Genomic DNA, 60,948 nt, shown 5'->3' with positions numbered 1-60,948 from the left:
GAAGAACTTCAATCGTTTATTCTAAAGGTAAATGATAATTCTGTGGTCGTCCGTATTTACCTGCAGTCAAAGTTGGTTCACATGAATCAAAGTCTCAAGAGAGGAGGCGCTGCTGTGTAAAAGTGATCTCAAAGCACAGGTCCTCCTGCAGTGGCCAATGGATTATTTAGAGCACTAACCTTGGGAGTCACGGCACCTGAGTTTGAATCCTTGCCTTATCACTTACTAGGTACTGACTTTGGGCAAGGCCCGAAGCTCCTTAGGCCTCTGTTTTCCCTCTCTGTAAAGTGGAAGCAGACTCAAAGGTCTCTGAGATCCCTTCCAGCTCTGAGAAAATGCAAGGCACTTCCATCCATCATTGCATTCAGTCCTTATGATAACCTTGTGAGGGAGGAATAGAGAGGTAAATTTAATCCCCAAGCAGGTTTTCCAGGGATAGTTTCACTTGGGGAGGAGGGGTTTCAGTGTCAGGACGGCAAGAGACAATTCAGCCCAGGTGCAATTGCGAGGTTGAGATGGGGATAGTCCGACTTCACCCACTTCCCAAGCAGCTTCCCTGGGTCAAACTTCCATTCACCCTCAGCTGGTTAAAACTCAGATTATCCCCATTTCAGAGGTAAGAAAATTGAGGTCCACAAAGGGGGCATGACTTGCCTAGGGTCATGAAAGCATAAGGGCAACCACACCCAAGGCCCCCCTGCCTCCAGCCTCCCCCTACCTCACAGAATCAGAAATCCCAGCCTCCTCCCCAAAACACACACAGAAACTCACTTTTTTCAGGCTTCGTAGCTCTGGGTTTTTTATTATTAATATTATTTTCTCCTTTAAACATCCCTTTAAGGGTGAAATGAAATCCAACCATTTACAGAGAAAATGATTTCAGAGTGTACATTTGGATTCATCCTTACAAAAGAAAATATTACTATTATCACCATCATCATCATCATTATTATTATTGGGGTCCTTAAATTACAATTTCCAGGGCTCAGCTCCCTCCCCTTCTCCTACAACTCCCAGGGTCCCTCTCAGGAGGACAGGAGGGGATTGAGCAAGTCCCTGGGGATTGGGGAGGGCCCAGTGGCTTTGATTCAACAGTGTGACTTCCCTTCAGATTATTTGGGGGTAGGGAGAAGGAATTCTGTCCCTCTGATCCTCAGTGTATATGTGTTGAATGTGAATCTTGCTCTCCCCCACTCTCCACCTCCAGGCTCCTCTCTCCCCTCCAACTTCCCGTCTCTAGGAGGGGAGGCGGCGCTGGGGAATTCTGAACAGAAAGGGGCTCCTCTAAGCAGTGTATTTTAAAACCAGGACCCCTCGCCACGGGGGGCTGCAATGCCCTAGAAGAGCGGGCTTTGTAGCAGCTGTGGGTGTATGTTGGGCATAACCCAAAGAAGGGGACCGGGGCTCTAAACCCGGGAAGGGGCCAAGCTCATGGCAGGATGGGCACACAGTTTCCCAAAGCCTCATTTCCATGAGCCTGAAATCATAGCATTTAGAGTGGGAAGAGTCTCGGGAGGTCGCCTAGAATCCCCTAGGGATAGGGGATTAGGATAAATGGAAAATGAAAGTTCGAATGTATACTCCTTGAGGGCAGACTTTCTCCATTGTCTCTGGATCCCCAGAGCCCAGCACACTGAGGTGCTTACTTATTTTCAAGCAGCTGTGGTTGGCCTCACTCTGCTAAATGAGAAACCCCCGTCTTCTCAGGAATGAAAGCTGGGCACACCCTGGGGTGGGGGGGAAAATGGGTACAGAGAAGTAGAATTCCCCTCCACCCTTACCCTCACCCCTTTCTTCCATCAGCCCATGTGGCCTCAGGGCTAAGATTCAAGAGGCTGAGGTTCCCTCAGGAGCTCTCCCAGTAGGAAGGACAGGAGCATGTAAGACTCTCCTACCCCAACACCCCCTTCAGCAGCCTGGGCTGGGGGCAGAGTAAAGGGGTAAGTGGGAGGTAGAGGCAGCTCCTCCAACCCCCACCTCCATAGGGATTATAGACTTTGAGTTGGAAGGGTCCTTCCGGGCTAACTGTTCCAACTCTTATTGTAAACTGAGTCCAGAGGGGCTCAGAGACTTGTCCGGTCACATGGGTTAGAAGTGGCAAAGCCCTCTGACCCCCAATCTAGGATCTTCCCATGCTGCTCTCCCAGCAGGGAGCATGAGGCCAAAAGCCAAGTCTCAGTTGAAGGCTGGGGAGCCTGGCAAAGAATGGTAAAGGGAGGGAGGGGCATGACAAGTGAGCAGGAAATAGCAGGATCCTAGATTTGGAGATGCAAGGGACCAAACCCCTCCTTCTACAGGGGAGGAAACTGAGGCTGAGAGGGAAAGTGGTTTGCCCCCCATGTGAGGATTCAAGTCCATGAGGCTTCGCACTGTACATTGATGAGTCCTGGGGGAGAGAAGCCACAAGGAGGGGGGGAGGCCAAGAAGTGACAGACCAGAAAGAAAGTTCTAGACAAAAAACCTCTGTTCATTGTCTCTCCCAGGATGGCAGAGCCTCAGGGACCTTTTTCTATAGAAGGCTTACGTTCATATAGAATCTGTAGAATGTAAGCTTATTGAGGGAACGGCCCATTTGGACCCCTCGCACCTTGCACAGGTGAGAGCTAAATAAATGCTTGTTGATGGATCGGTCTGCATCCAACCCTCATTTGACAGAAGAAATTTCCCTAGAAATGGACTTGTCCCAGGCTACACCCCAGGATGACAGCTCTGGGTCTCCTGGCTCCCCGGCCAAGGCCATGTCCAGCCTAGACACACACACACACACACACACACACACACACACACTCTCTCTCTCTCTCTCTCTCTCTCTCTCTCTCTCTCTCTGTCAGCCACTGACCATAAGTGTAACTGGGCTGAGCGCAATCATGGAGAACATGCTGGACCTGATGTCAGGAAGACCCGAGTTCAAATCCTGACTCCCATACTGTGGACCTTGGACAAGCTGCTTAACCACTAGCTACCTCAGTTTCATTATCTGTAAAATGAGGACCACGTATCTAAGTGCCTGGTACAGCCTACAGCAGATTGAAATGCGAGTGTTTCCTCCTCCTCTGCACAATCAGAGGAACAGACTCCATAGCCAGTGAGGTCTTTCCCAGCCCTGAATCTAGGGTCCTATATACACAGAAGTAAACACACATGCACATTCAGACACATTCATGGAGGGCTTACTAAGAGCAGGGCTGGTGCACTCACACTGGCATCTACTCACACACACAAACACCAACTTGCTTGGAGTGGGGGTGGTGGGAGCACAAGGTTAGGAAGGAGAAAGCCTGATTTTTATCTCCCGAATGGAGAAGACACTTTCCCAGGCTCTCCCCCCACAGAGAGTGATTTAATCCCAGCTGGGAAGCTTGGGTTGGAGGCTGGGCTTGCCTGGAATGAAAGGAGTCTAGATGAGAAGGGAAGGTTTCATTCTTCACCCTCCCCAGCCTGGAGCCTCCTGCTTAGGCTGCCTCCGCCCTCATTCCCCACCCACCCACTGGGGGCTAGAAAGCCTACGTCCTTAAGAAGCACATTGTTCTGCTCCATCCCCCACAACGTCCCTTCAAAGAGAATGAACTTTGGGGATCCCCAAAAGAATTACCTTCTGATCTGGAGGGGGAGATCTGGGGTGGGGGTGGTATGGAAAGAAGCAGAGGAATGGGATCCTCACAGGGTGGGAGGGAAGCATAGAATCACAAAAGTTCTGAGTCTTGCAGAACATCAACGGCCACCTAGACCATTGGCCACTATAGCTAAAGAATCTCTCTTCCAACGTCCTGGCTTTTGCTTGCAGATGATGGAGGCAGTGTGAGGGGCAGCCATTCCACTCTGGGCTAGTTCTAATTGTGAAGTGAAGGGCTACAGCAGACAGAGCCTGGCATCTAAAGCCAGCAGCCCTGGGGTCACATCCAAGTTCTGCCACTAACTTCCTGGGCAACTTTGGAAAGTTACTCAAGGTATCTGGGTCCCAGCTTTTTTCATCTATACAATAAGAATGGTTGGGTTGGGGGACTCTTGAGCTTGGGGTCCATGAACTTAAAGAAAATATTTTGGTAATAGTATTTCCATATAATTCACTTCCTTTGCAATCCTCTGTATTTTATTTTATGCATTTAAGAACATGATTCTGAGAAGGGTCCATCGGCTTCACCAGACTGACAGCCCCGGGGTCCAGGACAGTCCTGGACAAGATGGCCTTTAAGTCCCTTTCAGTTCTCAATCTGGGAAACCTAAAGTTACCTCTTTGCCACTTCCCTTCACTGCTTCTTGTCCTGTCCCGTGGGACCAAGCAGCATAAGTATAATCTGTCTTCCAGATGACCACCTTTCAGGAGTCCAAGACAGGCATGGCAAGGCCCACCCTCCAACTAATATTTAGGATGTCAGATGGATGGTGTGCCAGAGCTGGAAGGGATTTGTCCAACCCCCTCACTTAGCAGATGAGGAAATGGCAGTCCAGAGAAGGGACTGACCAGACTGCACCGAGCTGGGGGACTAGAATTGTTCTAAGCTCTGGTAAAAAAGGATAGAAAGTGTTTACAGGCAACAGGGTTGGATGGGATGGGGCGAGGGCGATGGAAAGTGAGGGAAGCAGGTTCCCACTGTCCACTCTCTCAGAGAAGGCTCTGGTATTGGGGGGTTGGGGCCTGCTGTACATAGGCTACTGTTTCTGTCTGGCCCTCCCTAGGTTAAAGCGAAAGGGGGATCTTGCTACATCTGCCCCAACACCCTGCTCCCAGTTCCTATCTGACCCTACGCAATTCTCCAAGAAACAGACGAATAACAGGATTCCCCCATTTCCCAAGGGCCACTCCATCTGCCCCCATGCCCATCCCAAAGTAGACCACAGAATAAATAAGAATAAACAGCTACAATGGGGCTGAGGTCTGGGAGATGGGGGCTTCCCAGGATCTCTCCAATAGTCCCTAGGGATGAGGAATGAACCCTGGGCTCTGTCTCCTACCCCTACAGTTCCACATATTCTCTTTTCATACCCTTATCCCAAGTCCCCTTCCCTTCCCTGATCCCCACTGCATTTCTAGAGTATCTGGTTTTTTCCTTCTCCTATCTCTTATTAACCTCACTCCAAAGCTCGTTTCCCGGGGGGAACCAAGGGCCACTTATACTTTCTAGACATCCATCATGATGAGTGATTAAAGAATCATTTCCTATGACTGTGGATGTAAAAAGCCACCCCAGGTCAGCTGCCCACCGGCATACCCTACATTCCCTTCCTGCCTGTCCATTACTCAGTATCCAGCCTCTTCTCTCCCTGCTGCTCCCTACACTTGCCTTGCCACAGCCACAAAATGTGGTTGGAGGCTGAGGGCATAGAGCTGCAAACAGAAAAACCTACTCCCCTCCAGCCTCTGGGAAAAAGCTCCATGTGCAAGGTAGAGAAAGAAATTAAAAGATACCCAAGGGTATAGACTCCAAGACCTGTGAAGCTCACCTGGGGCTGGTACTGAGGATATCCTGGGGGTTTAAGGTCCCCTCACCCCCTGCCCCTCTTCCTAGGTTCTGATCATGCGGAGCTCCCTCTTTGAGAAGGGAGAACATGAGAACAATTAGCCCCAGAAGCCAACTGTACCATCCTAATGCCCTCCCCCCCTTCCCTTCCCCAGCCCTCCCCCCCAATGAAAATCATGCAGCCTTGTGATGTCATCAGATTTCCCCCGCCTGTGCTGCCCTGGCCGCAGCTCCCTCAGGCCCAGCCCCACCACCATCGATGGCCCTCATGCTATCCTTTGCACCCACTGTCCCCTCAGCTTGACGGTAGGGATTGTCCAGCAGGTAGTGGAATCGTGGGTAGTTTCTCAGCAGGTACTTAGGGGCATACATGTGTTCGCTGGGGTCAGCGGGAGGGTACACCTGCCGAGTGCCATCAAACCAGCCACCTGTACGAATCAGCTCTCTTATGTAGTTAAGGTCCCGCTTGTCTTCATAGTCACCCCAGCGGGGGAAGTCACCATTCTGGGCTGACACCATCTTGAAATAAATGCCCTCGGGGGTGAAACACCAGGAGCAATGCCAGCCTGCAAAGTGCAGTGGGCTGCCCAAGGACCACTGCACAAGGATGTGGCCCGTGCGGTTCTCGTACTGACGGAAGCCTGGCATGGTATAGTACTGCCGTCGTCTGAGGAGGATCCCATCTGTGCCATAGACGGTCAACAGCATGTCTATCGTGCAGCCTGATACTACTTCCAGGGTGCCAGGTTGCTTCCAAAAGAAACCATAGAGTGATTTGCGCATGTGGAAAGCGAAGGGCTCGGTCCAGCCGTCATAGAGCTTGAGGAAGAGGACACCATCCCGGGCAGGAATCTCATCTGCATCGTCAATGATGAAGACATCATCTGGGCGAAGGTTGCGCAGGCGGGATACGCCATCCTGGGTCAGGAAGGTCCTCAGATAGTCATCCGCGATCCATCCATCTTGGCGGCCCCCCGGTGGAAAGTGGTCCAAGAAGACATAGAGGACCTTGTGGCGAATGTACTCGAAACTACCGTTCCGAAGCATCTCTCGGAACTTAAGAGGCCGAGGTTCTCCATAGGCAGTGAAGTTGGACTCACAGACCACAAAAGCGTCCACTACATCCCCCAGCTCATGGAACCGCACGTCCAGCAGGTCAAACTCGTGGTTCACATTGATGGCGTTGATGACCCGTCGTGGGGTCTCCCGGGGCACCAGGCGCTCTTTGGTGGGCAGGTTTGAGTACTGCACCACAGTAGGCACCCCACAGCTTGGCCCGTGCCAGCCGGGCAGACATACACATTCCACCCACTTCCGACGTTTCATCCCCTTCGACTTCCCCCCAGCCAGCCAGTTTCCAATTGTCAGGGGATGGCGGGCTGTACCCCCAGAGACAGAGCTGTCTCCAGCCTCAAGTGTCTCCTCTGGCTGTCCTGCTGTGGGCTTCTCCAACATCTTGGTACCTGGCTTGAAGCAGACCCCTCCAGCTTTGGTGCGGACAAAATACTCTGCCCTGTCCTCAGGCAGCACAAATTCCAGCCGGTGGAGTTCCTCGGTGGCCCCCATTGGGGGCAGGGGCTGCAGCAGGGGTGAGTGGGAATAGAGTGGAGTTCGGAGCAGCTCAGGGCCCACAGCTCCCCCAGGCTCTGGGCTGGCTTGCGGTGTGATAGGGGCATTGTTCCACAAGAAGTTGGCTACCAGGTTGGGGCTGAGGGAGGCCAGTTCCCGGGGGAAGGTGACATAGGACAAAGCTTTAAGGAAGTGTAGGAAGGAGATGAGGCAGAGGCCAGCCATACACAGAGTCAGAAAAAGTTTATGACGTCTCATCTTCATCCTGCAGTAAGAAGGCAAAGGAAACAGGATTTAGGAGACCGAGCAACTGGGCAGGGGGGCATGGCATGGGCACTTAGGGGGGATGAGGGGAAGGTGGCCTGTTCACGATATGTAGAGAAGTAGCTGCAATCTCCCAGCCAGGAAGGGGCTCAGAGGCAATCAAGTCTCAGTCCCTACTTGTAGAGGAATGCCTTCTGATTTACACCATTCCCAACAAATGGCCAAAGGATTCCTTTGAGAGAAAGCCTTCAGCATTAGGAAATTCGCCACATCCCGATGCAGCTCAAGGCACTCTCCTCCCCAGCACACACATATAACAGAAATTACAGGATTTATTTAGAAGCCATCTGATCCACCCCCACTCACTTTATAGATAAGGAAACTGAGGGTCAGGGAGTGACTTCCTCAAGGCTATGTGGTAGTCCCCTTCCCTTCCTACTGCTCAACTTAGCCAAGCAGTCTGATGTTCTGGGAAACTGGTCAGCCTCTTTTGGGAAGGAAGACTGAGCCTTCCAGGCTGCTCCCAGGCACTTGTGTGACTGCCTTCCTCCCCAATTCCCCGTTATCTCCTATGCTCCTTCAGGTCCCCTCCCCATGCCTGCCAAACCCATCTCACCTTATATCCTCCATCTCTCTTTCCCCACCCTATGGCTTTGCAAGCCACATCCCTCCAGGCCAATGGACACCCTTAGGCAACAGAATGCATTGTGGGAAAATCCTAGCCCTGATGATTCCAGGGAAGAGAGATTATGAGGAGAGCCCCTGATGACTGCTCGCCTTGGCTAGAAAGGACCCAGACAGCTCCATGTAGGGCTGCTGCCCCCATGTGAGAGATAATCCACCGCATCTGCAGATATCCCACCCCCCTCGGCTCCTCTAAGCCCTTTCCCACCTGTCATTCTCGATGCCTGACTTTCCCCCTTCCTCCATGAGGAAGACAAGGGCAAGACTGAGTGTTGGATGGACGTGTTGGAGGTGGCTCTGACACTGACAAGCTGTGTGACTTTCTTCCATCCTGCAATCCTTCCCTTCCCTCATCGATCAGATGGGAATAATAACCCTTTCACTACCTACCTCAGAGCTGGTTGGGAGGAAAACACTCGGTAAACTTGGAAGCGCTCGAGAAATACCGAATGCCAACTTCCATTTCTGCTTCTAGAGTTTATAGCTTGTAAAGGACTTTACAACGCCAGCTCATTCCAGCGTCAATCATGCTTGGAGGAAAGGACATAGGAGGAGAGTTATACTGTATCCATTTTACAGGTGTGGAGACTGAGAACCCCAGAGTGGAAAGGACTTGCCCAAGGTCTTCCCAAAAGAGGCGGAGCTTGAACCAAAGTCCTTCCCAACTTTGTACAACGACTCTCAATGCCAGCACTCCCTTTCCCCCCGCCCCACCCTCGGTCACCCAAGCTCAAAATCTTGGAGTCCTCTCTAACTTCTGCCTCTCCTTCAGCTTCCACATCCAAAGAGTTCCACGTAGCTGCCAAAATGAGCTTTTTGAAGCACAGATCTGATTGTCTCTCAACTCTGCTCAGAAAACCTTCATTGGCTCCCCATTGCCACTAAGAAAACACAAACCATCTAGCCTGCAGGGCATTGAAAGGTGTCCCCAGGCAGCTTCCACACTACCACCCTGGTGCCATTGATTCTGCGTGACTGTCCCATAGGTGCCCTTTGCTTCCACCCAAACTGGACCCCATGCTTATTTGTGCATACTTTCCAGCCTAGCTGTGTCTTGCTGTGTCCATCTCTCTTACTTCTCCCTTTTTGCTCTTGGTGACATCCTTCCCATTGTTCAATACCCAGCCTAGATGCGACCTCATAGACCCACATAATCCCAGAGGTCAATCTGTCTAACCTCTCACCCAGTGCAGGCACAGCCTCTACAGCATGCCCGACAAGAAGCCATCCAGTCTTGGCTTGAATACTTCCATAGACAGGGAGGTCATTACAAAATCACAGCCCATCAGAGTAGGAAGGGCCCTTGGGGCTAAGCCACACCTGAGCAGTCCATCTCCTCTTCGGTGGTGTCTCTAACAACAAGCTATCCAGCCTCTAGCAGACCTGCCAGGAACAGGAAGCCCCTCCCTTCCCAGGCAGCACATTTCCCTTTTGGAAAACTCCTATGATGTTTTCGTGACATCCAAGCCTCAATTGCCTCCTTGCAACTTCAGTGTTCAGCCCCTCACACAGCCTTGGGTGACAGACAAGATAAGGTTAGCTATTAATTGTCTCTTCCTCCTCAAATTTTCTTAAGTTAACTGTTTACCTGTCCTATCCCCCAGGAGAATGTGAGTTCCCCAGGACAGTTTTTTGTACTGGTGATACCAATGACCTGAAAAGACAGAGCCTACTAGTGTATATAGTAGGTGCTGAATAAATGCTTATAGAATTCAACACGATCATCCTTCAGATACCTGAAGACCACTCTCGTGTTCATCTCAAGCCTTCTTTTCTCCCTAGCTAAACAACCCCAATTCCTTCCACTGGTGTCATCTTCCAGCTTAGCTGACCCCATGGCCATTATATAGAAGAGGAAGAGGCCCAGAGAAATGAAGCCATGTGCCCAAGGTCACTGAGCTAATGAGTGACAGAGCCAGCACTCAGCCTAGGCTTCTTTCCCTGCCCAACAAAAGCTTCGGTCAGCAGGAGCCTTTGGCTAGGTGCCCAAGCAGGGAACAAGGCAACCTAGGCACAGTCTTTGGCAGAGGGCTCCACTCCATGGGGGTGGTCTCTCTGTGCCTTTCTCCTTTCCCCTGGCACCATCGCTTCCTGTCTCCACGCACTGGGAGCTGCAGGCCTTCTCACTAGCCCTGAGGAAGCCACCCAGACCCCAAAAGAGCAGTAGCCTGGACCAGCTGGACCAGCGTGACCTTGGGTAATTCAGTCCATCTCTCTGGGACTTAAAACAGGAATAAACCTTCAAATTCATTTAGTTCAACCTCTTTATTTTACAAAAGGGGAAAGTGAAGTCCAGATAGGGGAACTGATTGGACACACATCCCATAGGTCATAAGTAAGCAGCTGAGCTGGGGACCGGCACAGTCCTCAGGACAGGCTCCTTCTACCCTCCCCCAACACTGCCACTTCAAAGATTCATAGGCTCTCAGGGCTGAAAAGGGCATGGCATTGCCCAGGATGACCTCATCACATTTCTAGGTTACTTGCTGTCTTTCCCCATTAGAATGTTTCATTCTTGTATCCCCAGGCCCCAGCCCAGTGCCAGGCATATACTACCAAGAGACTTCCTGATTGATTACAGATGATACTGAAGACTTGGAAAACTGAAGGGACTTGGTCAAGGTCACACAGCAGAGCCTGTAACAGGGCTAGGATTCAAACCTAGGTCCTTCTGTTTTCCATCTGGTGTCTTTGCCCTTTCTACACTACCCTTCCCTGCCTCCCCTCCACTTCTAGCCCTTTGTCTTCTCCAAGCCATGCTGAGGCTACTCCCCAGCAGATCTTCTCTCCTCTCCACCCCAATACAAAGCTCTTCCTCCAAGCTTCCCACTCCCCACTGTCATTAGCCCCCTCCTCCTCCCCATCCCCCACAGCATCCTGCTCCAAGGCTGGCAGACTTTTCATTTTCCCACAGTGGGCTCTTATGTTGCCGGAAAAAAGAGTTCCCAGGGCTGATGCCCAGCCCCTGACCACCCCAGGGCTGCCCCTCCTCCCTTTTTCCTTCCACTTTAGCCAGAGCCAGCCTCCCCACTCCTTCCCTCCTTGGCACTGCTTTGTCTCCCTAAGGAAGGGAACCAGAGGCAGGAGAAGACCCACCCCTGGGCTGGGCTGGGCTGGGCTTGTAGATAATCCCAGCATCATGGAAAATTGAAGGTCCAAGGGCCTAGCAAGAACCTAGACAGGGAAGTCCAAAGAGCAGAGTCAGAATATGATCTCCTGCTTACTAGCTTAAGCAAAACACTTTCCCTCTCTGGGCCTCGGTTTCCTCATTTGTGAAAAAAATTAAGTATAAGAACCAAACGATCTCTACATTTCTTTCTAGCTGTGAAATGTATAATCCTTAAGAGACCAAAAAGTCAGGCTGGAATCTGAGGTCTTGTGTGATAGTCATCCAATCAGTCACCAAGTCCTATCCATTCTTCTTCTAGAGCAAAGGTCTGACCCTGGGGTCCATGAAATTGCTTTTCAAATATTTTGATGACTGTTTTTCAATAGAATTGGTTTCCTTGATAACCCTCCTGTAATTTGTATTATACACTTAATAACATGATTCTGGGCGGGAGATGGTCCATGGACTTCACCAGACTGACTGGCAGAGGGGACCCGGACACACAAAAAGGTGAAGTGCTCCAGCTCCCACTGGATCTCCTCTCCATCCCTTCCTACTCTCTCCACTGCCATCCCACAAGGACCCTAGCACAGATCTTCCTGGAGTAATAGTGCCTTCAGGGTTCATAAGCCTTACCATATTGCCAAAAGGGCCTGGGACACACAAAAGATAACCTCTACCCCCTTAGAATGTAAGCTTCTTGAAGGGAGGAATGATCTTGTTTTTGGGTGTTTCCAAGTTTAATGGATGGCTTGGCACAAAGTAAGCTTAACAAACAATTCTTTAGTTATTCATTTGGCAATATAAGGTCTACAAAACACTTTACATAGTCTTTCATTTGATCTAATCAATTCAACTAAACTACATTTAGCATCATTCTATGCATATATACTCTGACTAGATTACAGTGTTTTCTTATGTTTTAAAAGGTTTTTCCTTGCCCTTCCTTTCAATTCAATTCGACACATATTTTTAAGGTACCTTCTTCGTGCCAGGCACCTAGCTAGGAGATGGAAGCACAAAGACAAAAATCCAAACCATCCCAGACTCAAGATGGAGGAGGGGACTTCCTTCAATCCTCCGGAGGGTTCCTGGGGCAGCAGTGTAGGGCCCTGGGCAATTTCTGAAGACAGAGGTGGCGAGGACCAAAAGAGACTAGAAAAATAGGGATTCATCAAAAGTACAAAATGGTTTGGGTGTGAAATTCCAAGTAAGATAATAATCCCACCTCTCAAGCCACCTCCCCTCCCCAGCCCAGTCCATCCCTAGGAGGGGTGGGAAAGCGGTGGGTAGTGGTAGGAGTCTCAAACGATGAGGGGTGAAGCAAGGAAGCACAGTACAAAGATAAAGTGGTGTTTGTTTTTTAATTGTCCTGCAAGAGAAAGGAAGGGTTTTGGTCCCAAATGACCCTCCCCCTCTACTGGAAATCTCTCTCCAGCCCTGCATACCTTTTAGCTCTAGCAAGCTCTATAGCCAGCACCCAAAAAACCATAGAACCTAGCTCAGGTCAACTTCTAATTATCTAAATCTTATTGCCCACATTCATAAACTCCCCAAACATTAAACTCCTAGAACCTAAAACTCTCAGAAGATCTGATTTTCAGAACGTTGGACTCTTAGAACTTTAAGGTATTAGAACCTGAGACAGACCCCCAGAACCTCAAGACTCTAAGAACCACAGACTCTTAGAGCTTGAGATAGTCCCCTAGACCCTCAAGACTCTCAGAACATCAGATTCTCAGAACCGCAGACAATTAAACCCTTGAAACAGCGAAATGACTCCCAGAATCTTGGACTCTGAGAACTTTGGATAGATTCCCAGAACATTAGACTTCCAAAACCTTAGACTTCTAGAACCCTAGATTCTCAGACCCTTAGATAGAATTTTAGAATCTCTCCCCCCACCCACAAGACCTTAACTTCTAGAAGCATACAACCTTCAAATCTTCAGGGCATTTCTCTGACTGGCCCCAGTGAAGTCTCAGCTCCGGTGAAGTAAGGTACAGTTGGATGGGACCACTTTCTAGCACTTCCTAAGCGGTGCCATAATGCCTAGACCACAAAGCTGGCTGGCCCAGGACCAGGCTGGGTTAGGGATGGGGAAATTCACCTCTCTGGACAACCGCTGCTACTGCGGGCTGGGAATGAATTCTTGACCTGTTACCATGACAATTGGTTTCTTCAAATGGTGGAGGAAGCGGTAAGGGAGGCTACTATTTTGGACCTGACCCTGACCAAGAAAGAGGAACTGGTCACCAAGGTAGAGATAATGACAACTTTGGGAGGGAGTAACCTCATCCAACTACTTTACATTTTGTTTTCTTCTTCGGTAAACTGGGGGTGGGGTGGGGGAGGGGTTGACCACATGCTCTCTAAAGACCAGTCCAGCTGTGAATCTTATGGTCCTGATAATAGATTAGGGAAGGATCATAGATTTAGAGCTGAAATGGGCATTAGAAGCCATAGTATCCAATCTTCCTCTCGGAAGCTGAGATCCAAAGGAGTTCAACCATTTACCCAAGATCACAGGGGTACATGGTGGAGGCAAGATTGGAACCCATCTCCTCTGACACCAAACCCAAGTGCTCTTTCACTAGACAATAGTTCAACATGTAACCTAATGTCTCATGAGAATTCTTTACAATCCCAAAGCTCTTTACATTCAGGATTCAAATTTTGATGCTCTGGTGCATCACTGAAGAGTCCAAACCTGTCTGTTTATGCCCCTCCACCCCCTTTTCCAGCATGCTGTGTGTGAGGTCTCCTTCCATTGGAATGTAACCTCCTTGAGGGCAGGGGCTGTCCCCAGTGTTTATTTAGCACAGCGCATTGCAAATAGTAAGCACTTAATAAACACTCTATCCATCTGTTTGTCTATAGATCTACCTACGTCCCTATCCATTTATATGACTGAGTAAGTTCAAGAAGCAAAAAAGGAAGGAATAGAAAGAGGGAGCTCAGACTCTGAAATTATCTCAGCATACTGTTGGGCTGTAAGAAACAACAAAGGAAATGGATTCAAAGAAGCCTGGGAAGACTTACGTGAACTAATGCAGAGAGACGTGAGCAGACCCAGGAGAGGAATTTATGCAATAACAGTATTATAAAGACCAACAATTTTGAAAAACTCTGATCAACACGATAACTAACCACAACTCCGGAAGACTCATGATGAAAATGCTGCCCACCTCCCGACAGAGAGAGGATGGACTCAGAGGATAGACTGAGGCATACTTGCTTGGATGTGGCCATTGTGGGAATTGGTTTTGCTTAAATGTATATAACATTTGTTTTTCTTGCTTTCTCAACTGATAGGGAGAAGGAGGGAGAGAATTTGAATCTGAAAAGAAATCAAATTTAATTTAAAAAAAAAAGTAAAAATTTTCAAAAGTCACCTCCCAGAGACCTGAAGCAAGAGCAGGTCACTGAGGATGATTTTTTTTTTTAAAGAAGCACAGTCCTGTAAGAATGCCATCAAGATACTAATGTATAAAATGATCTGAGGCTAGCTAGCTGGGAATGTGGAGACAAGATCACAGATCTAGAGCAAAGAGGGATTTGGGGGCTCTGTAGTCTAACCTCTGCATTTACAGTTGAAGGAAACTGAGTCACAGAGGGGGTAAGTGACTTGCCCAAGGCCATATAGGTCTTAAATGGCAGAGCCAGGATTCACATTCATGACTCTCAGTCAAATTTATAACGTCAAGTTCAGCCACCACACTACACTATCTCCTGTAGATCAAAAAAAAATCTTTTTAGCTTTGCTGGTGGCAAAAGTAAAAACAAGAAAGAAACGTTTATTAAGCACCTATTGGTACCCACAGTGCCAGGCACTACGCTGAACATTTTACAAATATTATCTTATTTAAGCCTCATGACCCTAGGAGGAAGGTACTACTATTATCCCCATGCTACAGTTGAGGATACCAAGGTAGACAGTGGTTAAATAGCTAGTAAGTGTCTGAGGCTGGATTTGCACTCAGGTCCTACTGACTCCAGCACTATGAGCATTCTGGCATCACCTAGCTGTTGGAGTGGTTGTTCTGATAATTACTTGGGATCAAAAGAAGGCAACAACTTTAGAGGATGATTAATCAGAGGACGTTTAATAGGGACAAATGCAAAGTCCTACACTTAGATTCAAAAAGTCAATTGTACAGGTAGGATGGGGCTGCTAGGTGGCGCCACAGTGCATAGAATGCCAAGCCTGGAGTCAGGAAGACTCACCTTCTTGAGTTCAAATCCAGGCTCAGACTCGTATTAGCTGTGTGACCTTGGGCAAGTCACTTCACCCTGTTCGCCTCGGTTTCCTCATCTGTAAAATGAGCTGGAGAAGGAAATGGCAAATCACGCCTGTATCTCTGCCAAGAAAACCCCAAACGGGGTCACGAAGAGTCAGACATGACTGAAACCACTGAACAACAGGTAGGATAGAAATAGGGCTGAACAACAGTCTCCATGAAAAAGATCTAGGGGGTCTAAGTGGAGAGCAAGCCCAAAAAGCTGGTCTAATTTCTGGCTAGAGGCAGTCTGGGGTAGTGGCTGTGGGGCTGGCTTTGGATAAGAAAGCTCTGGTTCTCTGATGCAAATTGGCTGCATAACCCTGGATAAGTCACTTAACTCCTCAGTATTCCAGGCAGCTCTCAAAGGTTCTAAGTTTCATCTCCTCATAGGGGGTTCCCTCTATAGGTCTAGTCAGGAAAAGAAAAAGTCACAGACTAGATTAAGGCATAGTAGAATCAGGAGGTAGCAGGACCCAGGACGTGAGAAGTGAGAGTCCTGTTCTTTATCCTGTGCAGACCACAGCTGGAGGATTAGGTTCATTTCTGGGCATCATATTTTAGGAAAGACATTCCCAAGCTGGAGAGTGTCCAGCGTTACTAGACTAGCAGACCAGAGGGATGCCAAAGACAGTATCCCAGGATTGTGGCAACGTGAGTGATAATGCCTCCCACACTGTCTTTTTAGACCACATGTGGCTGTGTGGGTCCAATGAGAGCACAGTCAGGGACTAGAGAGAGAGGATGATGGAGAGTAAGGAAGGCAAAGAGGGATGAGGGATTAAGGAACAGATGACATCCCAGAGGGGAAGGCTCCTCCATTGCTGTCTAGGTTTTGGATCTATGCCTTGAAAAAGACATAGATGGTCAGTTTATCAGATTGGCAAATGACACACATCTGAGAGGCATACAATTATCCAGTGACAGAATGGGGGCTCCCTCTTTCCAAAAAAGGACCACTGGTTCTCAGCACAGGCTGATGCTAACAATTCAGTTCAATAAACAGTTATTAAGTGCCTAAAGTATTATGGATATAATTTTCTCACTTTATTTTCCTTTTTTTTTTCAATATGACCAATATGGAACTATTTGCATGATTTTACATGTATAATTGATATACTGCTTGGCTTCTCAGTGGGTGGAAGAGGATCGGGAAGGAAGGAGAAAATTTGTAAGTTAAAAAAAAATGCCCCAAACAATGTAGAATGGCCTATTTAAAAAAAAAAAAAGGATTCTGGAGCAGGTGCTATGTCAGGCACAGAGGCTACAATGACAAAACTAAAATAATCCTAGCCCTCAAGATCCTTCCTTACATTCTAGATCAAGGAAATGAGAGTAACTAAATACAAATTGTATCTACTATAAATACAAAGTAATTTAGTAGGGGAAAGGGGAGACACTAACAACTGGAAGGATTAAGAAGGGCCTTGTGTAGGTGATGGAACCTGAGCTAAGCCTTGAACTAAAGTCTCCAAAGGATCAAGGATTCTAGGGGGGGAGAGAAGGGGAGGGAGGGAAAGGATTCCGGGTGGGAGGAACAGCCTAGGCAAAAGTACTGAGGTGGGAGGTGTAACAACAAGCTGGCCAATTTGATATAGAGGTCTTAGAGGCCTGAGAGAAGAGGGTGCGGTGATGTAAAATCAGACTAGAGAGGGAAACTGGAGCCAGACTGGGAAGTTTTAAATGCCAAAGGAAAGAGTTTGTGTTTTATTCTAGAGTAGTTCCTATAGTGGCTATTAGGAAGCCAGATCCCGAGGGGCTGAGAAGTAGGGGCAAGAGTAAACACTTCTTGCTAGGAGATGATAACAATCAGCACCACAATAATAACAGCTAGCATTGATGGAATACTTTAAGGTTTGTGAAGTACTTTACCAATGATCTCATGTGATCCTTGTAACAACCTTGGGAGGTGGGTGCCATTATTATGATTACAGGAGACAAGATAAATGTAAAGTTGTATACTCAGGTTCAAAAAATCAACTGGGATGAGGGAAGGGACAGTTTGTGAGAATCAAAGGAGACAGTGTTTATAAAGCACCTAGCATGTGTCTGGCACATAGTAGGTGCTTCAGAGATATTTGCCCTCCTCCTTCTCTAAAAAGTAGATCGGGTATGAAGGCCCTGAGTGTTTGAGGGGACTTCCAAGAGCAATATAAATCAGCTGAACCATGTGGCAGCTTCAAAAGCTGAGGAGTTTGTGTAGATCTAGGGTCCGTTGAGAACAGGAAGAGGAAAGCAGATTCCAGTTGCAAAGGAAGTCATGTGGCAATGTGGATTTGGAGTCCTAGGACCTGGGTTTGAATCCTGCCTCTGCTGCTGACAGCACAGAAGAGATGAATTCAAAACTTGCTCTTTTTTATATAGCTGTGTGACCTTGGGCAACTCACTACTTCCCTCTGGGCCTCAGTGTCCACCTGTGTAAAATGAGCTGTTTGTCCTAAATAACCCCCAGGGTCCCTTCTAGCTCAAAAACTATGAACCCAAAAACTTTCTAACAATTCCAGTTGTCCCAAAATAGAATGGGCTGACCCCAGAAGTAGTGAATTCTCTGTCACTTAAAGTATGAAAGACAAAGAAGACAAACATTTGGAGACTGTGTGGTGGGGATTTCTGTTTAGATATGGGTTGGTTGGAGATGGCTCCATTTTACAGACAGGGAAACTGTGGTTGAGACATATCTCTGAAGTGCCTCTTCACTCTGAGAATCTATGGGATATATCTAGGCTTAGTGTCATGGCACCTGAGGGACTTTCTTATCTCTATCATGTTAGTTCCCAGGACATCAGACACCCAGGGTCAAGGGAATGTGCCAAAGAGAGGTCGGGTTTGCTCCTCACTGGCAGCCATAAGCACAGTTTGGCTGAAATCTTTCCAGGGACAGAGGAACAGGCTTCACTTGAAGCATCCAGAAGGACAAGGATCCACTTCTCCTCCTGCCCTAGATACAGAAAAATGTCCACCACACCCACCCTATCCCCATGTCTTGCTGAGATCAGCACTAGCCTCCCTCCCCTCCCTCCTCTCCCTCCCCACAGGATGCAGTACCAGCCTCTGGGAGATGGGACAATGGACAAAGGATTCCTTTCAGAGCACAGAGACCCCTCTCCACCTCCACCCTAGCTAGCCCCAGGCCTGTGCCCTCAACTCCCACCCCTATCATCTCATCTGGTATTTCCCTTTGTGGCACTGGAGAGAGTGAGAGAAGAGTGACAGGGGGTGGTGGCATCGAGAAGAGAGAAAGAGGAACAAGGGGTGGGAGGCAACAGGCAGACAGACAGAGGGGCTCTGGATTCTAGGGGCTAGGTTGGGAATTTCACCCTCATGCTCTACTGGAGGGGAGAGAGAGAGACAGAGAGAAGAAGGAGGAGAAGGAGGAGGAGGAGGAGGAGGAGGAGGAGGAGGAGGAGGAGGAGGAGGAGGAGGAGGAGGAGAAGAAGAAGAAGAAGAAGAAGAAGAAGAAGAAGAAGAAGAAGAAGAAGAAGAAGAAGAAGAAGAAGAAGAAGAAGAAGAAGAAGAAGAAGAAAGAGGAGGAGGAAGAAGAGGAGGAAGAGAAGAGAGAGAAGAAAAGAGAGGAGAGAATGTAAGGGGTATTACAATGGGTGCATTTAATCAATTGATCAACCAGCATTAATTAGGCACCTACTACATGCCTGGAACTCTGCTAGGTGACAGAAACAAAGCCAAAAATGTATCATTTCATGCCCTCAAGGACCTTACATTCCATCAGTGGAGATGTACAAGATATTCCCCAAATAACCATCAGGTCAGTTATTTGGGTAGGTGGTACCCTTAGCAACTGGAGATGATAAGGAGGAGAGGCTTCATGTGAAAGGGCATGCTTGAGCAGAGAGAGGCTGTTCAGACATTCTAGGCAGTGAGGAGGGAGGCCCGGGAGGCCAGCATGTCCAAAGGCTGAGCTGGGAAATAGAGCATCCTGTAGGACAAAGAGGAAGGATAGTCTGGCAAGAGCACAGAGTGAATGGAGAGGAGGACTGTGTGAGGTTGGAAGGGTAGGTTGGGGCCAGGGTGTTGAGAGTCAGTCAACAGACGTTTAAATGCCTACTATGTGTCAGGCACTACGCTGAGTGCTAGGGATACAAAAAAGGTGTTAAAAAAAAGCCCCCAGTCCCTGCTCTCAAGCTGCTCACAGTTTAATGGGGGAGAAAACAAGCAAATCGATCTGTACAGTCAAGCTGGAGATGGGGTGGGTTAAGGTGGGTGGGGAAAGGCAGGCTTCCTGTAGATGGGAGGCACTTGAAGGAAGCCACGGAGGCCAGGAGGCAGAGATGAGGGCGCTGGGGACAGCCAGAGAAAGTGGCCACAGGGAGAGGAGATGGAGGAATCGGAGCAAGTGAGAGTCAGAATTTAGATCCCTTGGATGACTGGCTTTGGGCAAGGTGTCTAAGGTGTTTCTTCGTCTGGATAATGGGAGGGGCCAATAGCAGTTACATTATCTACCTCACAGGGTACTAGATTAGCCTTGCTTTGTATTTATTTATTTTTTTTGCACATATCTTCTCAATAGAACGGAAGATCCTTGGGTGCAGGGGCTTAGTTTTTATTGTTAACTCTAGCTCCTAAACATCCTAGGATCAGAGACATAGACCTAGAAGAGACCTGGAGGAAAGCTGAGCCCAGATAAGTGTCTAAAGTCCCACAGCCAATAAGTAACTGAGGCAGGTGTCCAGATAGGGACCGGCCCCCGATTTTTCTTGAACAGCAAACACTTAGTAAATGTTTGGAGGTTGATGGGTGATTACGGTAGTAAAGAAAACTAAGGAGACATCGTAGACTGCATCAGAAGGAATGGGGTGGGGGGGGTGCAGAAGGGGTGGGATGATCAGGCTTTGCTCAACTCTGGTTAGACTGGGCACCACGTTTTAGGCAGGGCAATGTAAGCTGGGCTGAGGCCAGGAAAGTGAGGGGCTCAAAGCTATATCAAAGGAACTTGGGATGATCTGCCTGGAGAAGAATGGATTTAGGGTGGGCCATGAGAGCAGCCCCAAGGAGCAGACCTGCTTTTACTCAGGCAGCTTCCTGTCATGAGTTCGAATCTGAACTCAGACCATTTGTTACCTGGGAGACCCTGGGCAAGTTCCTTAACTGTCTGCCTCAATTTCCTCACTTGCTAAAAGGGGATAATAATAAGACTTACCTTCTAGGATCGTTGTAAGTATAAAATAAGATCACATTTGTTTAAAAAAAGTGCTCAGCAAATCTGAAAGCACTGTATAAAAGGCATTATTATTGTTAGGGTCAGAGGAGGGATTAGATTTGTTTGGCTTGTCTTTGGGGTGGAAGTAGAATTGGGAGTGGGGGAAAAGATGGATGGAGTTCGGAAGCAGATTTCAGGGAGATTTGAAAACTGAGACATCAGAGCTGTCCCAAAGTAGAATGTAAGGTAATGAGCTCCCTGTCTACTGTATGTCTTTCCAGGTAGGATCTAGGATGTTGAAGGAGGGATTCCTGCTTAAGGCTATACGATGAGCCGGATGATACTGAAGGTCCCTGATAGCTTTGGCTTTGTAGATTCTGGGTTTATCAGGAGAGCTGTTTGTTGGAATTTTGTAGGTCAGATCTTATCTTATTTGCAAAAGGAGAACCAGCAGGTGCAAAGAGTCCTAGGGAGAAAAGCTTCACCCACCTATGGTACAGATGCTGATGATCAGGCAGCAGGTCTCTTAGGGGGAATGCTGCCTGACCCCAAAGGCAATTAATTGGTGTGGTTCTGACTCTAAGGATGATATTTTCTCTCTCTCTCTCTCTCTCTCTCTCTCTCTCTCTCTCTCTCTCTCTCTCTCTCTCTCTCTCTCTCTCTCTCTCCTCTCTCCTCCTCTCTCCCTCCCTCCCCCCCCCTCTCCTTCCCTCCTTCCCCCTCTCTCTCCTCTTCTTTCTATCTCTCCTTTCCTCCCTCCCTCTCACTCTTCCTTTCCCTTCCATCTTTCCTCCTCTTTTCCCTGCTTTTTCCCCTCCCCCTTTCCCTCCCTTCCCCCTTTCCTCTCTCTCTCCTCCTCTCCCTAACCTCTCTTTGATGCTGTCACTGACCCAGATCTCCTACTCCAGATGTGCACAGCAGAAAGGAGGGTGGGTGGGACAGGGAGAGCCCCACATGTGCTGGGGCCATGTCTCCAGTGACCCCCTCCCCTGTTTAGACAGTCTAGAGTCCGGAATGAATTTCCTGTTACACACATTTCATACATACATTATTTCTTTTCTTTTCTTTTCTTCCTCCTCCTGGCTTCTCTGCTTCCAGCTAAAATCTCACCTTCTGCAAGAAGATTGTTCCCAGTCTCTTTAATGCCAGTGCCTTCCTGTTGCTAATTATTTCCTATTTATCTTGCACTTAGCTTGTTTGTACATATTTGTTTGCCTCTTGTCTCTCCCATTAGATAGATGCTTATTGACTGACACACCCAACCGAACTTAGGGAAGAGGCATACACTTTCACAACTTTCCCACCAACACATAACACTCACACTTGTCTATCTCCTGTCCAGATGAAACATAGAATCAACCAATTTCCTGAACCAGAAAAGGCTGCCTGTGGCCACAAAGAAGGAAGCTGTGGATCTTAGACTTACGGAATGTGGGGGGGGGGGGCAGAGTGGAGGGAAGTGGGGGTCTTGGATTAGAGCGCATCAGCTGGGACAATCTTAGAACAGGGTGCATGTCACAGCTGGGAGAGAACTTAATAATAGCTAGCATTATAAAGGGCTTTAAAATTTGCAAAGATCTTTACTTACGTTATCTCATTTGACCCTTAGAACAGAGAAAATCAAAGCTTGCAAGGCTCTCACAACACTGAATGTCAGAGCTGGGAAAGAACATAGGACACGAAATCTATCTGCAAGGGAAATTATAACAAAGAATGTCAGAGCCAAGAGGGAGCTTAGAACTTGGAATGTTAGAGCATACAATGTTAGAGTTAACCTGAGTTTGAATCCTGCCTTAAATGCTCACTAGCCATTTGTATTGGTAATTAAGGTGGGACTTTTTTACTGTTTCAGAATGCTAAATTAATTAACTGCTTTTGCTTAAGCCTCACTAGGTGCAAAGCCCATGGCCCACATCCTTTTGCTAACTAGGTGCTAAACCCCAGGCTCACACCCTTTTGCTGACTGGGTGTGAATCCTTTGACCCGAACAGAGTATAAAAGCTCAAAGGTTAGCAGTCTGTCTGAGGCTCTCAGCCACTAGAGGAGTGGCACGTGACTCTGGGACAGCCATTGTCAAGAGCTCCCCAGCTTGTGAATCCAGATGTTGATGCTTTCCTGGTAACTATGAATTGTGATCTGGTCTGTTTATATTGTGTATGTTTGTAATTTATTTGTATTTACTCTGAAGTTCAGGTTGCTGGGTTTTCCTCCTGAACTAGTGAATGATATTTGTATGTTGGATTAAAGTAAGATTGTTAACCCCTTAATGTTGCTTTCCTTAGTAAAGCAGATCAAAAGAACCTGTGCTGGCAGCGTTCTTGTTGTTGGGCTTGTGTTGGTCTTTCGCCCCCACAACAGCTGCTAGCTGAATTGTTGTAAAACCGTATCTTCTGACGACCTCTCCTGCTTTTATCATATCACAGAGCTTGCTCTTAACCTCAGCCTTGGATTACTGCCTCCACTCCTAGCTATTGTGTTACTGAACAAAGCTGGAAAAAAAAATCACACACTGGGTCTGCTATAAATTTGTTACATAACCTCACTGGGTTCTCACTCAAGTATGGCAATCCTCTCACATCTCCCTAAGACTCATTATCTCATTTACCAAACCTTCTGTCCCTCTTCAAAACTCTCATAGCTCCCCTCTTCCAACCCTCTCCTCTGAGAACCTTATCTCATATTTCTCTGAAAAACTGAAAACCATTTGTCAAAAGCTTCCTCTTCTCTCCTTCTTGCCTCAGAGGGCTTCCACCGCATCCTCCCCACCTTCCTCACAAGAAGAGGTGGCCCTCCTCCTTAGCAACAGCCAGTCCCTCTACAGGCATCACCCCCTGACTATCATTCCACTCTCTCACTTACCTTCCAGCTCTTCCTGTCTCTTGCCTGCTTGCCAATCGTCTGCATTTCCCTCATCCACCAAAAATCTTTACTTGATACATCCATACCTGCCAGCTCTAAGCCTAGAGCTCTCTTCCCTTTTGTGACTGAGCTCCTTGAGTCTATAATGGATACCTCCACTTCCTTTCCTCTCACTGTCTTCTCCATTCTTTGCACTCTGACTTAAGACTTCCCCACTTTATTGGAATTGCTCCCTCCTAAGTTACGAATGATCTTGTATTTGCTAAGTCTAATGGTCTCTTCTCAGTTCTCACCTTTCTTTATCTCTGCACTCTGCTGGTTCCCCTCCTACCTCTCTGAAGGCTCCTCCTCTGTCTCTTTTGCTGGACTCTCCTCCAAATCATGCCCTCTAAAGTCCCTAAGACTGTCCTGGACCCTCAGTACTTCTGCCTCCAAACTGCTTCATGTGGTGATCTCATCAGCTCCCACAGATTCAATCAACATCTCTATGCTGATGATTCTCAGATCTATTTACTAGCCTCTAATTTCCAAAGGCTTTTAGGAAACCTCCTCAAACTGGACACGTCCAAAACACAATTCTTTGTCTCCATGGTCTCCCCTCTTCCTGACTTCCCAATTACTGTGGAGGGTACCACCAACCTTCTAGTCACCCAGGCTTGATTCTCAACTTTATTCTCTCTCAACCCCCTACCCCCATTTCCCACCCCCAATCCAATCAGTTGCCAAGGCCTGTCAATTTTACCTTTATACTCTCTCTTGAGCTGCTAGGTTGTGCAATGGATAGAGTACCAAACTTGGAGTCAGGAAGATTCTATCTTCCCGAGTTCAAATCCAGCCTCAGACACTTACTAGCTGTGTGACCCTGGGCAAGTCACTTTACCCCGTTTGCTTCAGTTTCCTCATCTCTAAACAAGCTGAAGGAAATGGCAAACCACTCCAGTATTTTTGCCAAGAAAACCCCAAAACGGGGTCAGGAGTCAGACAGGACTGAAAATGACTGAACAACAACAAATCTCTCTTGAATCCAGCCCCTTCCTTCCTCTGACATAGCCATCACCCTGGTGCAGGCTCTCATCACTTCAACTTCAAGTCTCTCCCTACTATCATCCACTAGGTTGTCAAAGGCATCTTCCTAAAATACACATCCAACCACGTCACCCACCCCCACCACCCCCACTCAATAAACTTCAGTGGCTCCCTATCACCTCCAAGATCAAATACAAAATTTTCTGTTTGGCATTCAAAGCCCTCCATAACCCAGCCCCCTCCTACCCCTCCAGTCTTATCACACCTCATTCCTGGACACATCCTCTTCAGTCCAGTGACCCTGGCCTCCTGGCTGTTTGTTCCATGAACAAGACACTCCATTTTTGGCTATCCTCCTTCCCTGCTCGTTTCTGCCTCCTGGCTTCTTTCAAGCTGTCTCACCTTCTGCCAGAAGCCTTTGAGGGTCTTCCATGATCTTAGTGCCCTCCCACTGAGATCACCCCCCATTTTGTCTCCCTATATCTTATTTGTACCTGTTTATCTGCATGTTTTCTCCCTTATTGGACTATAAGCTTCTTGAGGGTAGACACTGGTTTTTTGCCTTTCTTCCTCTCCAGAGTTTAGCACAATGGTGGCACATAGTCGGTGCTTAATGCTTGTTCAACCTTGGACAAATCACACGATCTCTTTCACTCTCTCCACAACTAGGAACAGTAATTGCTTCTATAACTCCCCCAACAAGTTGTCATCGGGCCTTTGCTTGAAGACGGACTCAGCACCTCTCACTTAATTTCCCTGAACCTCAGACCTCCCATGTATAAAATGAGAGATTCTAAGGCAACTTGTCATGGAAACCTGAGCAGAAAAACTCCAGATCTTAGGAAGCTGTATGGCCTTGAACAGGTCACCTACCACCAGTGTGCCCATGTGTAGAACGTATGAGGGAATGGCCTTGATTAAGGCTAAGGTTCCTTCACTCAGAGGCAATTTGACATAATCTAATTTCTAGTTCTTGAGCAACTAAGTGCCTTTAGGCAAGTCCCTTCCTACCCCTACTCCACCCCCCCCCCCAACCCTCTCCCACCTTTTTTTTTTTTGGAGGGGAGAAGGCAGGGCAATTGGAGTTAGGTGACTTGTCCAAGGTCACACAGGTAAGTGTGTCAAGTGTCTGAGACCAAATTTGATTCAGGTCCTCCTGACTCCAGGGCTGGTGCTTTACTCACTGTGCCTCTTAGTGGCCTCCCTTCCCCTTTCTAGGCCTCAGTTTCCCCAAGTATAAAATGAAAGGGGGGGGTTGGACTCAGTGAGCTCTGAAGTCCATTCAATGAGTCCTTGTGTCCTCCCCCACTGGAGGCCTTTAATCTTCCTCTTTTCAAATTTCTTTCTGCAGCCCTCAAAAACCTCTAACATCCATAACACCACAACTGCCACCCATTGCACTACTGGCCTCCTTGCCTTTCCAGCATCCTCTTCCAGAAAGCAAGGCTGGATGATGATGCCAACTACTTAGGGTGGGCAGCAGATCATAGATTTAGAGATGGGAGTGACCAGAGAGGCCATCTCCTCCAAACTCCTTTTACAGATGAGGAAACAGATCAAAGGAGGAGAAATGACTGGCTGGGTCGCTGTGAGTAAATGCCTGGGGTGAGATTTGAACCTTGGTCTTCCTGCCTCACACAGATACTAAGTGTGAGAGTCAGGATTTGAACCCAGGTCTTCCTCACTCCAAGGGCAGCACTCTATCCCATTATACCAAAAAAGTAGTAGCAGTAGTGTGGAAGGCAGGAAATGGGGCTGTGCTATTTACCAGCTGTCCACTCCTCCTTTTTCTACCTCAGTCTCTTCCGCTGTAAAATGAAGGAGCCAGGAGCGAAGGAGCTCTAACGTGCTCCCAGGTCTGACCTTCTCAGTTCTAAGGCATTGGTCAGTCAACCAACACTGATTAAGAGAACAGCAAGGCTCCTCCTCCTCAGCTCCTCCCTGCTGGAACCTGGGATTCTGTCCCAGAAAGCACCCTGGGCTCTGAAAGGCCAGCATTAGCCCCACCTAGCCCAGTCTCAGGCCTCCAGAGCACTTCAAGGTCATTTCCACTCCACTGGCAACCACAGTCTTCCCTGAAGCGCCATCTTCCTCCATTAGAATGTAAACTAACCTTGTTTATCTTTGGGATTCAAAAAAGAGCAAAAACCAGTCCCTGCTCTCCAGGAGATCCCATTCTAAAGTAGGAGACCCTGAGGAAAGGGTCTCCTCTGGATGCAGAGTATTTAAAGGCAGGAGCAGCTCCAAGGGATTTGAGTTGAATCTTAAAGGAAGCCCAGAAAGTATGGAAGCAGAGCACTCCTGGTCTGGGGGACAGTCACTGCCAAGTAATGGCTTTGGGAGTGGGGAGCAGGGGCCAGATTAGGCAGGTAAGAACCCCAAGACTTGGCAACAGACTGAATGTGTGGGGTGATGGAGAGTGAGGCGGAAAGCATGATCTCCAGGTTTTGAGCCTGGGTGACTAGGCATGGTGCTGTCCTGGTCAGCTGGGAGGATCGGAGCAGGACTGGGGCTGTGCAGAGAGAACTCTCAGTTCTGGTAAGGATGGATCACTAGACATGGAGTCTGCATACTTAGCCACACGACCGTGGGAAGCCACTTAACTTCTGTTTGTCTAATTTTCCCCAGTCCTAAAATGGGAATAAAAACGGCACCTACCCCCTGAGGATAAAATTATTTATAAAATAGTACAGTGCCTGGCACATAGTAGGACTTCATATCTTTCCAATCTTCTCACACGCTCTTTCCTGCCTCCCGGCTGTCTTAGTTCGGAGCATTTCCTCTGGCTGTCCCCCACGCCTGGAGTTCTCCCTTCTTCATCTCTGCCTCCTGGCTTCTCTCAAGTCCCCACTAAAATCCCACTTTCTATGGGAAGCCTTCCTTAACATCTCCTAATTATAATGTCCTCTCTCTATTCACACTTCCCCATTCATCCTGGATTAGTTTGTTTGTACGCATTTGTTTGCTGGTTGTCCCCACCAGAGCCGCTAGATTGTAAGGCCCTTGAGGGTAAGAACGGTCTTTTGCTTCTTTTTGTATCCTCAGAGCCTAACACATAGTAGGCACTTAAATGTTTGTTGACTGGCTAACCAATTCTTGTTCCCTCCCCTTGTTCATGGTCTCTTGTGTTGTGGGGGATGTTTGTATGGTCCTTCTCCTTTGACTCTTACACTCACTAGCTGGCAAATCATCATCTCTTTGCGCCTCATTTTCCATATCTGTCAAATAGGATTAATAGATTTCGTGCCCCCTACCTCACAGGGATTCAGCGAAGAGCTTTGTAACCCTAAAAATGATGTAGAAATGGGGTCGTGCTCATCACAAACTCTAAGACCAGCCTGGCTCTCCACCAACATTCCCCTTGGTCCCCTCTGCCAGGCAGCCTGATGTGACTGGAGGAAGGCACCCAGGAGCTGGGAGCTGGGCAGCCCTAGCTCTGGCCACTCACCATCTGGGAGCCTTTAGCTGGGAGCTCCAGCTCCCCTGGAGCCAATTCTGACTTTTCAAGCAGATGTTGGACAGCTATGGAGCGCACGTAGTAGGGATCCATACATCAGGCAGGGGGCTGGACAAGATGACCTCAAAAGTCCTCCAGAATCTGGCTCCCATCTCCTTTTCTGGTCTGACTTCCTATCACTCCCCTCCACATTCTCTCCATTCCATTCCAACTGTGCTGCTGAGGAGTCCTCCTACGAAGCATTTATCTCCCACTTCCATGATTTTGCAAGGACAGTGCCCCACACCTGGAATGCACTCCCTCCTCTTCACCTCTGACTTAGAATTCTGAGCTTCTTTCAAAGCTCAGGTCAAAACTACCGAGCACTTTTTCCTTACTGAAATCATTTTTATTTACATATACATATAAATAAAAGAAATAAATGCTAATTTAAAATATGTGTAAATAAAATTATATATAATGTTTATTTTTATTTACATCTATATGCGCACCATGGGGAAAGGGGACTCCCAGTGTGGAAACTTTCTGCCAAGGCAGGTGGGCACCTTCTTTGGAACTTAAAGGTCTTGGAGAACTGAAGGGTAAAAAGGCTTGCCAGAAGGCACAACTGTCAACATGTATCAATAGTAATACTGGAACCCAGGTCTTCCAGTCTGAGGCCAACTTTCGACCTACCATAACACAGGTATGAGTTGTCTTGCCTGGCTAGACTATAGACCCCCTGAGGGCAAAGAATGTTTCCATTTCATCTTTGTGTCCCCATCCCCTTACACAGTATCTGGCACAAATTCGGCATGCTTTATGAATGTTTGCTGATCCACTGACATCAGGAAGAAGTGAGGGAAAATCCACCAAGCCTCCAGCTGTAACATGGGGCTGCCCATCTCCCTCCCAAGGAGGAGCTGCTCAAACAGAAAGCACAGGTGCCAGACTTTGTCCCGCCCACCCTCATTAAAATGTAACTCCCGAGAGCAGAGAATGTTTTGTCTTTTTCTAGGCATCCCCAAAGAGCTGGCCACAGAGACTTCACAGAATACTGATGATTGACTCAAAGTCAGAGGAAATGGATCCAATCCCAGCTGTGTGACTAACTGTGTAACCCTGGGCAAGTCCCTTAACTTTTCTAGGCTTTGGGACTTAAATCTACTAATTATGACTAGTGGTGATGCCCTATGGCTTGGTGGAGGGAGTTTCCACACTGGGCTTGCTCAGATCCTCCTTGGATTTTCTTCTCCCACTGCTCCGTCTTCCTGCCATGGAGGTGACTTGGAAACCTCAAAAATTCAGCATAAATTCTGATAGCTCCTTCCACTCAGCTGAGCTGAAAAGCCACTGAGGAAGATAAGATCTGCTGGGAGCCCCAGACAACCTACTACAGACTGACAGCAGCCTTCCTTCCTTCCTTTTTGACTCATTCCCAGTAGAAGGGCCAGAAGGTCACCTCAGGACCTTTGATTAGCCAAAGTGTTGGGACAGAAAGTATAGGGGTTGACAATTTTCGTGGATCCTTAAATCTGCGAATTTGTGTAGTTCCTTTGAACTCTTCATACAATCACAGCATTCAGAGGTTTAAAAAGGTTATCCTTTAACAGATTGGAAAATTGGGGTCCTCACAGAGGATGTGCTGTCCATGTTCTAGGTCACATAGACAGGACCCACAGACACCATAGCCAGTGGTATGGTAGAACCCTGGCTCTGGAGTTGGAAGGTCTGGGTTCAAGTCCTGCCTGTCATTGCTACCTCTGTGACCTTGAACAAGCTAACAGCCCCCCTGGGCCTCAATGTCCTCACCTGTAAAATGAGGGAGCCAGACTAGATGGTCTAGGAAGTCTTTCATAGCTCGAGAACTATGATCCCATGAAATCTGTCACCTGGACTAAGTCTCCTCTTTGCCTTAGGCCTTGGTTTCCTCCTATGTCAAATGAAGGGGTTGGATTGGATGGCCTCTGAAGTCCTTTCTAGCTCTAGAATCATGAGCCCAAATGAGAAGTCCTCAGATTCTAGACAAGATGGGCTCAGGATGTTTGTCTATTTGGCTACATCTGGTCTGTTCCCCTCTGTCTCCATTCCTGAATGCTGTCTTACCCTGTGGAAGGTAAACTCCCTGAGGGCAAGGACTTTAAGGGACTCACTCAAGGCTATGGGAGTTCATAGTTTCTGTAATATCTCCAGTGCCAGGCATAGTAGGTGCCTAATAAATGCTGATTACTGGTTGACTGTCCTGGGCAAAACACAGTGCAGAGGGCATGGGGTCAGAGTGCTGGCAGACAAAGGGTGAACTTATAACCAGGCTTGGGATAGAAAAACAGAAAGAAACTTGAGGGTAGCTTCCTAGTGCTGGGCAAACAGAGCAGAGGGCTGGAGAGCAGCCAGCATTCCCTTGTGAACAGTACAACAGGAAAGGAGGGAAGACCAGATGTATTCTGGTCCCTGTGGGAGAACTGGGAGGGGCTGGGAAGGGTGGGGAGCAGAGGGCCAGGAGCTCTGAAGAAGAGCCTAGGAAAGATAAAAGGCATCTGATGAAGGTGAGGGAGCCAGGAAAGGTAGAGAGAGGCAAAGGGTGGGAGAATGCTTACTCTCTGTGGCAGAGAGCTAGCCCTATCCTGGAAGGAGAGGTGGACCTGGCACATCAAAGACTTGTGGGCTCTGGAGAAGCATCAGGGATAAAATGCAAAGATAATTGTCTGAGAGGCAGCTAGGCAGTCCAGTGGATAGAGTACCAGCTCTAGAGTCAGGAGGACCCAAGTTCAAATATGTCCTTAAGATACCAGCTGTGTGACCCTGGACAAATCACTTAACCCTGATTGTCTCACCCCTCACCATCAAAATAAATAGCTGGCTTGGGGGAGAGGACCTGGGCTCAAATCCTATCTGTCACCTACTACCTTGGGCAAATCTGAGCTTCAGGTCCTTTGTCTATAGAGGAGATTGGACGTTAAGGTCTCCAAACTGGGTTTTTTGTCATTCGCATACACACACACACACACACACATATACATATATATATATATACATCAATAGAACCGGTTTCCTTTGTAATCCTACGTATTTAATTTTATGAATCTGAAGACATGGTTCTGAGAATGGACCAATTGCCCAAGGGGTCCATGGCACAAAGGTTAAGTACTCGGGAATCTTTGATTCCTGTGAGAGCCTTGGCAAGTCACTTTTAAATGAAGTGTCTGAGCCAAGATTTGAACCTCAAATCTGTCACTTTCCACAACACCACAATCCTCTGGAGCCTCAATTGGCTCATCTGTACCTTGGAGAGAAAGAGTTATAGTTCCATGTGCCTCTTAGCTGTTAATACGTCAAGATGGTGCAGTGGATAGGGCACTGGGCTTGCTGTCAAGATTTGAGTTCATACTTACTAGGCATGTGACCCTGGACAAGTGGCTTAACCTCTTTCTGCCTCGGTTTCCCCATCTACAAAGTGGGAATGATAATAGCTCCTCCTTTGCAGGGCTGCTATGAAGATCAACTAAATTAACAGATGGATGATGCTTTTGTATATAAATACTAGCTCTTATTCATCTTCAGTCCCCATGCCTAATAATGCCTGCTGCTTCCCTAATTCTACCACAAACACACAATGCAAACATGGACCTAACCTTTGAGTCAGCACCTGACTTCCTTGGAGCCTGTTGGTTCATCTGTGTATGGGGGAAGGGGGGAACTAATATGTGCATGAACCCCAGCACCCCCAAGGGACTCATGGAAGTGCTGGGGAGGAGCCAGCTCACTTTCCCTCTGAAGCCACATACGGTGTTGCCCTCTCTCCTTTAGGACAGCGCTTAGTTCTAGCTATCACACCCTTCTTGACTCCAGCCTTCTTTCCAGACTGCTGGATTTTAATTGTCTTCCTCCTGTGGTTCCTCTGCTATTCACTCCCATCACCTCCATGCCCCAGATGGGCTTCCATTGGTCAACACCCTTCTACTCAGGGGTGGAAGGCCCTTAGGGGCCCTACTGATTGGGATTCCTCTCCACAATATCCCCGCCTTGAGCTTATCCAGTCTCCAAAGAACCACCTTCAGTAACAGGGAACTCACTACCTCCCAGCTACCTACATGACCCAGGGCAGGTCACTGTGCCTCCTTGAGTCTCAGATGCTTCATCTACAAAATGAGAGATCTGGACTAGATAGTCTTGGAGGGCTTTTCATGCTCAGGAGTTACGACTGAAGGTCATTAATACAATGAGGAAGTTCCCTGGGGGCTCTGTGTAGGTGCGGGATTTGTCCATGACTACAAAGCCAAGTCCATTCCCATGATGCCTCTCAACCATTCCCCCCCCCCCCCCCCCGGCCAAGCAAGAACAGGGCGACCCCCTCCTCTCCCTTTACACACTTGACCGCTGCATGTGCTTCCCCTAAGACTTGACGTATTTTCTTTCAACTGGTCTTCCCAGAGCAAAACATCATGGTTACCCTCTTCTTCCTCATACTGAACTGCAATCTACCCCCACCCCAGACCCTCCATCTCATCCCTAGATTCGCACAACACCTTCCTAATGGTGCTGGGACTGGGCTCGGGAAGAACTGGGTTCAAATCCAGCCTCAGTCACTTCCTAGCTGTGAGGCCCTGCCTCAGTTCTCTCATCTGTAAAACGGGGCAATAATAGCCCTTCCTCCCTGGGATTGTTGTAAGGATCAGATGAGCCAACATTGTGTAACCCACAAAATGCTATATTAATCCTAATTACAGTCTTCCCTTTTCCACACTCACCAGCCTGAGACCCTGATTCTCCTCTGGCCACTTACCGGCTTTGATCACCCGGGCTCCCCGCCGTTCACGATCTCTCGCCTGGTCTCCGCAGCCTGTCTGATCCCACCCCACCATGAAGCTTCTGAGTCCTGTGGTCAGCCTGGCTTTCTCACCGTCCGTCCCAGCACACACACTCACTCCCGCTTCCCCCTCCAGGAAGCCTTCCTGACTAACCCCAGCCCACACTGCTCATCCTTTCCCTGAGCTGACAGGCTCACTCACCAGCTGTAATGGCATCATTTAGGAGGAGGGGAAGTTGGGTGTAAGCTCCAAGCTCCCCATCGAGGTCCTGAGCTCCTGGAGGGCAGGAACACCCACCCTGCAATTCCTAGCTCCACCACTCTGGGCAAGACTCCTCTGCTCCGAGCCTTAGGAGCTCTGCATCCATGTGGCATGGCACCATCATGGGGTCCACAGAGCCCAAAGGACCAGAGGTCTAGACCTGGACCTTGGAAGCCAAGTCCTAGCCTAACAGATCTAGAGCTGGAAGGCTTCTTAAGAAGCCAAGCCCCTCATTTCACAGAAGAGGAAACTGAGTCCCAGAGAGTAAAGGTACTTGCCCCAGGTTACACAGGTAAGCAGTAAAGTTGAGATTCGAACCCAGGTCCTCTGACTTCAGGGGGAAGTTTGCAAAGTGCTCTACAGTATAAATGCCAATGGGTTGTTTCCTCTTTGCTTCCCTCCCTGGCACCTAGGACAGAGCTGACCCAGTTCAGGGACTCATACCAATGGGAGGATTGATAAATTTCCAGAACACGAAGGGGAGATTTGCTTTAATTTCCTCAATAGGTCTTTGCCTGTCTCCTTTCCCAATGGAAATAAATACTCTTTGGTGAGAACATAGTGGCCGGGACAAACCCAGGTCTTTCTGATTTCTAAGGGCCCAGGCACCTGCTCCGCACCCCCCCCAACTTGCAACTTTTTAATTATTATAATAATAGCTAGAATTTATCTCGAGCTTGTTGTGTTCAAGGCAATGTTACAGCTATCATCTCATTTGAGCCTCACAACGACCCCATGAGATGGATACTATCATCCCCATTTTAAAGACGAGGAAAGTGAGGCAGACAGAAGTTAAGTGACTTGCCCAAGGTCACACAGCTAGGATGTTTCTGAGGCCAGATAAAGACTCCAGTCTTCCAGACTCCAGGCCCAGAGCTCTATCCACGGTGCCACCACCTGTCCCCTTGTTATCATGCTTAGGAACAGAATCCCAGAAGCTAAAACTGATTCTCTGAATTCACACTAAATGCTTGTGCAGGAAGGACTAGATGCCTCTAAGATCCCTTAATGTTGTTGCTTAATGTTGTTTTCACTTTGGTTTGGTTTTAAGTTGGTTCCACATTAAGCAAGGCCCTGGCAATCCATTTTGTGCTGTTTACTGTGGTAGGAAGCAGGCTGAATGCTCTCTAACTATGACCCTGGGTTCAAGCCCTGACACAGACTGGCTGTGTGACTCTGGCCAAGTGTCTTAACCTCTCAGGGCTTTAGGAAACTCTAAGCCTATAAGTTGCAACACAAAAGACTCCATGGTGACCTCAGCCCTGGAGGGAATTTCCTCTATCAGTGAAATCAAAAGTTCAGTTCCTCCCTACTTCCTTCCCCTATGTTCTCTCCTCTTTCTCTATTAAATCTCCAGAGAGCAAAACTAGAAGCAATGGGGAGGATGGGAAGAGAGGGAGGGTGTTGAGAGTTTTAAGCTCAATATTGGGAGAAAATCTGCCTAATAAAAACATGTTTAAAAATAGAATGGGCTATCTGGAAAGACAGTGAGGTCCCTGTCACTGTCAGTCTTCAAGCACAGGCTGGGTGACCAGTTGTGTCAGGGAGCACAGCCCCTAAGATCTAACATTGGCAAGACAGAGCATCTAGTTGAATTTCCTCATTCGGCAGGTGTCACAAAGGGCTTTCTGGTTCTGTGCAGACCTCCCAGGTCCTTTCAGAGATCTTGAGGTTCCACTGGTCTCTATGAATGGAGATGCAGGAGGCCAGTTTGGGGCTTTTGGTGGAGTTGGGGAAGGGCCAAGTCAGAACTGAGCCAGTCCCCTTTTGGGAGAATTTCCTACCTGGCCCCATCTGGAGCAGGGAATGGGTAGAGGGCCAGAATCTGATTTCAACAGGGGCTGGGCAGGACTGCTGGAGTGGGAGAGAGGGAGAGGAACATGGAGCCCCACATGGTTCTTGATGCCAGTGTATTAGAGAAGGCAGAAACTGTCACTGAGCTTCTCAAGCCTGGGGGGAGGCACTGTTGGGTATGCAGACCAGAGTTCAGCTCTCATGGGTTGTCTCTGGGACTCCCTAGGAATGAATTCTGGCTCTGAAGCCAGATGTGCCCAGGGAATCTTAGCTTGAGAGGGAGGGAGGCTAGCTATGGGCACAGCTGACTGTCCTCCTTTCCCTTAGCTGCTCTGGGCTGATGTCACAAGCCTTGGGCTTCCTGCTCTAAGCTCTTCTGTATCTTTACATAAAGGTCGAAAGCTGGGGGCCTGGATTGTGCTCCCAAGCTCCCTCTTTCATGAGTCCCTTGGGCTTCTCTCTCTCTCCAGAACTGGACTCTCCCCTCCATTCTCCCTTCCCTTACTGGCCCTTCTTCCATGGACACAAGGCCTGGAGAGGGAGATGGGGGAAGGGGGGGGGGGGGATCCAGGCCCAACCTGGGGAATGGTGAAAATCATAATCTCACCAGGAGAGTCAGCTGCAGATGCAGACATGTCTCTCTCTCTCTCTCTCTCTCTCTCTCTCTCTCTCACACACACACACACACACACACACACACATACACACACAGTCATTTACTCTCTCAGCCTACCCCACCCCAATTCTCCAGAAGCAGCTACAAGACTGCAGACCCAAGGAAGCTTGGGCCCACTTTAGTAGGGAAGATGAGGTGGGACCTGGAGAGGCCAGGTTTCCCTCTACATCCCTGGCCTTCCCCCTCTCCCCCCAGCAGAGGCCTTCCACAGCCTTCTCCCTCCCCCCACCTCAAGGCTGCTGCAGGTTTGGCACACATGCCCATCCAGTGCCCTGGAGGGGTTGGGGAGGAGGGTGCCAAGCAGATGGGTTTCTTGCTGCATCAACCAGCATTACCATGGGGGAGGGAGCCAGAGGGAGGAGATGGGGAAGGGCTAAAGGCAGAGAAATCTTTCCCCCATCCCCCACTGCATGCTCCAGGCCCTTTTCTCAGCTCAGTCCCAGGATCTGGACAGAGGCTCCAGTCACACAGACAGCCTAGCCAGGCTCTTGGGGAGGGGGGCTCTTGGGGAGGTGATCTCTGCTAAGGGACTGAAGGTTGCCTCCCCATTCCCACTTAAGACGGGAAGAGGGAGATGGGGGGGGGGGGGGTCTCAGCTGTTGTAAGAGCTGATGGGGGATGGGAATTGCAGTCTGACTTGAAGTGGATGATTCCTCACCCCATGCCCCCCTCATCATCCAACACCTGAGAGAGAAGTCACAGTTCCCCCTCCCTACACCCAAGCACCTCTAACCCTCAGCCCAGGGGAGGGAGGGCAAGGCGGACAGACTTGAGGAGGGTCAGGACTCGGTAGGGGGCTTCCCGGTATAGGAAGGTAAGAAGGAAAGGGCTGACGATAGAAGAGGTGGGGAGCTTCCTGAAGGGAAGTTTAAGTGGGGGAGGGGGATAAAAGGCCTAGGAGGCCCCGAGGAGATGGAGAAAGGAGATCGGGGTCCGAGGGTTTAAAGAGAGGGTGGGGGAGGGGGGGTTCACGTGGAGCAGAGGGGAGGTTGAAGGTGGGGTTTGGAAGGCCTAGAAGGCTCGGGAGAGGAGCCGAGGATGCGGCGTCCGTGCGCCCTGGGGGGAGCTGGGAAGCTGGGACGCGATCGCCTGGCACTCACCCATCGCCCACCGGCTTTCAGCAGCTGCAGCGGCGGCAGTGGCGGAGGCGGCGGCTCCTGGGCGCCCCGGGCCCCAGGCGGGGAGATGCTGAGACCCGGCGCCGCAGCAGCCTCTCCTCGCCCCACCATGGCCGGCTCCGGCGGCGGCGGCGGCCGCCCCCTGGCATCTCGGGGCTGCCCCCTCCCGGGGAGCCGGGCGGCCGCTCCCACACCTACCCTCGGACGGAGAGACCCCTCCGCCCTGGCTGGGGACCCCAACAAGGTGGGGAGAGGGCGGAAACGAGGCCAGGGCAGGAACAAGGACCCGGAGGAAAGAAAGGAGAGAGGGAAGGAGGGAGGCTGCCCCGGGATGGAGGAAGGCTGCCCAGGGATGGAGAGAACGGGCCCCGCGGCACCGGCCGCGATCACCAACATAAATAGATGGGAGAGCTTCCCGTTGGAGCTCAGCCCGCCTGTCTTGCCCTCCCCCACCTCCTCTCTTCTCTCCTCCCTGAGTCCCTCCCCCGTTTCTCCTCCTCCTCCTTCTCCTGCCCCCAGAGCCGCCGGGGCGCGATCTGCAAGCTGGACGCCCCCCGAGCGGGGGCTCAGGCGCCTCCTCTCCTTTCCTGCCTTCCTCCTTTCTTCCCCGCCTGCCTGGGCTGGGGGCCGCACGGGCCCCCGCTCCCCGCCGCCCTCCTCTGGAGAGCCTGGCGCGTGTCCGAGTGCGGGTGCGGATGCGGGTGCGCGGCAAGGGAGGGAGGGAGGGATGGGGGGAGCCGGCTGGCGGGAGCGCTGCCGAGGGGGTGGGGGTGGGAGGCACGCCTCTCTCAGTAGGTTCTCGGTCTCCAAGCTAGGCTCTCACTCCCGCCGACCCCATTCACCCGCCTCTTCTCTCCCCCCGCCCCCCAAGTTTCTCCATCCCAGCCCCGCCCCCTGGCCGGGCTTTGGGGATGTGCGCAGGTATCTCTTGCCTCCGGCTCTAATCCCGCCCAGCCCCCCGATGGCTCCTTCCCCCTCCCTCCAACCCAGCCCCCTGTTGCTAGAAGGGAAGCGGAGCACGTTCCCTTTCCCTTCCTCACTTCCCCACTTGTCTCTCCTCCCCATTTCTTTCCCTTCCCTCCTTCTCTACTCTCCCCCCACCCCGCCCCGCCACTCTCCGCGAGTGGAGGGTATACAAAGGAATGCCTTGTGTGGGGGAAAAGGGACGGGGGCGGGGCAGAGGGTTAGGGTAGGGGGCTTGGCGGGTGAAGAACGAGGCTAGAGAGACTGCTGGTGGAAGAGGGGTGGGCTTGGAGGAGGGTCTGCCCTAGGTAACCAGTGGGACCCGCGCGAGCTAGCCTCCCCTCCTGGCCCCAGGTCCGCCCTGGGAGGAGGGAGTGCTCTCTCGGGACGATCCGGCCCCCTCCCTCCAACCCCGCCTCCAGGATGCGGGCGGGGAGGAGGTTGGAGAAAGTCGGGCAGGGGTCTCCTTGGCTGCTCTGAAGCTCAGTGCTTGAGGTGATTTGGTTGGTTCCCTTGTTGCCTTCACTTGGGGGCGGAGGCCGGTGGAGAGGAAGAGCTAGACAGGGGTCTGCCATCTGCGCCACTTAGGTGCAAATCAATTCGACCAACATTAATTAGGCGCTTGCTATGTGCGAGGCCGGGTGCTAGGGTTAGGGTGGCGTTGCGCGAAAGAGCGCTGGGTTTTGGAGTCGTGGACCCTGGGTTCGCATTTCAGCTCTGGCCTCTCTATGCCTTGTTGGACAAGACAAGTTATTTACGCGAAACGAGAGGGTCGGGTTAGATGAAATCTATGAGCCTTTCACTTAAGAGCTGTGCACCCTGGGAATAACCACTGCCCTTCTCTGCCCCCAGGCACTGCAGACTGTGTTTGGAACCGGTTCAGTGTTCTGAGATTCTGCCCTTAGGACTCCAAGGAAAGAGAGCCCCTGCTCCCTTCGTTGTTGCAGGGTCGGGGTGGCGGGGAAGGCTTCGGGGAGTAAGACACGAGAACTGGGGAGCGGGCACGGCGGGCAGCTTGAGGCTGTGAGCAGAAAAGTCCAATTGGCTGCGCTGCTTGGTCTAGCCCCACTCGTTGAATGGAAGGATGGCTGGATCTCAAAGCATTTAAGTGCTTTCTGTTTGCCAAGTGCCCGTGGTAGCCTTGAGCATAGAAATCGAATTAACAAGCCAGCTGTTGCTTTAAGAAGCACACATTCCAGTTGGGAGAGAAAATAGGGAAAGAGCTGGAAAAGCCCTTAGACCTCACCTGGTCCACCCCCACTCCCCCTTATTGTACAGATGAGGGGACTCGGACACAAAGTGAAAGACTTGCCCAAGGTCACATGCAGTAACTGGCAAAGTCGGCATCTGAACCCAGACCCAGCTTGACTCCAAACCTATCACTCCATCACAGGACAGTCTTGAGCAATCTCCTGTTCCCTAAAATATACTCCATCCCTTTCCTCCAGGCCTCAGTGTTGAAATCTCTGCAGTGTGTATGAGCAAATTCAACTCCTCTCTCCAGCCGTGCCCCCCAAAAAACCGAACAAACAAAAACCACCAGACTTTCTTGACTTTCTATGACTCATATAGGACAATCTCCAATTTTCCCTGCCTTTGCACTGGCTGTTTCCCCCATCTCTAGAATGCAGTCCCCTGCCCCCCACTCCCTTAGAATCCCTAATTTCCTTCAAGGCTAAAGACACCATCGTAAGAAGGCTCTTGTGATTTCTTCTCCTCCCCCCATTCATTTTGCATATATATTATTTTATTTATTTTATTGCACAATTTATATTTCTCTATTAGATGTTCTCTCCTCTTGGAATGCAAACTCCCTGTGGGCAGGGACTGTTTCACCTCTGTCTTTGTATCTCCAATGCCAAACACAGTGCTGAAGGAAAGCTTGTTAATTAACTGGTTTCCCCATTTCTATGCTTCTCCACACCCTTCCCTATGTCTATCAATGGCACCACCATGCTCCTTGGTGGCCCAGCATCAGCAGCCATACTCATTTCCATCTCCTCCTCCCTCATCACCAAATCCCTTCCCCTCCTCCGCCCAACAAACACATACATACTGACTCACTAATTTCTAGCTGCTCTTCCTTCTTACTATTCCATTAAATGTCTCTTCAGCCCCCTGTGGAGGACATCTGGGAAGACAAGAGCATCTCTCCCACGGAACAATCGGGTGAGGATGAGCTGTCCTCTACATGGTTGGAGGGATGTAGGAAACCCACAATGATGAAGTCACATCAATCTATTCAAGATAGATTTTCCTTTCCATTCCCACAGCTGCCATCCTAGGCCAGACCTGGTTCCCTCTCCCCTGCACTGCTGCAGAAGCCCCACAGGACCACATAGCCGGTGCTGAAAGGGACCTCAGAGGCCATCCAGCTCGACCCTTGAATTTTAGACAGCAAACAGGCTCAAAGGTCTTGAAAAACTTGCCTCAAGAGGAAGCACACTCCCTCTCTACCTATTAGAATGGAGTCCTCTAGGGCAGGGACTGTCTCCTTGTTGTCTTTGTATACGCCCCTAGTATAATGCTTTGCACATAGTATGTGCCTAATAAATGCTCGTTGATTGCTTGATGGATGTATTTATTTTGAATGTGCTTTGTGTCTACTTTTATAGGTCTCTGTTCTCTCAATAGGGTGGAAGCTTGTTGAGTTCAGGGACTGTTTGATTTCTGTCTCTGTGTCCTCCAGTACCTAGCACAGTGCCTGGTACAGAGAAGGTTGTTGTTATTTGTCCTTCATTCTGGAAGAGGACCAATGACATCAGGAAGGTGATGCCATGACTCAAAAGTGAATTGGATTTAAGTGAAGGAGGGCTTTGCAAAGTCACCAGCCTTGCTCTCTCCTCCAGAGCCATCTAGGTCCAGTGGCCAGATACAGATCAAGAAGACTAGAGATGGCCCCAGATGTAGTAGGGGGCCTTGCCTTGTAAAGGTAACCAACCATGAAAGACTTAGTAACTCTGATCAATACAATGATCCACCTCAGCTCCAGAAGATTCATAATGTAAAGTGCTATTCACCTCCAGGTTGAGAACTGATGGATCCAGAGCATAGACTCAAGCATATTTGTACTTTTCTTTCTTCAGAACATAGCTAATGCAGAAATCTGTTCTGCCTGACTTCATATGTATAATGAACATTATATTTCTTGCCTATGATGGGTGGGGCCAGAGGGGAGAGATTTTAGAATTGAAAATAAAAATAAAACATATTTTTAAAAGAAAGAGAAAATGGGGTGTCCCTGCTAGATCCTTGGATCAGGGGTTCTCAACCTTCTTTGTGTCATGGATTCCTTTTGCAGCCTGTTAAGCACATTGACCCCTTCTCAGAATCATGTTTTTAAATACGTAGGATGACAAATGGGGCTATCAAATGCATTTTTGGAAAACAAGCTCATGACCTCACGTTAGGAACTCCTGGGAGCCTTAGGACATAGAATAATCATATCAAAGCGGGAAAGGACCTTAGAACATAGAAAATCAGAGCACTGGGTCCAATCCCCTAATTTTGCATCGGGTAAACAGAAGGCTGGAGGGAGGCAACAGGCTCAAAAAGAATAAAATATGGGCTCCCACTCACATTTTCAGTCTTAATTTAAAATCACTGCAAATCATGGACGGTCCATTCCAGACAAACTCCCTTCTCAGCCCTCCCATTCTCAGAATGCAAGCAGGGCATTCTATCTCCAGCTTCAGCCTTTCCACAAATGGCCCCTCAGGTTTGGAATCCCTTCCTTCTCAGCATATCACCAGTTTCCTTCAAAGCTCTGCTCCTGAGGCCTTTCCTGATCCTCCCCCTGACCCTACTGTGCCCTGTCTTACCTTACCCTACACACCCCAGGTGAAATTCTTGGTTTTCTCTCTCCTCTCCAATCTCTCTCTCTCTCTCTCTCTCTCTCTCTCTCTCTCTCTCTCTCTCTCTCTCGCTCTCGCTCTCTCTCTCCAACACCAACCCCCTCAAAATTCTTTTGTATATATTTGCATGTCAAATGAAATCTCGGATGTAATCCTCAAAGTGACCTCTTATTGTTAGTGTACAAGTCATATCTTTCCATCCTCAGGAGAATCGTAGGCTCTTAGATTTAGAGTTGAGAGACCCACAAAAGCCATCAAGTCCAACTCACTCATTTTACAGTTGAGGAAACTGAGACCCAGAGAGAAGTGACTTGTCCAAGGTCACACAAACAGTGATGGAAACCAAGTCTTCCGCACCCTTCCCATTTGTTCACCGTAGAAAGTAAATTCCTTAAGAAGAGAGAGGGCTTCTTCTTTTTTTCTGTCTCTGCCCCAGTCTCCCCAGTTCAGTCTTTGAATCTTTGATGGGCTCCCCTCAAGTCACTGGAGGCTGGGACTCTAAGCTCCTAACCTCCCCTGGCAATGAAGACCTTTCTCTTCTCTATTCCTCAGTGAAACCTCGGCTGTCTTTGGGCAGGCTGAATTGTCTTCATATCCCCAGGCTCCGGAGCTGGAGTTTGCTCCTGGCAGAGAAATCAGCCTGAACAAAAGCCACAATACCCTGACTGTCCTTCTGAATGGGGCTCTCACAGATAAAATTTCACTTTTGACTCCCAGCATGTCCTAGCAAATGCTCTGGCTGGGTTCCCAATGGCCTTCCTCCCTATCTCCCCATCCCTGTCTACTTTCTTGACAGAGAAATGTACAAGCCAGGGAAGTGACTGACCCAAAATCACAACATGGCCAGAACTAGAATGCTACTTTTCCCCCTCTCTACTAGGATCTTGGGGTCATAGGATCATACAACAGAAGCCTGAAGGGCCCTCAGAGGCTATCTAGTTCAACCCCCTCAATTTTACAGATGATGAACTGAGACAGAGAGAAGTTCAGTGACTTGTGCCAGGTCACCCAGCTAGTAAGTGTCCAAGGTGGGATTTGAACTCAGGTCCTTTCCAACAAATGAGGCTCCCTCCTCTTCTATACCCATCTACCTTACTTATGAAGCCAGCCAAAAAGAGGAAAAAGGAGAGAACATTTTCCCCTCACTCACCTGTTCCCCACGCCGTTTATCTTTTCTTCCTCCCGACCACCTCCTTGACCCTCCATTCTTCCCTGCATCTTCCTCATTCTGCCTTCTTCTTGGTCCTTCTCCTTCCTCCATTAAATTCAGTTCAATTTCACCAGCATTTATGAAGGACCTACTAGATACCAGGCACTGTACTAGGTGCTAGGCATGCAGAGACCAAAATGAAATAGTTCCTGCCCTCAAGAGCCTTACATTCTTTTTTCCAGCACAGTGTCTGGCTTATAGTAGAGGCTTTAGAAATAGTGGATGGTTCATTGATTGATACCTATCCCTCTGCTTCTCTCTCTTTCTTTTCTATTCCTTTCCTTCCTTGAAAGGCAGCCATTTGAAATGAAGAGTCCTCCAGATGGAGTCGGGAGGCCTGGGTTCAGATGCTGACCCTGCCACTTTTTAACTGTGTGACCTTGGGAGGTCAGCCAGTCTGAGTTTCAGCTTATTTTTAAAATGAAAGGTTGGATGAGAGGCCTTTAAGGTCTCTTCCAGGTATAAAATTTATGGCCCCTCATTTCTCTCCCATGAATTCTATTTCATATCTACAAGTTATCTTCTCCATAGAATGCAAGGTTGTAAATCTAGAACCCAGCTCTTCCTGTTTCTAGATCCAGTATTCTCTCCAGGATACCAAAGCTGCCCTTCTGTGATAAGTGGAATATAAAACAATGGTGCTTTCCAGGCAAGTAAAGGATTAGTAGGCAGAGCATCCTGAAATGATTGATTTAGAGCTTGCAGGGATCTCAGTCCCACCCTTCGTTTTACAGATTTATTATAATAATCATAATGTTTATGTAGAACTTTTGAAGTTCATTTTACATATGTTATCTTCATTTGATACCCAACACAACCCTGTGAAATGGGTGCTAGTATTATCTGCATTTTATGGATAAGGAAACTGAAGCCCAGAGAGGTTCTAACAGGCAGGGACTCATGTTCATGTTTGCCTCTTCGTCCTCAGTACTTCGCATATAGTATTTAATAAATGCTTGTTGATTCCTTCTCCCTTTCCTCCTTCCCAGCCCCTACCCTCACTCTGTTACATGATCATTTCTCTTCTTGGTCCCTGGCCTTTCCCCCACAACCCTCACCTGGGGGACACACCAGTGGAACTCCAGGGCCTCAGTTCTCCAGGGGGATCCTCAGTGGGTGGTCCCCCATCCCCCATCCCACACCAAGGCAGGAGGGGGTCAGGGCTGGTGCGATGACAAAAGGGAGAAAAGCTTGGCAGACAGATACAAGATTAGAGACGAGGCCGGGTTTCATTTTACTGCCCTCTGAGGTTCTTATCTACCTGAAAACTTGTTTGGCTTCAGGAACACCAGCTCAGTCTGGGAACCTGTCGCCTCCTGAGTGCTCCCTCCTACCCCTTCCCCTCCCCCCCCCACCCCCCCCCCGACAAGCTCCTCCCTCTCTCATGCCTGGGCTGCACAAAGCATTAGTCACTGATCACATCCCTGATCTTCTGCCGGTAATCATCCCTCCGACCCTCCCAGGCCCTAAGCCCTGCCCATGCAGAGCCCTCCAGCTGTGCAAGACTTGAGCCTTCTCAGCCTTGGCCTCAATTTTGTTTTGAGGTAAATAAGATGATTATCAGCCACTGAGGGAGGCAGAGATGGGCAGAGAAAGGAACACTCAACCTGGAGTCACCTGGGCTGAGCTGCAACTCTGACTTTGCTATTTACCACCTGGGTGACACTTCCCTCAGTTTCCCTACCTGTAAAATGAGGGAATGAGGTGTCATAGTGTTTGAGGTTCTTGGAATTCTAGATTTAGGATACCATGACCTTCAGAATAATTTCAGAATAACCCATTACCTGAATGAAAGCCATCATTCCTTTGAATGTTCCCTTTATCACAGGACAGCTATGCCTTGCTGGAGAGTGTGCTGGACTCTCTCAGGTAGGAAGAACTGGCTTTGAATCCTACCATTGGACACCCAGTGTCAGATCCCAGTCAGTCAACAAGCATTTATTAAGCACCCACTATGTGCCGGGCACTGTGCTAAGCACTGGGGATAGAAATATGAGAAATTATTATTAATAACCAATATCCTGGGGAGATTCAGAGCTTCCCACTTCTTCCAAAGTCCTGACTTTAAGTTCAGCTTTTCTTTTGAAGGATGTTACTGATAATGAGATGGCATTGACTCTCCTAGATCTCAGTCAGAAACCCACCCAACCTTGTCAGCCCTCCTTCACTTAAATCCAATTCACTTTCTCATCATGGCATCACCTCCCTGATGTTTTGGTCCTCTTCAAGAACCAAGGACAAACAACAACAGCAACCCAGCCTTCCAAGGAATTCAATCTAAGGCGGGCAAGCCCACAGTGTTCTGCTCAGGCTTGGATGTGATATACATTCTTTGAATTGATAGCCTAAAGCTCCAGTGGTCTGGCATAGAGATATTTTCCCTATCCAAGAGATACCCAGCCCTTTTAGCACACCTCCAATTACAGTTAACCAATTAAATTTGATGGCTGTTTGATGGACCACCTTTATACCTTTCTGAAGTGTATATAAACTATGAATCTGCCGCCATCATGGTCTTATTAAAAAAATAATTAAATTACCCAGAAACCATGTCTCTCAAACCTTTTTAAACATTACAGAAAGAAAATAGTCTCTGCCCTCAAGGAGCTCCCAACCCTACTGGCACAGTACCTAGCACATGTCAGCTCTCAAATACTTCTTGATTAATTGGTTGACTCAGTAACTATGACTTTGGGCAAGTCATTTTAATGTCTTTGAGCTTCTGGCTCTAAGCAAGAGACTGAGGCCAAAGTGGAAGAATTTACAGGATCATAGTGTAAGAAATGGGAGGAGGAGTTTTGTTTCCACAGAACTAAAGGTGTGCTTCCCTGCCCTCCCCCACCCCAGCTTTAGCAGAGACCAGGCCTCAAGGTCGGTCAGATGAGAGGTCAGAGGCTTGTACGCATGTGCATACTTTTTGAGAAGGCAGTCTAGGGAATTAGAGAGGTCAAACCCACTTGAACCAGTTCAAGCTTATCTAGGGTCTGGTCTTGGTCAAGAATCCAGGCCTACTGACTTGCATCATTTGCATATGTTAAAGAGGGAAAGTAGGGGAAGTAAAAGAATATAGTTTAATCCTAAACTAAGACAAGGAAAATCTAATTAACTTCACTTTTGCTTCTGTATCCTTATTATCCTATTTATATAAACTGTATAACCTAGGAAAACTATGTAAAAAACAAAGACTGTAAACTAACCATGACTCTAGCAGGAGTGGAGAGAATGGTTACCCCCCGCTCCTGCAGCTGTATCAGTGTGAGTGTTCCCCTGAGCACTACACCCGCTCTCTCAGGGAGCGTAATAAAATGCCCACTCTGCTCTTGAGTTCTTTGGGTATGAATGGGCAAATCACACGGATTTTCCTAAGGTTAAGTGAAGGGAAGCAATAGGCAGTGGAAGCTTGCCAGGCTTACTCCTGGATCTTATCTTGGGGTGTCCTGTGATCCCCACTGCGGTGTTAAGAGGGCTACCACTCTGGATTCTCTTGGGGAACCCTGTGGTCTGCATGGCCTTCTTAAGGGGACATCACATGGGACTTCTGGCCCTGCCTCGGGAGCCTTGTGATCTTAATGCCATCATAAGGGGCCATCACTTGGGTCCTCCTTAGGGTCTGACCCCTAGGAGGCCCTGTGATCCCCACAGATTAAGGGATGGCTACCACTTGGTCTTCCTCTGGGAGTCCTGTGGTCTGTACAGCCTTCCCTAGGGATTATCACAGGGTTCTTCCTCAGGACTTTGGCCCTGCCTAGGAAGTCCAGTGATCCCCAAAACCACATTTCTCACAATTTGGGGGCTCGTCCGGGATTCTGAAGACCCCAGGAAGGGTGAGTAAGATAGGGCGGAGGGAAGAGCACTCCCGCTCACTGTTAGAGCGGTCCCACTGTCTAAGCTGAAAACCCCCTGGAGGCTCTGAAGGACCTGAGACCTTGTTTGAACAAGAAGAGTGTGCAGACGAACGCAAAGGGAACGGCCGGAGACTGCACAAGTCAGGTCACCTGAGCAAGGGGGTTCTAGGTTGAGAAGTAAGGTTTGCCTAGAACAGGAAATAAGAGCTCTAAGAAAAGGTACCTAGGGAGGATGGAAAGGATCCTCCTAACATTCCTCCTCCCGTTAGGAAGAATGTTGGCTAGCTGGGAAGACAATAAGTCGACCCAGGGAAAGTGCACCTAAGTGGGGAGAATGGATTTCTCCTAGTGCTTTGAAGAAAAGCACTCGTGGGTCGACCCAAGGAAAGTGATTTGGTTTAATATTGGAAGTGAGCCTGAATGCAAATTCTAAATTGTTCATGTGAAATGTCTGTCTAATGTTTTGTCTGTGCTTTTTTTGTTCTATGTTCAGGTAAAAATGTTTAACTCTAGGAGACTGAAATGGGCTCCTTTGGTATTAAAATAGTTAGATAAGGAATCAGAGCTGAAACTGCCAGTCAGGAGGACTGGGGGCTCTGAATTAAGGGTTGGTTAGATTCTAAAGAAAAAAAAATCTGTATTTTGTATTGAGTCAGTCTAACATCAAGCAAAGTGTTTTAAAAACTGTGGAAGTAAAAGGGGTCGGTATGAAAAATTGGGTGACCACTTTGAAGAGGTTTAGTGGTCCTCTTAGGATGTGATTAAAAATTGTTGGTCATTTTTAAGTTTTAAGATAAAAAGAAAGCGGCTGGGAAAAAGAAAAGCTGGGTGAGTATGTAATTTATTTATTTGAAATTTGGGTCAAGATTAAGGAAAGAAAGATTGAAATTAGAAATATGGAGAGTAAAAAGTTTCAGTAAAGATTGGGAAAGAAAGGGAGATAGAAAAGGAATTTGGGGGGGGGGTTGTAGAATGGCGGCTTGAGACCACCTGGTATTCAGTCCACGTGCTCCTCTTGGCCACCCCCTCCCCCCCACTCCATTTTAGAAGACTGGGTGTGTCAATTAGGATTAGTTAGTGCTTAGAAAGTTAGGCTCCCTTGCCCTCAAGGGGCTGCCAGGCCCCACCTAGGGAGGAGCCCTTAGAAAACTGAAAGGGGTTTTTCCCTTTATCAGAGGCAGCAGGCTGAAGGGGAAACTGAGAAATAGTTTAGCTTGGTATAAAGAATGAGTGGGGGAAGTTGCAAGCCCATGTGGTCCTTAAGAGTCCAAAAGGTTTTTTTTTAAGAGAAGTGCCCGCACCCCTTCCCCCTCAAATCCTTAGAATCCTTAGGCATTTTGTTAATTGCCAGTATGCATAAGATGAAGCTTGGAGAAAGCAGGGTGCCAAATTCAAAACTGGATGGTTCTCAAAGCAAATAATGATATGAAATAAAGTTTTCTTTTTTTTATAAGTTTGACCAGGCAAATATTCCTAATACTAGGCAGAATCAATGTCCATACTCAACATCCTGTTTATGGGAGAAGAAAAGGGTATGATTAGAAAGGCAGCCATGGAGGGATGAGGAAGGGGACACCCTCCAGGACCAGGAGTGGTAGCTGCAGATAGAAAATTCCCAAATGAAGATCCAAGCTGGGATAACAATATTAAAGAACATCATAGGAATGTGCAGGATCTTAGACAATTGGTAATAGAAGGGATAAGTGAAGCTGTGCCAAAATCGCAGAATATAAGGCTTTTGAAATCAGGAAAAATAAAAAATGAATCTCCTTCTCAGTTCCTAGAAAGAATTAGGAGATATTCAGGATCCTGTTGAAGAGGTTAAATCAAAATGAAGGTTGTTAGTGAACCATTGGTTTCTGGGGGTGCTCAAGACCCCAAGGTGCCCACACGCTGGGTACTGCCGAAGGAATTCGGCTTGGGCCTTCTTGGCCAAGGGAGGGGAGGGGGTTTGTTGGAGGTTCACCATGATGGGTTGTCTTGGGAGGTCCTACCCCTTTGTGACGCCTGTCAGGTGGGCCAGATTTAGTCTGGGCTGAGCTAGATTGAATCTGAGCACCTTCATGGAGGCAAGATGGAGCTTATACAGAAAGATTGTAGGAGAGATTGAGGGGTGGTCTGGGGTGACTAGAGGAGGGCTTTGGGAAGGGTCTTGAGGAGGAGTCTAAGGAGGATGAGATGAGGTCAGACTCCAGCCAACCAAGAGAATGGAATTAAGGGTTGGAAGTAGCTGAAGGCATGGATATTGATAGTATCTAGGGTGGGAAGTAGCTGGACAATAAAGAGCAAGGCTAGGTAGAGATTTGGGCCTAATGATAATGTAAGGCTTGTGGCCTTAGGGGAAGGCCAGATCTAGTTGGAAGATTCAAGGACAGTTCAAGGGGGCTCCCAGAGACTGTATTCCAGATTGAAGGGGGTTCCCAGAGACTGTGCCCTCATCACTGTGGCCCAAGGGATGCTAAAAGTAAACTTTGTCACTAGGGCATGGCCAGATATAAATAAGAAATTGAGAGAGATGGAGTGAGAGATCAATAGGCGAATTATTGAGAGAGGCTCAGAAAGTATATGTGAGGCGGGAGGATGAAAGACAGAAACAGAAAGCTCGGGTCGTGGCCAATACTATGAGGGAAGTTATGAGGAAGCAAGAAGGAAGAGGTGATCATAAACAGTCCTTAAGGGAGAATCTCAAAGGGCACAGGGCTTCAGGATACAGGAGAGATGTGGGTAAATGGGCAGGTAGGACAGTTCTGTTACTATTGTAATAAAGGATGTTTTTAGAGAGAGTGTCCTGACTTAAGAAAGGAAGAACAGGGAGCTCCCCTCCTCACTTTTGAGGAAGAAGACTATTGGGGTCCAGACCCAGCTGAGAACCCCTAGTAAACCTAAAGTTTGGGGATCATAAAGAAGACATAATATTCTTGATAGACACAGGGGCAGAGAGATCTTCCCTTTGTACACTACCCATTGGGGTAAAAATTGGGAGAAAAATCCTAAAGGTTATGGGAGTTAAGGGTGAGGATGGACCCCTATCTATTGGAAGGGTCAACAGGTTTTCGTTCAAATTTTTATACATACCAGAAGTAATAGGATCAATAATTTGTATATGTGGTAATCTGGAAATGCAATTGATGTCATCTGAAATTTATTGTTTCTGTATTTCTAAAATTCTCTTAGATTGTGAAGTTTGAGAAGACCATTGTGATTTTAATCTGAGTTTGATATATGTGAATTGGGTGCTTTTAAAGGATGTGATGAAAATTTGATAATTCTGAACTGTCATATTTGGTTTAGAAATGTATTTACCTACACTGAAATGGGTAGTTCAAATTTTACATACATAATAATGTTTAGGGCATTATTACATTTTCTTAGAGCTGTATTAGGTTAAGAAGTTGGATAATTGCTATAACCTAAGAAATTATAACTTCCAAGTTTTGTCTGGAAGTTCAATTGAAATTGTTTTTGCTATAAATCAAGTATTTATACTAAGGCCTTGTTGGGTCCTCCTGTCAATTCAGGATACATTGTGAACGGTTAAAAATGTGGCTTTATAAATTTTCTTACAATACTAAGAATATTGGGCCTTAGAAATGAAAATGTTACCACTAGTGATTAAAATAATTTCTCTTGTAATCTAGAGGTTAGATTAAGAATTGTACTTAGTTAAGAAATTGGCGCTTGTTAAGTGGACCAAGGATTTTTGGATATTCATTCTTGTATAAAGTTTTCAGGGTAGAGGGATTCCTATGGACAAAGGGTATGTAATGTATAGAAACTAAGTGTTCTCCCCATTACAACACCTTTTTGACTGAAGAATTTTGTGATATCTGGAAATTGTGTAATAACAAAGAATTGAGTTGTTATAATACTTTGAAAAATATAGGGGTGTGATTTTCAAGCCTGTATCATCTAAAGATATATTTATGTATGTTAATCTGGAGGTTTATGGACTAATTGGTGATGGCACTTTGGGAATTTGAATTAATCCCAATGTTTAAAGGTTATTTTGCTTTAAGAAGGAGACACATCTCATTTTAGAGCTGTAAAATACTTTTGAAAAATGTTCTGTAAAGTCTTTTTGTATAATTTTTAGAAGGCCTGCTGAATTTCTACCTGTAAGCTAATTGGTTGCAGTTCAAACCTATTGAGACTGGGTGCTGATTAAATTCTGGAAAGAAACTAAGCTTCAGCCCAGCTGGGAGGGACCATTCCAGGTACTTCTCACTACAGAGACCGCTATACGAACTGCTGAGAAAGGGTGGACTCATTACACCAAGGTAAAAGGACCTGTGGGGGAATCCCAAGAATGGAGTATTAAGGACAATTCCGACCCCTTGAAGATTATTCTACACCGGAAGGGAGAGGGACACCAGGAGAGAGTGGACTAATAACCTTTGTATTAATATTGTTCCCATTATCTTGTTAATCATTCAGTATATACCAGCTTCAATGAAGGATGGAGGGATTATTCCACTAGTTGAAAATTAGGAATAGTGGGGATAACAGGGACAGTGGCATTTTTTTTTCTTCCATCAGAATAAGGTGGGAGGCACAAGGGAAAGCACAGGCTTATTTCTTCTGGAAAAGGTAAAAGAGAGCTAAAAATTAGTAAAGTTAGGCAACTTAAGGTAAAAATTAGGCAAGAAAATGAGATCCAGATACACTCCTATTGTCCTGGTTACTTGGATTGCTCTGACCATCGGAGCCCCTATCTCCCCTCCATGGAAGGAGGAGAATAAGTTTACTCAACTGATGGAAGTCATTGCCAGAACTTTTAATGTAACCAATTGTTGGATCTGTGAGGGTCCACAACAATTTGAAAATTGGCCCTGGGTACCTGTACCTCTGAGTCCGGCCTGGATCCTTAGTAATTGGTCTCTTCCATACCAGACCTAATCACCTCTTGTGGTGTAAGGCTTATGAGTAAGGGTAATATAGGTTGGAATTTCTGGCACTCGGTAGCTATAGCAAGGTGTCAAGCAGAAAGAAAAACTAGTGGAATACTCCTGGATCCTTATAGACAGTGGGGATAGGATAATGGTTCTTATTTTGGACATTTTGATACTTTTTGGAGTAAAAGTAACAAAACAAGTAGCCCCTGGGTAGAAAAGTGTGAGTGGAGAAGGACAGAGCAGCTGTGGACATGCCAATATCGAAGGAATGGAACCCGGTCTTACCAAGGAGGGCCCTTGGGGTTCCAAGATAAGCAATATTATCCCTTTCTTTGGAATGCTTCCAAAATACACAAGACAGAGCGACCAGCCCTAAAATGACATTACTGGATTTGTGGCCATACAGCCTATGCCCATCTCCCTTTAAATTGGGCAGGGGTGTGCTATGTGGGGTTGGTTAGACCAAAATTTTTCTTTTTAGCAGGACAAGAAGGGAACAAATTGGGAATACAGCTATATGATGATCTAATGCCCCAAAGTGAGAGGTTCAAGTGGGGGATAGATACTTCCCTACCAGTCACTGGGGATGCCAATGGGTGGGGAGATGAGTGGCCCCCACAAAGAATTGTTCAAAGTCTGTGGTAGAGATTATCACCAACCAGACTGCCAAGGCATTGAACCTACTGGCTGATCAGGCTACCCAAACCAGAGAGGCTGTACTGCAACATAGATTGGTTCTTGATTATTTGCTAGCAGAAGAGGGAGGTGTTTTTGGGAAACTCAACCTCTCTAGTCGTTGCATAAAAATAGATGATAATGGACGGGCTGTAAAAGAAATTACTAATAGTATCAGGAAACTAGCACATGTCCCAGTTCAGACATGGACCAGTCCATTCAATCCTTGGTTTGATTGGTTCAAGGGTTCCTGGTGGAATCAAATTATTGGAGTCTTCCTGCTAGCATAATGTGACCTATTCTTGTTACCTCTATGTATACCCTGTATTATACAATTGGTTACCAAAACTGCCATTCAGGGTATGGGGACGGTATATTTTAATGAAGGAGGGAGGGTAAAAATGTTGATTGTAAAAACAAATGATGGGAAAGATGATGAAGAATGTGAATTAAATGTTAAAACAAATTGAGAATAGGAGTGAGTAAGAAGTGTGGGAGCAAAAATCTGAGAAAGGGGGAGGGGAAGAAGTTTTATGAGATAATATTATTGAATCATCCCATAGACTAAGACTGGGATTTAAAGTTATATTGTATCTTTGTGGGATAGGGTCCTTAGATGTTTTAAAGTGATGTAAGAGCAATTAGGTATTGATACATATAGTGTAATTAATCACTGGAACTAAATCAGAGACATCTTCAGTTTGGGGAAAGGAATTTCAATATAAATCTCTTTAAGAGAGATAAGCTGTAGAATTGTGTTGATGGAAAAAGTTAAATGTGGATTTGAATTCATTCCATCGTCTAAAACATAAAGAGAAAAATTATATGGTTCGATTCTTTCAGATCAGGCATAATTAGAGAAGAATAGAGAAATAGAGGAGAAACTGATGCAAATGTGTTAGAGCAGTAACTTACGATCTTAATGGGAAGATTTTATGAACAAGGGAGGAAATGCATGCAAGCTATTTAGAGCTAGCTTTAAGGATGTTCCTGAAGCAATGTGACTTTATAGTCACCAACTATTGGAACTTGCCTTTAATGGGACTGTTAACTGACTGTTTTTCTGAGTCTAACTCCAGGTGTGAGTATCAAGCAAGGCTGACCCAAGATGCCAGCAGCCCTGTGGGAGGGCAGGCATGAGCTGCAGGTATGATTTCTTGGCAAAGTTGAGGGGGCAACTGTTCAGCATGCGCTGAGGTGGGACCGTCTTGACCTGATGCCTCAACTGAAACCTGGCAGACTAGGCCTGGCTCAATGCAGCTTGCCGTTTGACACAGCCTCTGCCTGGAGTTGACAGGAAGCTGGGGAAAATATGGTCCCCTTACTCTAAGTCCCTACTCTCTTGGTGGCAAATTTCTATAATCAGAAGGTTTCGTAAATCTATTAAAATAATTGATTATGGAACATCTTAGATTACTCTAGGACTGGGACTAGTGTTAAGTTAGGTTTTTTTCCTTGGAAATGGTATGGAGCAATTAGGTCAAGGGCTTGTGAGAATATTTTATTTGGTTAATATGCTTGTCTAAAGCTTTGTTACAGTTAGTAATGTTAAAAGAAGAATGGCTTGTGGTTTATTTCGTACATGCCATCAAAGAAACATGGCATGACTAAAAGTTTTATATATGCACTGTGTTAAGAATTGGTTATCTAATGTATTTATGTATGTGCTGGAGTTGGCTGTTAATTCCTTAATGAAATATCGTCCTCCTAGTGAGGAAATTAATATTGAGTTAATGTAAAGTATGAGAAACTGGGTTCTAATGTAAAATTTCCTAAACATGGCAATTGGCCAAAGTTCCAATTTTGAATTTGTAAAAATGATCAGGGTATAAGGATTAGAAAATTGTGCCAAGGTAACTTTTGTAGGAGAATGGAAAGAAAGCTGGTTCCTACAAGAAGGCAAGAAGAAGATGCTGGAGATGGCTGGAACAAATACCAAGGACCAGAAGACTTCACTGATGTTCCCTGCCAGACAGCTTATGGGAAGAGACTTTTGAATCTTAAAGGGACAGTTGCATTATCATTTTCTTTTGGGTCTCTGTATCTGTATTTACAAAGGGGACTGCCCCCTTTGATTTGTCAATGTGTTGATCAATCCTTCCCATATTTAAGGGGGTGATGATTAAGGAGAAAAATTCAGATGAGAAAGAGAGTAAGGGAATATTAAAAATGTGGAAACAAAAATTTGAATAAAAGAAGAGGGGGAAATTGTAAGAAATGGGAGGAGGAGTTTTGTTTCCACAGAACTAAAGGTGTGCTTCCCTGCCCTCCCCCACCCCAGCTTTAGCAGAGACCAGGCCTCAAGGTCGGTCAGGTGAGAGGTCAGAGGCTTGTACACATGTGCATACTTTTTGAGAAGGCAGTCTACGGAATTAGAGAGGCCAAACCCACTTGAACCTGTTCAAGCTTATCTAGGGTCTGGTCTTGGTCAAGAATCCAGGCCTACTGACTCGCATCATTTGCATATGTTAAAGAGGGAAAGTAGGGGAAGTAAAAGAATATAGTTTAATCCTAAACTAAGACAAGGAAAATCTAATTAACTTCACTTTTGCTTCTGTATCCTTATTATCCTATTTATATAAACTGCATAACCTAGGAAAACTATGTAAAAAACAAAGACTGTTAACTAACCATGACTCTAGCAGGAGTGGAGAGAATGGTTACCAACCCCCCCCCCCCCCCCCCCCCCCCCCCCCCCCCCCCCCCCCCCCCCCCCGCTCCTGCAGCTGTATCAGTGTGAGTGTTCTCCTGAGCACTACACCCGCTCTCTTAGGGAGTGTAAGAAAGTGCTTTTCTCTACCCACTCTGCTCTTGAGTTCTTTGGGTGTGAATGGGCAAATCACACGGATTTTCCTAAGGTTAAGTGAAGGGAAGCAATAGGCAGTGGAAGCTTGCCAGGCTTACTCCTGGATCTTATCTTGGGGTGTCCTATGATCCCCACTATGGTGTTGGTGTTAAGAGGGCTACCACTCTGGATTCTCTTGGGGAACCCTGTGGTCTGCATGGCCTTCTTAAGGGGACATCACATGGGACTTCTGGCCCTGTCTCGGGAGCCTTGTGATCTTAATGCCATCATAAGGGGCCATCACTTGGGTCTTCCTTAGGGTCTGACCCCTAGGAGGCCCTGTGATCCCCACAGATTAAGGGATGGCTACCACTTGGTCTTCCTCTGGGAGTCCTGTGGTCTGTACAGCCTTCCCTAGGGATTATCACAGGGTTCTTCCTCAGGACTTTGGCCCTGCCTAGGAAGTCCAGTGATCCCCAAAACCACGTTTCTCACAATAGAATTATGGTTGAAATGAACTACAGAGGCCACTGAGTCCAGCTTCCTTATTTTACAGAAGAGGAAACTGAGTCCCAGAGATATTTGTCCACTAGTAAGATTTGAAGAGTTCTCCACCTGAGACAGAATTTGAACCCAAGTCCTGAATCTACTTCTGGGTCTCTACCCTCTGACATGCTATGCTGTTCACATATTGACAAAAAACACAAGACATAAGATCATATATTTAGAATTGGAAGATACCTTAGAAGTCACTTGGGCTAGCCCTCTTCATTGTATTCTCATTGTACTGGTAGGAAAACTGAGGCCTGGGGAATTTAAGGGACTTACCCCATTTTATCACATTGACAAAATCCCTGGGAAATTGAATCATCAATTCCAAGCTGGAAGGAACTTCAGGGGGCAGTCAGTCCAGCACCCTCACTTTACTAATGGGGAAACTGAGACCCGGAGAGTTCAATGACTCACCCAAAGTCATACAGGTAAATAAAAGAGTAGGTGTTTGAACCCAGGTCTCTTTCTCTTAATGCAGTCTGAGAGCTAATAAGCCTTTTTACACTGTTATATCAATTATATCAATCAATTCTAGGAGCTCTGGACAAGGCTCAAATCTTGTGTATATAAACTAGTCAAGCTAGCTTTCCTCATTGAACTTGAGCAATTGAATGTTTGAGCCCAAGTGTAGGACTTTACATACACATTGTTTCTCCCATTACAGTGTAAGGTTGTAAGAACTCTTTTTGTTTTTTCTTTGTAACCCTGGCACTTAACACCACTTCTGGCACATTGACAAATTCTTGTTGATTAATTTTACCATATTAGGTTCAGTTAATTGCTCTAAGCATGTCAAGATTCTGTTCATAGGCTCTAGAACTGACAGGGTTTCAGAGACTACCTATAGTCCTTTAAAGATGAAGAAACTGAAAAGAAGACAAGTGACTAGCCCCAGGTCAAACAGTCCAATTGTATTTGTTTCATAAAAGCGGCTAGGTAGAAAGCTTTCTTTTAACAACAACAAAAAAATTAGAATGATTTGTGTATCAGAATTGATTGTTCTTGAAAAGTTTGATGGAATTGAATAAATAAATCCATAAGGGCACAGAGATTTTTTCCTTCGGTTGTTCATTAAGATCTTTATTAAATGTTCTGGCTGTTTTATATTTTTGAAGGCAACCAGTCCTTTATTTCTTCTGTGTGCCCAGTTTTCATGGGCATAAATCTGTGTTCTAGATAATCTTTTTATTTTCTGGTGGTATGATTTCATCTCATTCATTTTTTATTTAGTTAATTTGGTTTTTCTGCCTTCTTTTAATCAAGTTGTCTTAAAGTTTATTCATTTTTTTACTCTTTTAAAGAGCCATTTCTATAGTATTTTTGGTTTCCAATTTATCTGTTTATCTTCTAATTTTCAAGAGTCTCTCTTTAGTGCTCATTTGAGATTTGTTTATTTCTTGGGTTTCTTATTTTTAATGCATATTAATTTCATTAATCCTCTCCTTTTCTATTTTTACTAATGAATAATTTTTAGGGATGCAATTTTTCCTATGAGAACTGCTTTGTCTCAGAAATTTTGACATATTATCTCATTATCATCACTGTGTTTCACACAATTGTTCATTGTTTTATGATTTATTCTTTTATCCACTCATTATGATTTCATTATTAAGTATCAATTTGTGTTTTTTTCTTTGTTCTTTCTGAACCAATTACTATTTTAATTGTGTTGTAGTCTGTAAAGGTTATGTTTAGTATTTCTACCTTTTTACATTTATTTGCAATTTATCTGTGTCTTAATACATGGTTAATTTTTGTAAAAGTTCCATGTGGTGCTAAGAAACAAAAATATTCTTTAGCAGTTTCATTCCAAAAGTTCCATAAGTCCTTTAGCTCTAATTTCTCCAGAAATTTGTTGAATTTTATACTTTCCTTTTTATTCATCTCTCTGTTAGATTTCTCTAACTCTGAAAAAGAACATTAAAAGTCTTCTACTATTATTGGGTCATTAACTATGCCTTTTTGTAATTCAGTTAATTTTTCCTTTGTGAATGTCTATTTATGTCTATTTATATTATGAAGTTTTGTTTTTGTTTTGTCTGAGAGCATTTTTTTTCCTAGCCATGACAGTGAAAGGTTTTCTGCATCTCAAGAACTTTATCCTTCCTAAAGACTCTTACAACAAGTTAGAGTTTGATAAATCCACATTCACTCTTGTCATTCATTGACATCTTCCCATCCACTGTGAGATTTAATCTTGTACCTTTGTTGACCTTTTTTTTTTTTCTAAATAATTGCTAACAGGTGCCATCTTTGTGTTGGTTGGTTTTATCGAACTTTTGTTGTTGCTGTGGTTACAAGAAAGGGTTGAATGGAAGGGAGAAATACATGAAATGGGAAAACAAAAGGCACCTAATTTAAAAAAAATTAACATTAAAGTTTCTTTTCAAATGACTGTCTTTAAGAAGCTCATCCTTCTTATTCCTTAAATTTTAGTTGATAAATCCAAAGTCTTTTCACAGATACCATTTTGTTAACCAGCTACTGTTAACTAGCTATAACATCCCATGTTCCTCCCTAGAGATTGAAGCTCCATCCAGTTCTGACACTGTTTTAAGGCCCCTTTTAGCCCTGAATTTCTCTGTTCTCAGTCTTCACCCCTGACCTCTGACACCCCCTTTTTTAAAGATCCCTTTCAGCTCCCAAATTTCATGTTCTAAGGGCCCTGCCAGCTCAGTCATTCCACGTTCTAAGGTACTTCCCATTTCTTAGATTCAAGGTCCAAAGGGCTGTATTCTAAGATTTCTTCCAATTCTGAAATTCTAGATTCTAAGATTGTTTTCTGCTTAGACATTCCCTATTCTAAGTTGCCCACTACCCCTTGATGAGGGCACAGTCTCTGGGAACCCCTTGAACCCTTGAACTCTCCTTGAATCTTCCCACTCTACCTGGCCTTGGCCTGAGGCTATAACCATTAAGCCCAAATGCCTACCTTGCCCAGTCCTCTATTGTCCAGCTGTTTCCTACCCTTAATCTTGTCTTCCCAACGACCTCCCGCCCTTAATCCTGTTTCCTATCCTTAAACCTGATCAAAATATCTATACCCTAGCTCTGCTACCCCAGCCCTTTATGGGTTGTCATTTCCATATAGCCTTCAGCTATTTCCCCCACCCTGGAGTCTGACTTCATCCCAGTCCTTTCAGGCTCCTCCTTAGACCCCTCCTTAAGTCCTCCCCTAGACCCCTCCTCTGGCCACCCCAGACCACCCCTCAATCCCTCCCACAACCTTTGTGTATATAATCTCCATCTTGCCTCCATGAAGGTGGTCAGATCCAATCTAGCTCAGGTTGGTCTGGCCCGCTTTCCTTACAGGCGTCGCAAGGGGTGGGATGTCTTGGGGGCAGGCCTGTGTGGCTAACTCTTAATAAACTTTATCTTTTCCCCTGACAGGACCCGGCGTGTCGGTACTTTGGGGTGTCGAGCACCTCTCACCCCAAACCCTCATCACCCTGACATCTTGATTCAAAGTGTTTTCTGGAGAAGTACCTATTCATGTTTTTCCCTAAGGTGCCTTGGTTGTCTCTAATCAAGATTAGAATCCAGGGCCCCAGGGACAGTTAGGTGGTGAAGTGAATAGAGCACCAGCCCTGGAGTCAGGAGGACCTGAGTTCAAATCCAGCCTCAGACACTTGACACATTTACTAGCTGTGTGACCTTGGGCAAGTCACTTAACCCCAATTGCCCTGCCTTCCCCTCTCAAAAAAAAAAAAAGAATCCAGGGCCCCTGACTTATGGCCTATGCTGCCCCTTCAGCTTCTTGCCGCATCTCCCTCCCCTACCCCGCCCCCAAAAGAGCCTCTCTGGGGGTCCTCCTCCTGTCTCTACCATCTTCCTATTCTTTATAATTCAGTTGCCTCAGGGGACCTGGATTGTTGATTGGGTGAGGGAGCAAGAAGAAATATGGGGGGAAATCTAGAGATCCTGCCTCAGAAGGAGCAAAAATAACATTTCTAAATTTGAAAACTGCCTAAGAATAGACCAAAAGCTTCGAGTAGGTGTATGTAAATTGTATGTAAATTATTACATGAATCTTTCCTAGGACATCCTAACTACTTATTGCATATATTTGAATGAATGGGACCCATCGAGACAAAAGCTGCGTTTCCGAAACTGGCTTCTCTCACCTCATCTGCTTTGCATTTTTGTGTAATTCTGGCAAAGCTCCAAACCTCTCTTACCTTCAGCTTCCTTACCTAGAAAACTAGGAGAAAGGTCTGGGTGATCAAAAAGGTCCTAGTCAGTAAGTACTTAAGATTCATTAAGATAAAAAGAGCTATGGGAGGGACCTTGGAGAACATTTAGTCCGATAGCTCCATTTTACAGATGAGGAAACGGAGGCTCATTCTAAATCTAAGAGACATTAAGCTTCTTGCTCAAAGTCACATTGAGCTGGAACCCATGGTATCATAGATCTTAAACCTGGAAGGGACCTTCGAGCCCAAGTCCTCCTTTTACAAATGAAGAAACTGAAGCCCAGAGAGTCTTGGGAGTTTTTCAGTACTCTTAGAGAGGCGGCATGGCAAAATTCAGAGTGCTGGGGTTGGAGTCAGAAGATCTCCCACTCCCTTCAAACCCCGGCTCTTTTCCTTGCAATTTAGGGCCTTCCAGCCTTCTTGGGACTGGAGGAGCTTTCCACGGCAGAGTCAGGCTTGCATCATATGGGATCTGAACCTCTAGGAAGGGTCCTTGAACTTTCCCACAAATATCAGTCACCCAGATCCCTAGCATTTGCCTGAGGCATCTGGTCTACCCCAGCCCACCTTGATTACTTTTTTTTACATTTTTGGAGGGGGCAGGGCAATGGAGGTTAAGTGACTTGCCCAAGGTCACACAGCTACCACCTGGATTATTTAATTAGCTTACTTGACACTCCTTAATCCCTTCCAGGCCCCTTTCTCTGTTAACCTCCAGACCGCTCCAGGCTATTTGCCACTCCTTGATCCCATCCTGATTTTCTCACAGTCTTTTTCTGTATAAAAGTACCAATTTTATCCTTGTCAAAGGTGCAGATTCCTAAAATTTGGCTTGCTTCTATTGGTGACACAGTAAAGCTTGTCTCTGACTGAAAGAAGGTCAGACCAGTCAAATTCTTTCGAGGCAGACCCCTGCCTTATATCCTTGCATTTCAGGGTTCACAGGATCCCTAGACTGAAACACATTCAAAATGTTGAAAGTAACAGGCCTTTGATAGGGAAGAGAAGCAAGCAATGCACATTTGTTAGGCACCTACTGTGTTCAAGGAATTGGGTGCTAGAGATGTAGGGAAAGCTAAGCACTCCCTGCCCTCGAGGAGCTTACAAACTATCAAGGAACACAAGTCTACAGAGATGTAGGGAAAGCTAAGCACTCCCTGCCCTCGAGGAGCTTACAAACTATCAAGGAAAACAAGTCTACAGAGATGTAAAATTTAAATAATGTGATGTACTTACAAAGAAATTTCAGGAGATTGGGGAGGAAGGGCATTGGACTGTGAAAGGATTCGAATGGTTAAACAAAGGGGTTTGTATCGGGAACCACTGGAGGGTTTTGAGGAAGGGAGTGACATGGCCAGGTGTGTATCTCTACCCTAAAGTGAGAAACTGGGGCATGGGGGAACAGGAAAAGGAGAAAAGGGGTTCAGAGCAAACATCTCAGTCTTTGGAGGATCTGGGCCTTGGGCATGATGGTCTTCAGG

At 47.1% G+C, this 60,948-nt stretch overlaps 1 protein-coding gene across 2 annotated transcripts; it reads right to left on the bottom strand.

The window, feature by feature from the left end:
• Positions 1-5,654: 5,654 nt before the first annotated feature.
• On the bottom strand, positions 5,655-36,709 carry MGAT3 (beta-1,4-mannosyl-glycoprotein 4-beta-N-acetylglucosaminyltransferase). 2 transcript variants are annotated; one of them, XM_036761012.1, is made up of 2 exons: positions 36,481-36,709; positions 5,655-7,293 (listed from the first exon to the last, which is right to left on the bottom strand). In XM_036761012.1, the coding sequence occupies exon 2, from the start codon at positions 7,290-7,292 to the stop codon at positions 5,655-5,657; it is 1,638 nt and encodes a 545-aa protein (XP_036616907.1). In that variant the 5' UTR covers position 7,293; positions 36,481-36,709. The 2 variants fall into 2 exon arrangements, with proteins under 2 accessions (XP_036616907.1, XP_036616908.1); XM_036761013.1 differs by lacking the exon at positions 36,481-36,709 and adding an exon at positions 8,367-8,389.
• Between the last annotated feature and the right edge of the window lie 24,239 nt (positions 36,710-60,948).

This window comes from Trichosurus vulpecula, chromosome 5 (assembly GCF_011100635.1).
Source record: "Trichosurus vulpecula isolate mTriVul1 chromosome 5, mTriVul1.pri, whole genome shotgun sequence".
In the NCBI taxonomy this organism is placed as follows: domain Eukaryota; kingdom Metazoa; phylum Chordata; class Mammalia; order Diprotodontia; family Phalangeridae; genus Trichosurus; species Trichosurus vulpecula.
Note: the sequence above shows the minus strand (reverse complement) of the source record. Positions and strands in the feature narration are given on the sequence as shown.

Coding starts and splice junctions, on each gene's coding strand:
- MGAT3 (XM_036761012.1), bottom strand. CDS start 7,292: ATGAAGATGAGACGTCATAAACTTTTTCTGACTCTGTGTATGGCTGGC.